Genomic DNA, 72,089 nt, shown 5'->3' with positions numbered 1-72,089 from the left:
CCTTCCTTACGCGTATATCTCTCCCTAACCACTGCATCACACTATCACTTGTGTCTATATTGCATTTTAGTTCCTCGTATATTATACCAAACCACGTGTGAAATGATTGTTTAAGGACCTAAACGATTTCAAATCAAAAAGTTGTCAACAACAAAGTTTCATAACTTTTTGAGATCTATAATTTTCATTTAGAGAGTTTCTCCATCCGAGGTAGTTTACAAATTTTGAATTTTAACTTTGAGAAATTCAAATGTAGTTTTTGCATGACAAGATGATTTCAAATCAAAACATTGTCATGTACAAAGTTTCATAATTTTTCAAGAGCTACATAGTTTATTCAGGAAGTTTTTCTATCCAAGATCGTTTGAAAAATTTCAAATAAAGACGCAGTTTTGCATGACAAAATAAACACAAATGAAAAAGTTGCCAACTGTAAATTTTATAACTTCTTAAGATCTATAAAGTTTATTGTGGTTGTTTAGTCATTTGTTCATCCGACATGTTGATTCTAATATTTTTCACAAAACTTATAATCTATAACTCTATTAGATTAACAGAATGGGAGTTATACCTGTTTTTCTATGCTGGTGTTTTTCATATCGCGGGAAAACTTCAGGATACATGTTTATTCTCTTGCACATAAGCTCTTTGGGATGTCAGAAGTTCTTAATGTTAGTTAAATTGCCTGGAAAACATGCGAGCTACCTTTCTTGTGTCCCCTAGTTGACCCTTTTAAGGAGGGTAGCCTAATTAAAGGAGTTACAATGAGAAGGATTGGCTAATGTTGGATCATATGTGAGGATCACAAGCGCTTGGTAAATTGGTTTGATTCAAGATATCATCCCATTGAGAGAATACTAACAGAGATATATGTCATTGCTGATACTCATGGATTGAGAGTTGTGTTTATGAGGATCAGATGACACCAAAGTCTACAAAGCTATATGTACAACGTGAGAGTGAAGCAACTTAACCATGACTAAGGTACCGATAAATGGAACTTAGTGATGAAACCAACCTTGGATCAAGATACTCGGTACAAGCAAATTTAAAAGACTATGATGTGTAGCGTCCAAAAAGGATAGGAGAACTAGTCTCTAGTGTCCCCCAATCAATCTAATTTTAAGAGGGTAGTACCTTGATATCACGGATGATGCATTTTAAAACTAGCTTGAAGTGATAATTGTCTTCTGAGATATTCTATGGTTATGATCATCTATCCTTATCGTGTTACTGACGTTGGTCACTTGATGACAGGGAGTGTAGTGTCCCATGAATCCGGAGCACAATATGACACCTCTCATGGATAGGTGGGAAGAATATGATCATCTTGCCTTTGAAGAAAGATGCTATGAGTATGACAAAGCTGAGTGTTATCAAAGTAATAATACGGAAGAGCAAGTTGACATTGAATCAAATCAGAATCCACAACGACGGAAGCAAAAAAGGAAAGCCCGTAAGAAGACTGCTCACGGAAATAAAGTACAACAAAATTATATCAATGGAAGACTGAACAATATGGATATGAATAACATTCAAGGAGTCACCAAAGTGGTGGGTGGTTATGTTCAAGTGGACTCAGTGTTGGTTTTTGCTCTGTTTGACAGAAGTGCTTCCCATTCTTTCATTTCTGCCAACTTGGTAAAAACAATTGAGCGGGTGAAGTGTCCAACAAGGAAGCTTTTGTTAGTTCAAACTCCAAAGGGAGAAATACAGGCAGACCAGGTTTGCTCGAATATTAATCTAGTCATAAGCAAGGAGAACTTCACAGTAAACCCTATTGTGCTAGAGTCACTCAATATTCCTTTGGTTCTTGGCAATGGATGGTTATGTGCACACAAGGCAGTGATCTATGCTACCCAGTGGAAACTTTTCTTAACCGCACCATCAGGGAAAAGAATTGAGTATCAAGATGGTCCACTCCTACATGAGGAGGCATATCTATGCTAAGTTATCATGTCTTTGAGTTGTATAATCCAAAAAGTTGGTAGTCAAGATGGTTTTTTAATCAGCTATGAATAATAGACATTTTATGGATGTTTTGTTCACCAGTTGTGATCCCGAGACATAAGTGTTTACATTGGAATACAAGTTGTGAAGTTAAAATAGTTATCAAGATCTTTTTCCTGTTTCTCTTTTGGATTCCGTGTCTCTTCCGAATCTCGAGGACGAGATCATTTTAAGGGGGGTAGATTTGTAACACCCAAAAATTTACAACTTTTAAAATAGGAGAAAAATGATTTAATTGTGTATTTTGTGCTCATGAAAATATAGGAACAATAATATTTTTCGTCAATTAAAATTAATCATAGGGTGTAGCAACATTTTTGTGCACTCATGCTTATGCATTTTTATTTATTGTGCTGAGTGTTTTTGAACTAAAAATTCAAAATGATTTAGAAAGATTTTGAAATGAGTTTCAATTGCCTTTTGGAATAAAAGAGAAAGAAAAAACAAAAGAAAAGGAAAAACCTCCCCCTCTCCTTTTTCCTGGGCCGCGAAGCCCAGCCTGCCCCCCGCGCCTCTTTCCTCCTTTTCCCCCTTCTCACCGACAGGCCGACCCCACCCCTTGTGTCGCTGACCAGTGGGACATAGCCGTCAGCATCTCCTTCCCCTTTCCTTCTTCTTGTTCGCGTGTCAAGCAGGACACGGCCCGAGCGAACGAGAACCAAATCCCGAGTTCCACGGGATTTTCCTGTGAGAAGATCGCCCCTGCCTATATACGTTCCCCAGCCTTCCCTCCGTGTTTCTTTTCCTTGCTTGGTCATCGCGAGAACGCCTAATCCTATTTTGGATCTTGCCGAAAAGCACAGGAAGCCGCCGCCGCGGAGCGCCTTATACACGGTCGTGCCGTCGAATTTGAGCAGTGGCCGGGCTTCACAACTTGGTAAAGAAGCTCCCGATCCTCTTTCCGAGCACTCTACCAGCCCCTGTCCTTCTCAGATGATCGCCGAACCTCGCAGGGACCCAGGATTCGCCAAATCACAACGTCGGTCATCTCCGAGTTGTCCTTGCCTTCGATTTTGCCTCGGGGTGAGTTCGTCGTTTCCCCCTCTGTCTCCCCATGCTATCGGTTTAGCGAATAGTGGACCGTAGCGCATTTTTTCTATGAACTCCGGCGAGCTCATGACGTCGGCCATGGCGCCCCACCGCGGGAGATCACCGCCGGCCACTACCCAGCTCCCTGGATCCATCTCCACCTTCGGATATCAGATCAACGGATGAGAACAGATCTTACCCCTTCACTTGAAATTTTTCTAAAGACCCCCTTCCCTTTTTAAGTATAAACCCGCAGTCCCTCAGCGTACTCAGCAAAATGTGTTTTCCATTATATGAAAGCGTAAACCGACTCAGTGTATTTTGAAATACGTTTTCTGTATTTACAAAACTGCCATTGATTTTGTTTTAGACATAGAATGCTCATTTTAAATCCGATTTGACCCATTCAAATTGCGTTAGGTTCATAATCATGAGCTATACATGTTAATAATATTGTTTACTCAGTTTGAAACCTTTTAATTTCGTGATCCTATTTAATTAATTACTTTTATATATAAAATCTTAGAAAATTCATAACTTTTCCGTTTTAGCTCCGATTTTCGCGATCTTTATGTCTGTGAGATCGTAGCGATGCGTAGAATCATTTTACAAAATTTTTAATATTGTTTTTATATGATTGGTGTACTGTTCTAATTGTAGCTTTGTTTGCTTCGTGTATGTTTGTTTCCGCTTGTATGTGTGATCGATGATCGAGTTTAGACGGAAAGCAGTTTTTGGTGATCAAGATCAGAGCTTTGGCATCAAGTAAGACCAGTAGGACTAAAAGGATCAACAAGAGCATTTGGATTAAAGTAAGTATAGCATTGGGATTTTATTTCTGTGACCATGATCCTGTGACTAGATTAATGTTAAGTAATAAATGATAAAAATGACTTTTTAGCAACTAGATGATTTGCCTGTACGTGATCACCCGGGATAACAGTGCAACCATGAGGGCTATAATGGCTCTGGCTTTAGCTCAGTATGAGGACCTTTTTCTAGCTTGTTAGCGGTTACCTTAAATGGCGTAAGAATGGCTAGACACGTTGGGTATAGTGTGGCCTCTGTCCGTGTGTATAGGCTGCGGGTTATGTGCCATGGAAGGGGGCTCTATATCTGCCTGCCGAGTGAATCTAATGACCCTAACTTGTTAGACGAAATCTTTGAAAGGCTTCATAGTGATCCCTGCCGACCTCCCTAGGAAGGGGTTAAGAGATTAGCTACCTCGGGCGAAAGGGTAAATCATGACTCATGGGTAAAGATGTACAACCTCTGCAGAGTGTTAGAAACTAGTATACTAGCCGAGCTCATGGCCAGGAGCGGCCTTGGGGACATCTACATTAAGGGTGATGATTCTTGTTGTGTTAATATGCTCATATTTATTGTTTAATGCTCTACATTATTTATGTCACATTGATCATGAGATTGTGGGATATATACAATCTAGTTGCTATACTTGTGGAGTTTGACATGGACTCACTCTTGCTATTTCCCCCAAACCTCAGGAGAAGTTTAGGCTTGTGATCAACCAGTCAGTTGGATCCTGTAGAGAGAAGTTAATACCCGAAGTTTGGAGTTGTTTATCCGCTGTTGCTATCAAAGGTTATCTCTTTTATACTAAGTACGTTATATATTTATGCATTGTCTTTTGATATTACCCCTTATTTGTAGCTATATGTGGGATTTGACTTCTAAAACTCACATATGGTGGATATCTGATTTTGTCCTTAAAATCAGGTATTACACATGGTTAAGATCACTGGCCATGTGCTATGGTTGCTCGTCCTCTCGTTGAAGGGATTCATTCCATCGGTGCTCAAGGCAAACCGTACATTCCTTGGGTCCGAACTGAACAGTGGGTTGTTATTATCAAAGTCCTGCCACTGACTGCCATCGGCCGGGTGTGCAATCACATCGTCATCGACCTTGCGCTCATCGTCCCACCATGTCATGAACGCGGCTTCCTTAGGGTTCAGGAAAATATGCCTCAAGCGGTTGGTCACTGGCAGATACCACATTACCAAGGCAGGAATTTTTCTCTTCTTTGCGTCGTTGCCTAATGGGGTGTCCTCTGGAGGTCGAGATTCTTGTACCGCCTTTTTGGAACCCTTCTTACTCCTCTTGTTCCCGGTGGAGGCTTCTCCGCCACTACAAAGGTCATTATCCTTGTACCGACTTGCCCCACAACGAGGACATTTATCCAGACCTTCGAAAGTTTTACCACGAAAAAGGATACAATGGTTGGGGCATGCATGGATCTTTTCAACACCTATTGTCAATGGACTTATGAGCTTCTTAGCATGGTATGTGTTGGAGGGAACTAAGTTCGACAGTGGCAGCATAGATGACAGAAGATGCAACAGATTGTCAAAACTGCAGTCTGACCAACCGTACTTAGCCTTCAGGATGAGTAGCTCAAGCACAAAATAGAGGAGTGTCTAGTGTGTTGGACAGCCCTTGTCAACACATTACACAGTCTCCTTTGACGCTGTTTTCATCCGCTCTAGATTTTCTAGACCCTTCTTCTGTTGTAGTATTTCTGGTCCAATGGCACGAAGCATTTCCTCTAAGTTGTCAAAGTTTTCTGCATCCCACTCACATATTCCAGCATCATTATTGTCAACACCACCAACATCCCCATCATTATTGTCGACACCACCGGCATCATCACCACGTGCTTGTTCATTGGCTAAATCATGTTGCATTTGTGCTTCAAACATGTCTGCGTATTGGGACAACAATTGGCCTTCTTCAGCATCATCTTCTTGGTCATCATCGTTGCCGTCAAGAAACATTACTTCACCATAATGAAGCCATACTGTGTAGTTCAGAACAAATCCTCGCCTAATCAGATGTGATCTGATGATTTCCACATCATAAGTTGCTAAATGGTTCTTGCAATCTTTACAGGGACAAATAACTGAACAATTATTTCCTGCTGACAACGTCTTTGCATGATTCACCACGACAGTAATAAATTTGTCCACCTCATCAGCATAGGCTTGCGAGTACCTTGGCAAACCATACATCCAAGTAGCCCTATTCTCCATCTTTACATAAATAAAAAAAATTAATTACTTGAGAATAATTACTAGCAGCAATTAATAAGTAACAATTATTATCTACCATTATTAGCAACAATTATTAGCTATCATTATTAGCAATAATTGTGTTAGAAACGATTATTAGAAATAATTAATAGCACCAATTATTATCTACCATTATTAGCAACAATTAATAGGTAACAATTATTATCTACCATTATTAGCAACAATTATTAGCTATCATTATTAGCAATAATTGTGTTAGAAACGATTATTAGACATAATTAATAGTACCTATTATTATCTACCATTATTAGAAACAATTAATATTAGCAACAACTATTAGTTTACCAATAACTATTTATGCCAACCACATTCCAATTTTATGAAACAAAAACAAAAAAAGAAACCCTAGATCTAGAATGCCTTTTCTCTCCATACATGAAACTACAATTAATCTCCATTAAAATCAAGCTATATCACCTAATTGATGGTGCAAGGTGGTGTCTCTACCTATTCTACACTAATAGCATCATAGATAAGCTCTAATTTGGTCAACACAAAGCTCAAGCTCCATGGAAGAGAGAGAAAACCAAAATGTAAATTGCTCACTAACTAACCAATAAGGATTAGAGGGTGGGAATAGCAGTTTCTTACCTTAAACAAGCTCCCCACCAAAGGAGTTCAAAACCTCTCCCCCTTACTAGAGTGATTTTAGGGAGGTGCCCAAAGCCTCCCAAGCGTTTTTTTGCGAGTGAAAATGAGTGGCTCGGAGAGGAAGAAGAGTGGGCTGACCACTTATGCTACAGCCGCCCCTACAGTGCCTCCCCCACTGTAAGGGCGGCTGGTAAGATCAACTGCCCCTACAGAGAACACTGCAAAGGCGGCTCACTTCCTGGTTGCCTGCCTAGCCACTGTAAGAGCGGTTCAAATGTTAGCCGCCCCTACAGTGTGGGGGGCGCTCTCTTACTAAGTTTTTCACGTAGTGATATCTTATGTGGAGAAATTTTTCTTATTTAATAATATACTAGTAAATATGTCTGTGTTACAATAAAATCTAATACATATTGAAATGAGACTACATACCATCGCTAGCTAGGTGGAAGTCATTCTCACTGGTATGAGCACCGCTCATGAGTCTAGGTCACATGAGATAGAGAGTGTGACTTAGTATGTCTTAAAATCAGAGTACGCATCAACGCTAGATCCGAGTTGCATAACTTGTATGAGCATGAGTGATATAAGTTCGGGTCACATAGCAGACACGAAGAGTGTAATTGAGATGGAAGAAATTTTGCACTATAGTTCTTGGGGGGCTGGGGAGGTCAAACACAAAAAAATGGGATGAAATTTTCACTTTTTAGTACTCCCTCCGTGTACGAAAGGATCAATTCCTAAAATCCATGCCAGTTAAACTTTTTTAAGTTTGACTAATTTTATAGAAAAGAGTAACAACATTTATGACATAAAATGCGCATCATATGAAAATATATTCTATGATGAATGTAATGATACTAATTTGATACCATAATCTTAGCATTTTTTTATAAATTTGGTCAAAGTTTAAAAAGTTTCACTTAGGATAATTTTAGAAACTGACTCTTTCGTAGACGAAGGGAGTATTAGGTATAGAAGTATTATAGTATATAAATTGGAACAAACTTAATATTACAACGTCTCACTCACGGAACTCTGGATCCTGATAATTTACTTCATTGAACTTGGACCCGAATGTACTAAAAGTAAATTCATAGGATCATGACAAGTAACGTCGCCATGAAGCATGACTTGTATAATAAGAAAACAAAGGACACACTTGTTCTGAAAACATACATACACTTAAAAACTAATATGGATGATTACTGGAAGTTTGACGTCCAGTTATCATCGGCCCCTTGGAGGAGGGCACTTTTGTCGAGGGCAGCGCTGCTGCTGTGAACCAGCGCCGCGGCCGCCGCTGCAGCAGCCTAAAGGTTCCCCTGACTGTCCCGCTTCCGCCAAAGCCCTCCTCGATGATGCAGTGGACATCTCATGTGGCGCACCTGAGACGATCAGCGCGAGGACGAGGAAGAGAGCCAGCAACCAGGCGATCGCCCTCGGCGACATGGCCACGCCCGGTACTAGCAAGATGTGAGTTGTGACGTCCTAGTTGGGTAGACGGCTATAGCACACAGTAGTAGTAGACAGAGAGGTTGGCCGGCTGCTACTATGGGCTTTATAGAGGCCGGCGTATTATAGCAAGACGAGCTGCGCCTATTCCGTGTCCAATTTATTTATTTATTGACCCATTCAACTCAGAACAAATAATTGAGAAAAAAAAGTACGCAAGGATATGGGACGATCGGTGTCTCGATTTTTCCCACAGATAGTATGTACGGGCCTTTTTTTTACTATATTTGTTAAACGACTTGGACTTCTGGGTGCTTAGTTTTGACGACGACATCAGGGGACAGGTAGTTTCCTAATGTAATACCGGGAAACTTTCTGATTTTGTTTGCAATTGCTTGACCGAGGGTCTTCGGCTCTGTCCGTCCTTGCGTTTGCGTGCTTTTTTCAGATGGAGACAGGGACAGGATCGCAGGATGTTCATATTTGACGAAGTACTTAGGCTTTGTTTAGTTCTTAAAATTTTTTAAAGTTTCTCGTCATATCGAATTCTTGCACGCATACATAAAACATTAAATATAGATAAAAAAACTAATTACATAGTTTACCTATAATTTGCAAGACGAATTATTTGAGCCCAGTTAATCTACGGTTCGATAATAATTACTAAATACAAACGAAAGTGCTACACTAACCAAATCCAAAAATCTTCGCGAATTAAAGAAGGCCTTATTTGCTAGCCACATCAAATGCACCAAAATAAACATAGGAATATAGTAGATAAATAATGAAAAACCAAATTGGAACAGGTGGAGAAGTCAGTCGAAGGATTTTTTTCCCTGTTACCGCTGATCCTCATCATCTTTGGAGATTTTTCTACTCATAAGTCAAGGGTCGTGTGCTTTGTTTAAAGTACACAAGTCCTAAAAGCCTTCCCCTTCGTAGCCTTCCAAACGTGTGTGATTTGGAGAGTTCATGTAACTTTACTCTCGACACTTTATGTTCTAATTAAAGTTTTCATGATTATTTCAGCACCTAAATGAGCTTAAAAAAAATCATCCAGCACGGTTTATGACCTCTGCCATGCACTTATTTTAAGGTACAACAAGACAACTTTATTGAGAGATAGTGTCTAGGTCTCATCCATATATATAACTAAGGGCACTCACAATACAAAAACTATCATTCACTACCAGACTCTGGTGTTTTGGCACTCGGCAAAGCATTTATCGAGTTCCACACTTGACAAAGACCACACGGAAAATTTTTCGTCGGCAAAATGATCTTTGTCGAGTGCTATTTTTTAGGCACTCGGTAAAGACTGAAATAAAAAAACTAAAAAATAGAAAATATTTTTTTTGAGGGAGGTCCCCACCAGTCTCGTTGAAGTCGCGGCATTTTTCGCGCAAAATATGCGGCTACAAGACCGATGAGTTTCAAAGCCATGACCTTCCTTTCGCGTATATCTCTCCCTAACCACTGCATCACACTCTCACTTGTGTCTATATTGCATTTTAGTTCCTCATATATTATACCAAACCACATGTAAAATGATTGTTTAAGGATCTAAACGATTTCAAATCAAAAAGTTGTCAACAACAAAGTTTCATAACTTTTTGAGATCTATAATTTTCATTTAGAGAGTTTCTCCATCCGAGGTAGTTTACAAAATTTGAATTTTAACTTTGAGAAATTCAAATGTAGTTTTTGCATGACAAGATGATTTCAAATCAAAACATTGTCAAGTACAAAGTTTCATAATTTTTCAAGAGCTACATAGTTTATTCAGGAAGTTTTTCTATCCAAGATTGTTTGAAAATTTTCAAAGAAAGACGCAGTTTTGCATGACAAAATAAACACAAATGAAAAAGTTGCCAACTGTAAAATTTATAACTTCTTAAGATCTATAAAGTTTATTGTGGTTGTTTAGTCATTTGTTCATCCGACATGGTGATTCTAATATTTTTCACAATACTTATATATCTCTCTTGTAGTTTGATAAACTATAAAAGAGATGTAAAATTTGTGAACAATTTGTTTTATTTTATCAAATAAAGAAATGACCAATATAAAAGTTGTAGATCTTGAGAAGTTATACAACTTTGTAGTTGAAAACTTTTTTATTTGAATTTGTTTAGGGCTTTAAAATTTGATTTGAGTTTTTCTTTGTCGAGTGTTTTTTTTGCCGAGTGTTTTTTTTTGGCACTCGGCAAAGTGCTTATTTGCCGAGTGCCCAAAAAACACTTGGCAAACCATTTGACACTCAGAAAAGAGCCAGATTTCGGTAGTGATTTTTTCTGTGTGCATTATATATCCTGCCACTTAATCATTATTTTGTTGATGCGGCAAGCGATTTATTGAGGGGGGAGGATAGGAAACCAAATCTATATGAAAATCAAGACATGAAGAGATATGATAGGTAGATGAGGGAGAGAGAAGATGTGCGATTGGGTAAAAGATTATTCTCTAGAAAACTACTTGTTGGGAACGTAGTTTCCAACTGTAGTGTCTACATGCATAGAAACTATACATGATTTTTAGCATTGAGAGTGCCCTAATGATTGATACAAAACTTAGGAGGTTTGAGATGTTTTTTCAATGGAGTTCATATTTGATATATGTTTGATTATGTCAATGGCTAACCAAAGGTATCATGCCGAGTTTATGTTGTGCGACATCTGAATGTGTAAGTGTTAGAACGATTGTCGACTAATGCTAATCAGCATGTATGATGGTCGACTTGCGATATAGAAGATCCGACCATGGGCAGAAGCCCCCATCAGCGTTAGAATTCATGCGGTTGTCGGCTAATGCTAATCAATACTGATGGGGGATTTTTTATCTTTTTGCCATCCTTATAGAAGGCTAGTCCTGCAATTGTCAGCTTTATATACGCCCCTATGTTTTTACTCCGCGTAACAGTAAATATCCTATGTTTTTGCCATTTTTGCTGATTTGGCATACTAGACGAGTGTGCCAGCTTCGCACCGAGCCTAGAAGCCCTAACTAGCCATGGCAAATGACCATCCTACCCGCTCATTCATGTTATTGCCTCTAGCTGGCCCTGCTCCGGTAAGACCCAGGTCCCCAGTCCACTATCCCATCCCTAGCCGCATCCCTCTTCTCCCCCACTATCGTCCACGACGACGACGACTATGACGGCGGCTACCCCTCTCCTCTGCGCTCTCCCCCTTGGCTCGGAGGATGAGAGCCATCTTCATCGAGGAGCATGGTGTCATGGGCCATCGAGGAATAAACTGGGAAGGCGACTGGGCTCTCACTAATTGTCTGCCCGACTTGCAAGAGGGAGAGGGTAATTGAGGTGAGAGTAAGGTCCACAGAAAATGGCAACTAGGGTTGCGTGTTCTTCAAATGCCCGAGAAATGTGCTAGGTGTAAGTGCTTTGTACAATTTTTCTTGCTTTTGGTTTGGGTTGAAGAACCCTAAGTGTGAACCATAATTGATAGTTGGGGATTATGCAGATGCCTGGTAGATGTAGGTTCTATGAATTTCAGAAGACATATTTGAAGAAGATGGTGGAGTTGAAGTATGTTGTCATCGATCTTGAAGCTGGCCTGACTGGAGAAGAAGGAGCTGGGGGTTTTGCTGATGGAGAAGAAGCACAGTCACAGTTTGCTGCAAAGGTTGGGAAGAACAACATGGAGAAGAAGCTAGATGCACTGATCTCTCTACTGAAGATGTTGATTGCAATCTTGTTCTTTAACTCTGTTTGTGGCATAATGTATCTGTTCAATTAGGAAATGGTTGTTGTCTGTAGGAAGTATATGCTGAACATGTATATACAGTGGATGAGATGTTATGTTAATGCTATGGAAATGCATGTTGAACACTTTGCTAACAAATGTATGTTCTGAATGCTAGAAAAGCAGCACCTTGGCTGAAATGCGACAAAAATGTACATCACATAACTTGAATTTGGCACAAATTACCATAACACAACCATGAGTTCTTAGAAATAAAAGGGATGTTCCATACACAATCATTCACAACCATCACTTCCATCAGTTCCATAAACAGCCCACTCCTACAAATGGTCCATACATAATAGCCAATCAGTCCACATACAAGTTCATGTCTCCAAAAGAATTACAACCCAGAAAGCACAACCATTCACAAGTGCAGAATGGTTTAGTTCCCATCCTTTGTTGGTGTGTCCTTCTTCACTTTGGTTGCAAGTTGCTTCTTCCTTGGGGTATTTTTTTAGGTTGTGGTCTTGCTTTTGTTCTTCTGTTGGTATAACCTCTAGTGGTTGTGGTTCCTCCAAATCCAACCTCCTGCTTCTCAAAAACTAGGAGGATTCCCCACGTGTTGCCACGGGTATGAAGGAGAAACAGAAATAGAGCCTCATCATAGTTTATCGAGTCATCTATATATAATGTTTTTCTAAACGCTAAATGGTAAACAGTCGGTCACTTGTCGTTTAGCCATTATTTAGGCTAAACAATCCTTTAAACAGGCTAAATGGTAAATTAAACGGGCTAAACTGATGATTAAATATAAACATTGTACCACTGTGTAGCGTTTACACGGTGTTTAAATGGTCTAAATGACCGTTTAGACGAACAATGTCTATATATAGCTTGATTATTAGTAGTTAGTTTTCATAGCAAATAGAAATAAAAAATATTATTATGAATTGTTCCCAATTATTTATTGGATACTATCCAGTGAAGACTATTTTTTAATACAAAAGTTAAAGTAGTTAAGGCAATCCGTATGATGAAAATCAAAGATAATATTGCTTGATTACTAAATATACAGTATGGGCACCTTGACTGCAGAAAAATCTTGTCAAATATTGTGATACCTTAGGTACTCGTAAACTTACAAACCCTAGAAACCCGATTAGACTGCTGGATGTTTTTTCAGTTTCAATGACCCATGTGAGCTTTCACGGTGATGAAGTAATGACTCACCAGTGTGGCGGTGTCGATGACTGGGATGTGCAGAAACTCTTGGTGATGGCGTCAATGGGGCGAGGCATCACATGTTCAGTTAGCACTTGATCTGGTTGTGAAGGAGCACTTGATCGGTGAGGGCAAGACTAGAAGAGTACAACTGAAAGGTCAATCCGTGACTGAAGAGCATAGTTAGAGATTAATCAAGGATGGAATGAGAACCATAAAAAAGCATCATGGAAGTCGAACAATACACTGGTGGGATCATAAGTTGCCAAAGGCAAATGCGTCGAGAAAAAAAATTTATAGCACAGGAAGAGAGCGGCGGATGGTGGTATGGCAATAGAACTAGAGCCCAGAAGATCATAGATCTCACAAAGACTCTTGGTCTGCAGAGGATGCCATGGCATTATAGCTTATCGGTTATTACTGAACCAAAGGATAGAGGATGCAAAGAGATGGACATATTTATGCATGGATGGTTCTTAGACTCAATGGATCTTAGTGGCTTAGTGGGACCGATAGCAGGAGAAGTGGATGATGATGTGGCTTAAGGAGGTGCTAGAGAATTAGGCTAGTGGGGTTTATCTTTATAGGAGATATAGATGCATTGTGTTACTTTCTATAGTGGCAAATGGGTTTAAGTAAAAGTGACCAACAAACCTCTTGCTACTTGGTGCTCCTGCCTCTGCTTCCTGTGCTTGCAGTGCTGTTGCCTCCTTTCTTACTGCAGACCTAGTTCTTAGGGTCCTTGGAGTTGTTGCCTCCATTGGTGCTACAGCCCTAGGTCTTGGGGTCCTTGGAGTTGTTGCCTCCATCAGTGCTGCTCCCTCTACTGGTTGTTCTTCGGCTATTTTCTTCTTCTTTACTAGTTTTTTGGTTGCTACATCAGTGGTGGCAGCTGCTGGTTCTTCCTTAGTCCTAGCCTGCTTCTTTCTTCCAACCTTATTGGTCCTTTTCCTATACATGAGTTGCTTAGTAACTAAAATACACAAGTCTAACAACAAAAGAAATTACATAATAATTATACCTTTTTTTGGTCCCTATTACAGGACCCTCCAACTAGTTGCTCTATGGCCAAGCCCACCACAAGTCTTACATGTCACTTGCCTTGTTTCCTTCCCTGTTCTCTCCAAACAACTGAGAATTCTGTTCTTCTTCTGTCTCCCAGGTCCTTTCGGTGGATACACTTTGAAGCCCTGGTCAACAGCAGGCCATTGTTGTTTGTCTGTTATATTCGGTATCTCACCTGCATAATTTATTTGCAACTTCTTTATAGAGTAATACTCATGCACATATTTGTCCATATTAGGCTGCCTTTCAGTGGTAATGATAGCATGGGCATGGCTGCATGGCTTCCCACTAACCTGCCACTCCCTACATGTACACTCTTTTGTTTCTAGGTACATAACATGCCTTCTCACCTCCTCACCATTGTACATGATAGTAACTTCAGCAGACCTGTTACCTTTAGTCACTTGTAAATGGTCCAGACCTTTGCTAGAAGTATTTAGCTGTTGAATGACAGCAAGAAGAATGCCACCAGATAGAGCCAGCGAAATCTTCCTTCTGTTCTCCCACAAGACCAATGTCTTGATCCTAATTGCATCTACAAGGGAGTCCAGTGGTAGGTCTTTTAGCTCTTTGATCCAAGGATTCTAGCTCTCTGCAAGATTGTTGTTGATATAATCACACTTTCTATCTAGACTGAACTTGCTTCCAGCCCAGAGCAGTTTGTGGTGCTCATTTAGCCAAGGTAATATGTCTACAGATCCTACAACAACATTGGCCATGAGCCTCTATGCTCTGTTACTTCTCCTCTGTGTAAGCTCTAGCTACAGGCCACATGTACTGACCAAGTAAGCTACCACTACTTTTCCCTTGATTAAATCTTTTCATCAAGTTGTCCATCAAATGCCTAAAGCATTCCTCTGCTCTGTCATTGGGAAAAAATGTTTAACTGCAGCCTCTAGGCCTTTGCAGGCATCTATGCACACTGCCATTTTATCTAATGGACCAAGAGCCTTGTCTAACTCCTCCATGAACCAAATCCAATTCTCTTTAGTCTCTGAATCAAAGAAACCAAATGCTATTGGGAACATCCAATTATGCCCATCTATAGCATTGCCTGTAGGCATGTGTTCATTTCACTACCCATTGAGAGTAGTGGAATCTATACTAATGTATGGCCTGCAACCCTCTAAGAAGCCATCTATACTACCCTTGAATGCACAGAAGAATCTACTGAAATGAACCTTGTTTCCTACATTGACAATGTCTACCTCAACAACACTACCAGGTGACCTACGCTCTACCTCTACTTTGAATCTGAATAACCAATCAAATGAATCATCCCACTTACCAAAAAACTTATTTGCAGCCCTCTGCCTACCATACCAACAAGTCTGGTAATTTATCTTGATCTTGTATTGCTTCTCAAGCTCTTTTCTGATCTGCTATCCAACCTTTGGATGCCATCCTATTAAGCACTCTTCTCCTTGAGGCACAAGTATGGACATAAGAGTTTATTTGTATCTATAATGATAGAAAACAAACATCAAGCATTAGAGTCCATTTATCTAGACACTAACTAAATAGTTAGCTAAATCAAACAGTGGCATGTTCTACACAAAAACAATAGTTAGTAATATACCCAGACACTGTTATCCCTTAGAGTTATAACTCTAATAATCCATTTGCATCCTTCTAATTTATAGAAACCCCTAAACCTTTTCTTGTGAGATTTCTCTATGCCCAGCTCCAACTCTTTTACTATAGCATGCTGCTTACCTGCCAATCTAAATTCAGGCATTGATTGATGCAATGTGCCAACTGACATGTCAGGATTGTCTCTATCATAGAAAAACATTGGCTCAGTTGCTTCATTATCATTGACAGGGATAGCTGCTGCATCCATTTCTGCTTGCAATTCAGGTGAAATCTCTAGCACTGGAATCTCCTTTGTACCATCACCACCAGTTATGCCCTCATGTGCAGCTTTGAAGCCCATGGTTTCATATATTTGTTCCTCATCTAGTAGCACAGTAGCATCACCATCTAAATCTTCATCAGGTAATATTGTGTAAGCTAACCAATCAATGATAACATCATCTGACTTAGATTGTTCATGACTATTGACTGCTACAAGCATCATCTGTGCATTCAATATTTGTCTGCTCTACTGTTACTCATGATGTGCCATGCACATTTTGCTCATTTGTAACATTTGCCTTTCCTGCATCCCATCTAGTCTGTCTAGATGAGTCATTGTCCTTGTCAACCACTTCACAGCTGACATTCATTTCCATCTCATCCCATCTAGCTTCTATCATCTACGTGAATTGCTCATCACTAGTCACCTTCCATTATGTCCTACTATCTTTGTCAAGACCCCAAACAATTACCTGCTTGTCCCTACCCCAAATGATCTTTCTATACATTTTATCAAGAAACTTAGAGAGAGCAACTACTAGTAAGATCAAGCCAAACATCATGCTCCTGGCCAACCATTTTGACACAACCATCGTAATCACATTTGGTTGTGTACTTATTAATGCTAACATGGATTCTAAAAGCATTGCCAGGATCAATCCTGACATAATCATAAACATGTGAACAAAAATGGAGGAGTTAGGTAGACATCCAACTCCAAAACACTACTGGTTACCAAAGTATAGCACAACAAACTTACCAACAAGGACAGTCACTCGACTTCATCTTAATGCATAAGCATCAACAACAACGACTACCGCAGTATGGAACTACAATCAAATTGAGGAAATCTCCAGTGAAATCCAAACCATAGCATATGAGATTGGGGAAGGAAACTAGGGGAATAGGGTTTAGGGGGAAGAGTGCGGGCAGTACCTTGGCTCCATCCTCCGAGCCATGGGGGAGTGCACAGGGGAGAGGGGCAGCCACCATCGTAGTCGTAGTCGTCGTTACTATGGAAGACAGTGGGGGAGAAGAGGGGCGTTGGGGATGGGAGTGGACTGCGGTTGGGTCTTACCCGAATAGGGCCGGCTCGAGGCAATAAAATGAAGGAGGGGTAGGATGGTCATTTGCCATGGCCAGTTAGGGCTTTCAGGCTCGGTGCCAAGTTGGCACGCTCGTCTAACATGTCAAATCAGCAAAAATAGCAAAAATATAGGACATTTACTATTACGCGGAGCAAAAACATAGTGGCGCGTATAAACCTAGCAATTGAAGAAATGGCTTCCGTAAGGATGGCAAAAAGATAAAAATCCTGGACTATTTAACTTGTAGTGTTCAACATCAGTAGCGAGTGGAAGCAGCACCCGATAGTGGTATTATGTAAATTACCGGTTTGACACTTGACCCAGCAATGAAAATTAATATATCACTGCTAGGTCAGCACCACACCTACCATTTTCTTTAGATAAAGGAAATTGATATTTTCGACTTCAGTCATCCTCTCACAAGGATTACATCAGGCCAAATTATTACATCGGACGTCCAGTGAAACAGGTAAGACCTACGTCACCTGAGTACACTAGATCAACTGAAACAAAACTGATAAAAAATATAATAAAATTACATCTCCAATAAGGAACTATGACTTGCACTGGTAAGACCACCAAGTCACTAATCGACATCAAGACACGTCTAGCAGACCTAGAGGATACTGAAAGAATGTAGGACGCCGACCGCCATTGGAGATTCTGGATACTGTAACCTGGCAACGGAACAAAGCTCCTGGTGCACCTGCAAGGGACATACCAATACCAATTCGGCACCAAAGCCGACACTCCATGGGATCATCAAAAAGCGACATCTCCAACGAGCATATGACATCCAAAGACGCCATCATCACCCACCAGAAACACCGGTGTTGGGTTTTCACCCAGGAGATCCTCATGTAAGACCCGACGACGCCTCCAGCAAGGAAAGTGGCGCCCACGGGTGTCACTGCCGTCTAAACATGGTAGCACTGCCACTGCCTCCACGAGCCATTCTGTTACGCCAAACACTAGCAACATAAGCATCACTGGATCAATCCATCAAACCTGAAGAGCCGAGTACCACCAACTAGATGCCCATTGCGGACGACAAAGCCATCTCCAATGTGGACGCCTTCTCCTGCCCTTGACCGCCGCCGTAGCCGCCTAGGCCGCTTGCCACCGACGCGACTGTAAAGTCATGTGGGAGGGGCAGGTAACACCCCCCTCTTGCCTGCACGAACCACCGCCGCCATTGTTGCAACCGCCGTCAGCAGCCACGGCATTGGCTGCCACCAACTCCGCCAGCCTAAGCACAATGACGGTGGATTAGCGGCCATGTTGCTCACCGCCGCCGCCGCACCCAGATCCACTCATCGCCGCCGTTGCACCCATACCCATCCACGACGACGGTGGATTAGACCAAGTCACTCACCGCCGCGCATCCAGATCCACCCATTGCCGTCGTCGCACCAACATCCGTCCACGACAATGGTGGATCGGCGACCAAGTTGCGTACCGCCACTGCCGCACACGGATCCTCCCAGCCTCCTGCGCTCCACCCATCGCCGCATTGTCCGCCCCACCTCCAAGCCATGACCAGGCGGGCTCCTGGCCGGCACCGCCGCAAACGCGAGCGGCACCCACGCTGTGCCCCGTGCAACACCGGCGAGGCACCCCCCCAAATTGCGACTAACCAGCGCCGCCAGTCCACCAGACAGGGCCCCGCCACCACCATCATAGCAGCAGCGGTGGCCTTGCCGGCTGCCGGCTCCGGCGGCGGTGAAGCAGAGGGGACAGGGAGAGGAATTGGCGGCGTGTTCCATTGAGGCCCTGTTTGGTTCCCTTTGCTAAAGTTTAGCCAACTATAATTATTTTAGCTACTCTTGGGTGACTAATGTGACTAAACTATTTAAGTTTCTTTTTAGTTAGTGTGTTTGGAACTTTAGCTACTAAAATGACTAAAGTTTAGTTAGCTAAATTTTAGCAAGGGGAACAAAAAGCCCAGAATTTATGAAGAAATCCTTGCTGGGCTCCAATAGCAACCAGATTTAGTGCTGGGTGCTTCTTAATATCTTATTTTCTGATGCTAATAAGTTTGCAGCGCTGTTGGCACTTTCAATGGATATGAGGAGGAAATCAATATTAATGAAAGTTGGAAACAAGTGATGTTGTTACCGATCAGCTCTATCCAAATTCCTTCTATTTGCCTCGTGGACTTATGGTTCGAACTGAATTTGTTGAGCTTGGTCTTATAGGTTGCACATTTGTTTGGAATCACATCGTTTCTACAGCGATATCAATAATGATATAATGATATCATACAATGAAAAGCAATGATGTCAATATTGATATGATGATATCATATTTATAGGATGTACGCCCGAAGAAACTACAGCTAGACAAGAGAAACTGCAGCCGTACCGGAACGACACACCATGCAGTTGTGCTGCATGAACACCTTGTGCCCACCCGCGCCCTGCTCGAAGTACACGCAGCTAGCAAAGTGGAGTGGAGTGGAAGTGGAGGCACGAGCTGTCGGTGCGCACGCACTTATCCGTCCTCTAGTGACCATGCACTAGTACATAATTTCTTTTGTGTGGTGTTGGTCTATTTTAAATAGAGGCGGGCATATTTTTTGTCCACCTCCATTGTTTCCCAGCCAGGCTAGCTCGGCCAGCCGTCTATGAGACCGTCTCAGTCAAAAATTAATGGAGGAAGGTGGCCATCAGCAGCGGTCACTATAAACTGATTGCCTCTGTTGACAGAGGCGGTCAGCTTAAACCAACCGCCTCGGTTAATGTAACCGAGGTGTTTGGGTTAGGTTAACCACCTCCGCTAATACATTAACAGTGGCGATTTGATTACAGTAACCATCTTCGTTAATTTGTGATTAATGGAGGCAGTTTTTGTTGCAATGCCTGCCTCTATTGTTCCTGGAGCTATAAATGCTATAGCCGCCGCCCCCTTTTCTAAGAAGAAATGATAGCGGGACGTCGGCATATAAAACTCAATCATTATATGTTGTCGGACCTCTTTTCCCTGAAGAAATGATAGCGGGGCTTTGTTATTGTAGATCTTAGTTTCACATGTAAACATTTGACATATGCTTGTTAGATCATAACTTTAAATGATGTTGCATGGTTGACAATGGACGAGACCATTGAATTTGAATGTGTTATATGTTTTATGTCTTTCTGCTTTTATATTTATTTGTTCTATGAAAAATATAATTCAAAATTAAATTTAAATCAACTGCAAAAGCTTTTTTAAAAAAATGGGAATGGAGGGCGGGCAAAGAAGGCGGCCATTATATTGAGACCGTCTCAGTTAATAGCTTAGTGAAGGCGGACACGTTAGGGCAACCATCTTAGTTAATGATGATTAAAGTCTTATGATGTCCGCCTTTCATTAAGCTTTTAACCGCCAGTCAGGGCAACCGTCACAAGTCACGATTAACCGTGACCTTCGGTTACAGACGGTTGCAATGTCTGCCTTCATTAAACAATTTGACCCGCATCTAGTAAGTTTTCTATACTAGTAATGGGTAAGCCAGGCACCTGGCAGGAGGTGCTGGTGCCGCCGTTGAATGCCAACGTGACGGCCACGATTGGTGCTGGCATTGAGGAGGCCCACCGCCATGCTCACGACCGTGGCGTAGACCCGGCAGGTGGCCGTGGTTCCTTTGTGGCTGTCCCAGCGCCTGCGGCCGTGTAGTCGCAGGAGCTCACGCACGAGGCATATCTCCGTTGCGGCCATTGCGGCGGATTGGCACTCACGTCACGAACTCTAGAGAGTGGTTGCCCACCACTTCACCGCTGACCATCAGCGCTGAAGGGGTGGCAGTGGGAAATTTAAACGATCCTGAGCGAAGTCTAAGATAAATTCCATCTTTCCTTCCATCTCTAGCTAATTAACGTTGCCAGTTTAGCAGTACTGTTGATTGATTCGAGTGAGCGAGTTCTACTCTATTCTCAGCTCGCGTTCTTTTAGGCCATCAGGGCGAGCTTGCCCCGTGGGCTGTGTAGGACCCTATTGAGCGCCGGACCTAGAGCCAGGGCAAGAGCCCAGCGTCGCCGGGCCTTGGGTCCGCCCCTAAGTTGTGGGGAGTGCCGCCTGTGGTTGGTGGAGCTGAATGATTTGTGATCCCCTAAGTTGAGCTATGGCTTTTGCAAAAGCTGCTGTGAAAAAAGGTGGTGTAGAAAAGTTAAAAGCTCGTTTGGTTCAATAGATTTGGCTTTTGGAAAAAAATTCTCTTACTTACGAGCGGACCAATCATAGATATTTCAGAGAATTCTTGGAGAAAGCCTGATGACTTCAAATGATCGATTAGAGTCAAGGCGAAGATTGTTGTAAGGTGACTCAAATCCTAGAGACTAGGACTCAAGAGAAGTGTGGTATTAGGACTTGAGTGTAGAATAGTACTAAAAATAGTCTTACTTGTATAAACATGGGTCGAGGCCATATGCATCAATTAAGCTAATATAAGGGTCTTATCCAAGGCTTATAAGAAGCAATTAGGAACACTCAAGACGATTATGATTAACAGTTTTTATTGCACTAGGTTCTTGTATATGGCAATAATTAAAGCGTCCAAAAGGATCAATTAGAGTTGTGAGTGTCTAAGAGAGTGATAAACACATACTCTCTTGAAATTGTGCTTATAGAATTTGTCGAATTTGCAAAAAATCTTAAAATCTTGTCGTGGTTGCTTCAACATCATCATCTACAGTTTCTTTTGCGATTCATTTAGGTCATTCTTATATGGCGCAAGCTTGAGTCATACGCGCAATAAATTTTAAAAAAGTTTAAGGTCTACTATGCATAACTAGGGGTATCTGATTCTAACATGTGCTAAACTAAATCAACTTTTAAAGGTATTCTAAGTCAAATTATTTTGAATTTAACTAAATTAATAAAAACACTAATATCTATATATAACACCAAATTAGTATGACTAAATAGATACATTATAAAATATATTTTCAAAATGTACTTCTTTAGAGTCATAGATACTGTTATTACCCTTTTTTACAAAACTAATTAAATTTAAAATGTTTGACTTGAGTGTAGTTCTAGAAATTGATTTTTTTTAGTACGGAGGCAGCAAAAGAAAAACATACATGCTGTGGCATGTGCGCGGCAGCATGAATAATATGCGATTTGTGTGAACCATTCAACTTGAGCGTTCAGTTCACATGTTAATTAATTATGTGCGAGAACCAGCAAGAGCATGATGTTGAAACACATCTCTCTTTCTCGCCTATAAGTACACCAGTCTTTAACCATATATGTCCAAGCCATGCATCCTCAAACCATCTAATAATAGATAGACCGACACGGACCACACTTGCACTTTTGAAGATGATAGGTGAACTGGATTCGGATGTTGTTGTACGGTATTTCAGAGGCAAGAGCATCCTGATCACTGGCTCAACTGGCTTCCTGGGGAAAGGTACGGTACCTCTCATCATGTACTCGTCCAGTACTCTTCAAGGGTATGCAGTGTGTGTGTGTCTGCACAATGCATGGCGCTGATCATCTCAGTGGGGGTGCTTGCTGCTTTTTCGTCTCTTCTAGTGCTTGTGGAGAAGATACTGAGGGTTCAGCCGGATGTCAAGAAACTCTTCCTCCTTGTTCGAGCTGCCGATGTCGAATCTGCAACGCAGAGGGTCAAGACTAAGGTGAAAACAAAATCTTTCTATTCTTCCTTTCATCCCTGTTTCTGAAGTTGTATCCAATGATCAGTTTCAACTTTTCTCCGAATATGTTTCTGAAACCATTTCTACATATATACAAGGACGGATGAATGATCGAAAATAGTGACGTGTATGAATCTTTGAAATATGCAAAATTGATTTGTACTCTATCTTTGATTTACCATTGTGCTCGTGCATTATCCCACAAATCTTGCTCACGCGAAATTAATACGAAATTGTTAAAGAGATGGTACCTACATACCGCACATTAATTAGTTCTGAAGAAGAAAATGTAACATGGCATGTTGTTCAGTAGAACTACGTAACTGTGTGGCTATATTGTGCAGTAACGATTTATCAATAACATAATGACAAGAACAACATTCAAATGGATTTTACTTGTGCAAATCTGTGACGAAAGCAGAAAAGATCCCTTTAACAGAAGAACAGACTGCTGACTCGTCAGAAGAGGTGGCAGTTGCGGTAAAAGCTTTTGAAGAAATGAATAGTAGCATGTGGTATATTAGTTATGTAAGTAAGAGACAAAGTGATCAAATAGATATGCAGGTTAACAACCCTTCACTACCCAGGAAATTTTTTTCCTGCCTGAAACCGTCAAGGAAAGTTATCCGTGACGGTAACAGTCAGGGATACACCGTCAAGGTTAAACTGACAGGAAAGTCCAATAGCTGAGGGGGGCTGAGTTTTGAATAAGCTGAGCGAAAATCTGAAAGTAATCTTGCACGGCGCAAACTCGGCAGTTTGCTGAGTCAGAATATCTCCTGATAGATTTGCTAGCTAGAATATATATTTTCTGGATAAATTTGCTCTAGTATATCCTTCAATATTGATATTTGCTGACGTTGTCTTTGTTAGAAGATGCTCTTCAGTTGTGGGAATTGGCTCCTGGGCATTATGACATTTTTTTTCTAAGAGTGGATAGGTGAGACAAGTTAAAACTGATAAAATGCCCATGACTATTATAGTACAACCCTTAATAGTTATCAAAATAATTAACAACTTTTATACATGAAGTCGAATGAAGACAAACCTTATACTAAGATCATAGAGCTCGGTAAGATCTTGTTGACACCGTTTTTGGACACGTGTCTAGGATGGCAGGATAAGGTGGCAGTACGATGCGGGTTGCCGATGAGGATGGTTGCCGATGAGGGAGAAGTTGAATGTGACAGGCAGTGATATGGTGCCGATGACTAGATAAGAAAGTCTGCCGATGGCTATGACAGAGGAGTCTGCCGATGACACAGGGGGAGAATCTGGAAGTTGCCGATCGGCTTATGGGGATGTCCTAGTTTGTCACGTGAGGATAGTTTTACGTTTTCCTTAGTTATTTAGATCGTTTTGTATACGAACTCTGTTTAAATTTGGAATTCGAATTCTAGTCGTGTCTGGTTGCAGCTCTTTGAGCAGGGTATAAATGTAGACCCTCGGGCCTTGTAACAGGAATCAATCAAGAATCAATCAATCAAACATACGTTTTTACTCATATTTCAGTATTTACTTTTCGACGACTTCGTCATACTTTTTCCTTTTATTACGAGTTCTTAGGAATTCGTCGACTTAAGCTCGGCGTATTCTCGAGTTCCGCGTGAGTACCTCTTAGCCGTGACATCCGGGCGCATCGCTGTTGTCAGGACTAAAGTATTCGAGTTATCACCTTTGCAGATAGTAGGGTCAAATCGGCTGGCACGCCTTAACGTTTGAATCGGGTATTAGCCCTTTGTATTTGCAGACCAGTTTTGCATCAACACATCTTTTGGCACGCCCAGTGGGACAGATTCGAGATCAAGATCAACATGTCGATCTCTGACCTCGATCAAGAGAACGTCATCCCCGTGACGGAGGCCAACCTCAAGGATGAGCAGAAGCAAGCTATTCCCCAAGCCATGGAAGAGTTCAAGCAGCAATGCCTGAGGTCTTTCAGCATAAACAGGAGCGGCGAAGTGGTCCAGAAAGATGCACTGCCGGCACCACGGCAGGTTACCTTTGACGCCAATCCTGGCAAGCTTCAAGACATGGTTGACAATGCCATCAATCGAGCATTGATTAACCAAGCTGGTGTATTGTCTAATACGGTTTTCAATGCCGTGGCAAGAACTTTCAAGGAAGGACAGATCCCACCAGAATATGTGGGCCCCTCCCATCATCAGCCAACGGCACCAGAGGTTACGGCTCCATCGGCTGCCTTGACGACTGCAAGTGCACAATCTGCCGTCCCTCCAAATACATCAGGGACTACTAGTGCACTATCTATGCCGATGACAACCAACCCACAAATTTCAGTTGGGCAGCATAAACTGACAACGGATATGTTGGCATCGGCAATGTCAGGGTTGACTCTTCCTCCCAACTGGTGGGGTTACGGTATGCCTCCAGAGTTGACACCGAGAACATCACAAATAACCGACATGAGGGGCAAAACTCCTATGACATCGGCACCTTCCAATGCGCCGGTGAACCAGAGTCCTCGGTATACCACAACTACTACTGCAAGGCCTCACACTGGAAATCCTCAAGATTCAATGTTCCAGATTCCCAACGCATCGGCAGAGTCAATGCTGATGCAACAGAGGTCTATGGCCCAGTCGGGGTATGTCAATTCAGCGACGGTACCCAATTACCAATCATCGGCAGCACCTATGCCGATGAACGCTAATAATGGATGGCTTGGACAGCAAGCCTTTCCACAGTCGCCCCAGCAGAGTTACCAGGCTACAGGGTTCCAGCAAGGGCAGGTCTATCCCGGGTTCCAAGGTCAGGGGGTTCCCAACCAGCCAATGAATTTTGGACAGCAACTCGGAGGACAGCCAATCGGTGGACAGCAGTTTGGTGGGCCGCAGATTGGGGGACAGGTTATCAATACAATGTTCCGTGCAGATCACGTCCCGAACAGACACGTGGAGGTTCGCCACCAAGTGCCAGATCCGCAGCCGCCTCATCGGCAAGATGCCGATGTATATTGGGCCGATAAGATTGCTGAAGTAATGAGGGAACAATTTGGGATAAAACCCAAAGTCAACACTTATTCTTATCGGACACCGTATCCTCCCGCGTATGATTTGATCCCGCTTCCACATCGGTACAAGGTACCGGATTTTACAAAGTTTTCCGGACAGGACGATACGTCAACCATGGAGCATGTCAACAGGTTCATTATTCAATGTGGAGAGGCTGGTAATAGGGACGAATTGAGGGTTCGTCTATTTTCATCATCATTGTCTGGATCGGCCTTTACTTGGTTCATATCATTACCTCCCAACTCAGTAATTACTTGGGCCGATCTAGAGAAGCAATTCCACAAATACTTCTTCTCGGGGGTTCATGAGAAGAAGATCACCGACTTGGTCAAGTTGAGGCAACGTAATGATGAGTCGGTTGAGGGATTTGTGCAGAGGATACGAGAGGTCAAGAATAAATGCTATAGCCTGGTTCTGGATGATCGGCAGTTAGCCGATTTGGCTTTCCAGGGTTTGTTGCCACATATCAGGGATAAGTATGCCTCTCAGGAGTTCGAAAGTTTAAGTCATTTGGTGCAGAGGATTTCTGATCAAGACATCAAGCCTTTCGAGCCTAAGAGGGCATGGAATAAGAAAGTGTCATTTGTTGATGAAGCAACGAACTCAGATTCTGATGAAGAACCAGTAATTGGTTTGGCAGAGTGGGTAAAAAACAAGAAGCCGATGTCTTGTCCTTTTGGGCAGAAGGAACCAGAGAAGTTTGCCTTTGACACCACCAAGGCTGATAGGATATTTGACTTTCTACTTCAGGAAGGTCAGATCAAACTGTCACCTAACCATGTGATCCCATCGGCAGAAGAATTGAAGAGGATGAGATATTGCAAGTGGCATAATGCAACTTCCCATGACACCAACGAGTGCAAAGTGTTCAGACAGCAGCTGCAATCGGCTATAGAGTCAGGGAGAATTAAGTTTGACAGTTCCAAAGCCCAGAAGCCGATGAAGATAGACCAACATCCTTTCCCGACAAACATGTTGGATGCTAAGGGGAAGGCTAAGGTCTTAACATCGGAGACAGCTGAGAAGAGTGCATCGGTAGATCCTCAGCATCAAGTTACTACTGCCGATGCAAGAAGTAAAGGCTTGGTCCAGGAAGGAGCTAGCTCAGGAAGGCCTCCTCGATCTGGTATCGTCACAACTCATAGAAGGCCTCGAGAAAATTGGCGACAACGGGAAGATCGGTATCGGCGCCAGCAGGAAGATTATCGCCGGGAAGAAGAAAGACGCCGACAGGAGTGGAATCGGCACAGGGATCATTGGAATTGTCCATTCTTCATCCATTGTTGGGAGGAAAATATCAAGCTTCCTACTATCAGAGACTGCCCTGAGTGCAACGGTTATGATCGGTACGATAGGATCGATCGGCATTATCATGATGATGAACGGCGATTTAATGGGCCGATTAGAGGAAGGGTGTCAGTTCATGACCGGCTAGGGGGCAGATTTAGTGGGCACGACAGATTTAGTGACCGTGTCCAGTATTTTCCCAGGAACCAAGAAGAGCTCGAGGAAATGGCTGATGCGCGGGTTCCCGATGAATTCATATTTTGCAGGGATGCTAACACGCATCGTATGGAGTCAAAGGAGAACCGACGCCCGGCAGCAAGGCAAAGGCCACTTCCTCCATGGTGCCCTGGAGGATTGACCAAGACACAGAAAAGGAGATTGCAACGTGAAAGGCAAGAAGAGCTAAACAAGGGAGAGAACTCTGGAAGTCGGCAGCCGTCAGATACTAAGAGGGAAGGTCCATCGGCAGGCGTCAACATGGTCTTCATGTTGCCGATGGAGTTTCTTGCACCAGCCAGCGATGATGAGTTGGAATTTTCTGATCAGATAGCTCAGTTGGCTCTGGATCCGATGACGGCTATCTTTGAGAAACCTGCCGATGACGAGAGGCAGCATCTTAAAGCTCTGTTTCTCAAAGGAAGGGTTGATGGACAGCCAATGACCAAGATCCTAGTTGATGGTGGAGCTGCTATTAATATTATGCCGTATGCAGTATATCGGAAGCTTGAGAAAGGAGATCAAGATTTGACCAAGACCGATATGATGCTCAAAGACTTTGAAGGAAACGTGTCTCCAGTCAAGGGGGCGATATGTGTAGAGTTGACCATCGGCAGCAAAACCTTGCCGACAACCTTTTTCGTGATCAGCGGAAAAGGTGCTTACAACTTATTATTGGGAAGAGATTGGATTCATGCTAATTGTTGTATCCCATCTACAATGCATCAATGCTTGGTTCAGTGGGTAGGTGACAAGATTGAAATTGTCCCAGGAGATTCTTCTTATGTTATCGCGTCGGCAGAAGCGGATACTTACGAAAGGACCAGGTGCATTTCAGGAGAAGTTTGGGAGAAAGATTTTCTCAAAGTTGCCGATTATGAGATTCCACCGATCCAAGCAGTCGGTTCTGACGACGGTTTTTAATGGATAGATTCGCCGATGATGGAAAATTAGGCCAGGGATTCACATCGGCCGATGATTTGGTAGAAGTAGACATAGGTAGTGGTGATAAGCCTAGGCCTACTTTTATTAGTGCTAAATTAGATCCTGAGTGTAAGCGACAATTGACTAGTTTGTTAAAGGAATATAAAGATTGCTTTGCTTGGGATTATACAGAGATGCCTGGTTTAGACCGATCAATTGTTGAACATCGGTTACCCATCAAGTCTGGATTTCGGCCACATCAGCAACCAGCCCGCCGATGTAATCCTAACATTCTACCTGATATTAAGGCCGAAATCACTAAACTTATTGAAGCTAAGTTTATTCGGCAGTGTCGGTATGCCGAATGGATTTCCAATGTTGTTCCGGTTTACAAGAAGAACGGGAAGCTTCGGATGTGCATTGATTTCAGGAATCTCAATAAAGCTACGCCGATGGATGGATATCCAATGCCTGTCGCCGATCTACTGGTTGATGCTGCGGCTGGTCATCGGGTCATCAGCTTCATGGATGGTAATGCAGGTTACAACCAAATATTCATAGCGGAGGAGGATATTCCAAAAACCGCATTCAGGTGTCCTGGTCATATTGGGCTATTTGAATGGATAGTCATGACTTTCGGGTTGAAGAATGCTGGTGCTACTTATCAAAGGGCTATGAATTTTATATTTCATGAGTTCATCGGCAAGCTCGTAGAGATTTATATTGATGATGTGGTGGTTAAGTCTGGAGATTTCTCAAAGCATCTTGCCGATTTACAAAAAGTGTTAGAGTGCACAAGGAAGCATGGATTGAAGATGAATCCCAACAAGTGTGCGTTTGGTGTATCGGCAGGGCAGTTTCTTGGTTTCATGGTACATCAGAGTGGTATTGAAATTAGTCGAAGATCCATTGATGCCATCAATAAAATAGTGGCCCCTACCAACAAAACCGAGCTCCAATCCTTGATCGGCAAGGTGAATTTTATTAGGAGATTTATATCGAATTTGTCTGGTAAGATTCGTGCTTTCAGTCCTCTTCTTAAATTGAAAGCCGATCAAGAGTTTATTTGGGGAGAAGAACAGCAGTTGGCTTTGGATGAAATCAAGAAGTATCTAGTAAATCCTCCAGTTCTAGTTCCACCTCAACAAGGGAAGCCCTTCAGATTGTATTTATCTATCGATGGATCGGTTATCGGTTCAGCTTTAGTTCAAGAATTTGAAGGGAAAGAAAGGGTAATTTATTATTTGAGTAGGAGGTTGATTGATGCTGAAACCAGGTATTCGGCCATTGAGAAACTATGCTTATGCTTATATTTTTCATGCATCAAGCTGAGACATTACCTGTTATCGGCCGAATGCACTGTGGTTTGCAAAGATGACGTGGTCCGATACATGCTATCTATGCCGATTATGAGTGGTAGGATCGGTAAATGGGTTTTAGTGCTGTCGGAGTTCGATTTGCGTTACGAATCAGCTAAGGCGGTCAAAGGGCAGATCATGGCCGATTTTGTGACTCAGCATTGCGGTCTAGTGGAAACCTTGGAAATTGTACCCTGGACGCTCTTCTTTGATGGATCTACCTGTGACCGGGGGGCAGGAATCGGCATTGTATTAGTTTCCCCTAAGGGGAGGAAGTATGAGTTTTCCTTGCCGATTGTTGCCACATCAACAAACAATCAGGCTGAGTATCAGGCTCTGATCAAGGGATTGGAGTTGTTAAGAGAAGTTCGTGCTGATGTTGTTGAGATATTCGGGGATTCTATGTTGGTTATAAGTCAGTTGACCGGAAGCTATGAATGCCGAAGTGAAGTTCTCATAACTTATTTCGAGAGAAGTATGCAACTGTTAAAGGAATTCAAGGATTTCCGATTGGAGCATGTTCCCCGATTGCATAATGAAGACGCTAATCGGTTAGCTCAGCACGCTTCGGGATATCAGCCAATGATTAATGCAGCATCGGCAGTCGGTGCCGATGATTGGAGGAAAGAAATTATTGATTATCTAAAAGATCCATCCAAAAAAGTTGAAAGACGAGTTCGATTTCAAGCGACCAAGTATGTGCTCCTTGAAAATGAATTGTATTATCGAACTATCGACGGAATTCTTCTCCGATGCTTGGGTGATGATGAAGCCAGAAGTTTGATGGGGGAAATCCATGAAGGAGTGTGTGGAGCGCATCAGTCAGCTTTTAAGATGAAGTGGATGATTCGAAGGAATGGATATTTTTGGCCAACCATACTTGAAGATTGTTGTAAATATTTCAAGGGATGTCAAGGTTGTCAAAAGTTTGGTAATATCCAGAGAGCACCCGCATCGGCTATGAATCCTATAATAAAACCTTGGCCGTTCCGAGGATGGGCCATCGATATGATCGGCCAGATTTGTCCACCATCTAGCAAAGGGCACAAGTTCATTCTAGTTGCCACTGACTATTTCACTAAATGGGTTGAAGCTATTCCTTTGAAGAAAGTCACATCGGCCAATATGATTGATTTTGTGAAGGAGCATATTATTTACCGATTTGGGATTCCCCAAACGATTACTACCGATCAGGGCACCATGTTTACGTCGGGGGAGTTCGATGAATTCGCGATCGGTATGGGAATTAAAGTGTTGAATTCTTCTCCTTATTATGCTCAAGCCAATGGGCAGGCCAAAGCATCTAACAAAGGAATTATCAAGCTTATTAAACGAAAGATTGAAGAAAATCCTAGGCGGTGGCATACATTATTAAATGAAGCATTGTGGTCTTATCGGATGGCTTGTCATGGATCGACCAAGGTATCACCCTATCAATTGGTGTATGGACATGATGCAGTGTTGCCTTGGGAAATTAAGGCTGGATCTAGGCGGTTATCTTTTCAAGATCAATTAACTTCCGACAATTATGCCACTTTGATGACCGATGAATTGGATGATCTAGCAGGGCATCGGTTAAAAGCTTTAATGAGTATAGAAGAAAATAAGAAAAGAGTTGCTAGATGGTATGATAAGAAAGTGAAGGCTAAGGAGTTTGCCGATGGGGATTTGGTATGGAAATTAATTTTACCAGTTGGGACCAAAAGCTCGAAGTTTGGAAAGTGGTCTCCTAATTGGGAGGGTCCTTATCGGATAAGCCGATCGGCTCCTGGTAATGCCTACATTCTAGAAACCCTTGAAGGAATTGAATTTCCCAGAGCATTAAACGGCAAATATTTAAAGAAGTACTACCCCAGTATATGGGTCGATGCATAGAAGTTTAAGTGCCGATAACACTCCTATCGGCTGGATCCAAATGCTTAGGAACAAGACTTGGTGCTTCAAAAGTTTAGGCGCCGATAACAGTCCTATCGGCTAGACTAAAGCACATATACAATGACTATGGAAACTCTATGTGTTAAGCAGCGTCTGGATTGCCGATATAGCACGTAACCGAATTTGGTTGGCTGCTTCTATCTCCTTGATGTCATCATCGGCAGAACCTTCTATCGGCTTCAGCTTCTTCTTCAGTTGGAGTGCCTTGCGACCATGAACGTTTCGCTCGTGTTCGAGAAGCTTGATGGTCTCTGGCAGTTGGTTCTCTTCCTGTTGAGCTTGGGATAAGGCGTCCTCCACTTCCTTAAGTTCTGCCAACAAAGATTCTCTTCTTGCCGATAGATCGGATATTTTCTGCTTCAGCGCGTCTCCTGACGATTTCAGGATGCCGATGTTCTTGTGCTTTTCATCGGTCAAGAGCTTCTCTTTCCTCATTTCGTCAGAGAGGCGAGTCTGAGCAGCTCTATCGGCAAGACGCCGAGAGGCTCTCTGGTACTGCAGCTGCCGACTCTCCAGATGAGCGGCTTGGAACAGGATTTCTTCAACATCGGCTGGGATTTGGCCTCTGAGAGTTCTGAACTGGGTCTTGGTAGGGTCGGAATCGTCAACCAACTGCGCTGTGTCCTGGTGAAGGAGAGCTGACAATTCCTCCAGTCTGGTCCTGATCTCTGCCGATGTAATGCCCACTGTCTGAGAAGAGCTTGCCTCTTCGCCTTCTTCTTCAGAGAGATCGATGGCGAAGGAAAATAGACTGTCGGGAGAATCTTGTTCCTGGAGGAGAGCAAAGTTAGTTCAAACTTAGAGAATCGGCGAATAATGCTGGCGGTAAACAGTGACTTACTTGCTTCAAGGCGATCTCTTGCCTTGGACTGGGAGGTGCTGACGGAGCTGCGGGCTGACCGGCCAAAGATGCCGATGGAACTACAGGTTGATCGGCTAAGGTTGCCGATGGGACGATATCGACTGAAAGAAGACAAGAAAGGTTATGAGACTAAATAAGAATAAGTTCATCGGTAACGATATTGTTAAAGTATGTTACCTGGAGGAAGGACAACAATTGTCTGAATCGGGAGAACTGCCGATGGTATAATTGGACCCACCGGGCCAGTTGTTTGTTCACCCGTGTCAGCTGATGTACCTTCTGTTTGAGATCCTTCCTCTTGGGGTCCTTCTATCTGTGGTGCTTCCTGCATAGGTGGGGGAGATGGTGCTTGCTGTGGCTGGGCTTCTGGAGAAGAAGGAGAAGACTCCACCGGAATTGGAGATACCGGAGGAGGAGGGGGAGTTGCTACCTTCTGGCGCTTTGTTCCAGTCTTAGCACCCGTAGTGCCCTTCCTCTTTGGCTGGCTGGACTGGGTGGCATCAGCACCTTGACGTGTGACCGTTGCCGATGCACTGGTCTGCTGCAATAACGAACGAGGGTTTATAAGTATAAATGAAGCAGATATAAAGATAGTCAGCGTAAAAGATGAAGATTTGACTAATTGCCTTGAAAGCCCGCGCCAGAGTGGGAGCAGCTACCGTTGGTGATGTCTGGGTTCTCCTGGTCGTAACTTTCCTGAGGCGTACACCCCGATGCACGATGGAAGCCAGAGTGGGAGCATTTGAAAGGTCCTAATATGGCTAGAGGGGGGGTGAATAGCCTATTTAAAAATTCTACAAACCCACTAGAGCAAGAGGTTAGTAAATAACAAAGCGAAGCTTTTTGCTCTAGCTCTAATGGGGTGTTTGCAAGCCACCTATCCAATAATTCTAGTTGATATAATCACTAGGCACACAAGAGCTATGTCACTACTTACACTAGAAAGCTACCTAAAGTTTCTATACAAGTAAGTAAGCTACTCTAGTTTGCGGGAATGTAAAAGAGATGGTTTGAACTTTATACCGCCGCGTAGGGGGGATGAAGCAATCAATAATATGAAGTCCAATCATCGGGAGAAATCCAATGAACAATCACAATGGAGACACACAATTTTTCTCCCGAGGTTCACGTGCTTGCCGGCACGCTACGTCCCCGTTGTGTCGACCAACACTTGGTGGTTCGGTGGCTAAGAGGTGTAGCACGAACCTCGTCCTCACTAGGACACCACAAGAACCTACCCACAAGTGAGGTAACTCAATGACACGAGCAATCCACTAGAGTTACCTTTCGGTTCTCCGCCGGGGAAGGTACAAGACCCCTCACAATCACCGGGAGATGGCCACGAACAATCACCAACTCGTGCCAATGCTCCTCCGCTGCTCCAAGCCGTCTAGGTGGCGGCAACCACCAAGAGTAACAAGAAAACCGCAGCTAGAACGATCCCCAAGTGCCACTAGATGCAATCACTCAAGCAAATGCACTTGGAATCACTCCCAATCTCACAAAGATGTTTAATCTATGAAGGAGATGAGTGGGAGGTGTTTGCTTAGGCTCACAAGGATGTCAAGTATGCTAGAATGCCAAGAGTATGAGCCCCAAGCCAGCCAAACACGTATTTATAGCCCCTCAAACAAATAGAGCCGTTGGCTCTTTCACTGGGCGAAATACGGGGTCACCGGACGCTCAACACCAGCGTCCGGTGCTCCAACGTCAGCCACGTGTCACGCTCGTGTCAGAATCTAACGGTCACCTGCAGTGCACCGGACGCTGAGCAAGTGAGCACCGGACGGTCCGGTGCACACCGGACTCATGCGCAGAGAGCTCCGCAAACTTGCATGTTCACCGGACGCGAGCCACCGGACGCACCCTCAGCGTCCGGTGCTCACCGGACCCATGCGCAGAGAGGGTCGCAAAACGCCCGCACACCGGACGCTAACCACCGGACGCTCAAGCCAGCGTCCGGTGCCTATCGTCCGGTGCCTAACCCTAACCGAGTCAGGCAGCCTGCACACCGGACGCTCAGACACAGCGTCCGGTGCCTCTGAGCCAGCGTCCGGTGAGTGTTTTCTCAGCGAGAAACACTCCCGCGACTTCTCCAAATTTCCCACCGGCGCAATAGAAAATATGCACTTCATTTTCTCGAAAAGCGCCGAATCCCGCCTTGCAAGCTCGGCGGGAGGGAGAGAGGAACCCATCCCCTCTCTACTCTTGAAACTCCACCTCCTTATCAAAATGTGCCAACACCACAACGTGTGTACCAAACGAGCGTGCACGTGTGTTAGCATTTTCACAATCATTTTCTTTGAAGGAGTTAAGTTAGCTCACTAGGTTCTAAATGCATGCACATGAACAATGACACCTAGTGGCACTTGATAACCGCTTAGCCAAAGAATTCCCCTCTTTATAGTACGGCTATCTATCCTAAATGTGATCACACCCTCTATGGTGTCTTGATCACCAAAACCAAAACCCTAAGCAATACCTTTGCCTTGATCTCCAAAGGGTTTTGTTTTTCTCTTTCTTCTTTTCCAAGTTGAGCACTTGATCATCTTGTGGTCATCACCATCATCACCATGATCATTACTTGCTCCATCACATGGTATGTACCAACCTCATTAAGTCTACACACACTTAGTATAGAGGTTAGTACTAGGGTTTCATCAATTATCCAAAACCAAACTAGGGCTTTCAATCTCCCCCTTTTTGGTAATTGATGACAACCCTTTTTACAAAGATTTTCAATAAAATTTTCTAGGATTCATGTTGCTTGCCCAAGCATTTTACCATGTGCAAAGGTTATGGACAAGTTTCATAAACCCATATTGGTAGCAATTTCTCCCCCTACATATGTGCTAAGAGTTTGGATTTGAAAGCTTGCACATATGCTTGAATAGGAAATATAGGAGTCAATTTCTACCAAATGATGCTAAGGTGTAAAGAATAGACCTTTGAAGCGTGATACCAATCGGAGTTGCCAATGTATACCATCCTTAGCACCATTAGTAACTAGACATTCACAAAACTAGAACACCCCGTGAGATCAACATTATAAACAAGGTTCTAGTATCACTTGTGAAACAACTAAAAGTCTAGTTACACTACCTATGCATGCTAGTTTTTCATTTCATCAATCAAACTTACAACTAGCATACACCACACAAGCAAGGTATTGAAGAGAAAACTTCTAAAGCTAATGCAAATGCAAGCAACCATATGTTATGCACATTCAAATGCAACATACAAGTTTATGAGATTGCTCCCCCTACTTGTGTGCTTCAAAATTTTAATTGATCCCCTTCTTTTATCATGTTACTCCCCTATCTTAAATCTTTGGGAAATTTTCTCCCCCTTTGTCATCAAAGACCACAAAAGGTGAGCTCAAATTTTAGAAAGGTTAGTGTGAGACCATGTGAAGTGAGACCATTTTACCAATTTTGTTCAATCTAGATTACTTTCCTAAGATATTTAACTCGGTTTGATCCAAGGACAAGCTTCTTCACACCTCCAAATAAGGGTTATCTTGTACCATGTTGAGTTAAACACTTATAGCTCATATTCTAGATCAAACACTAGGATTGCAAGCCCACAAACATGTCATATGCTACCACTAGATCAAGTCAAGCAAAAAAGCAATAGTGGTACCATACAAGCATAAAATTCATTTGATTTTCATGAATGATCCTAAGACATGTAAGGAATGACTAGATGCACTAACCAAGTCCTTAGCAAAGATGGATGACATGTCAATCAATTTTACCTTGCTTTGCTCGAAGGAGAGGCATGTCATGTAATGGGGGTGCATCAACACATATTTGAGAAGTCAAGTATGTTCAATTCATCCCTTAGCTTGCAAAACCTCTTCTCATCAAGTGGCTTGGTGAAGATGTCTGCAAGTTGATCATCGGTGCCTATACTCTCAATGCAAATGTCCCCTTTTTGTTGGTGATCTCTTATGAAGTGATGGCAGACATCTATGTGCTTTGTTCTTGAGTGTTGAACCGGATTGTTGGTGAGCTTCACGGCACTTTCATTGTCACATAGCAAGGGCACTTGTTTGAAGTTGATTCCAAAGTCCTTCAATGTTGCCTTCATCCATAAGATTTGTGCACAACAACTACCGGCCGCAATGTATTCCTCTTCGGCGGTTGATAGTGCAACACTATTTTGCTTTTTGGATGACCATGAGACAAGTGATCTTCCCAATAGTTGACATGTGCCTGATGTGCTTCTTCTTTCAACTTTGGATCCCGCATAGTCCGAATCCGAATATCCAACAAGTTCAAACTTTGCACCTTTGGGATACCACAAACCAACATTTTGTGTATGCTTCAAGTACCTCAATATTCTCTTTGTTGCTTTCAAATGACTTTCTCTTGGTGAGGCTTGGAATCTTGCACACATGCATACACTAAACATGACATCCGGTCTTGATGCGGTCACATAGAGTAGGCTTCCAATCATAGACCGATACAACTTTTGATCCACCATATTTCCACTTGTATCATTATCTAGGCTTCCATTTGTTCCCATTGGAGTGCTAATTGATTTTGCATCATCCATACCAAACTTCTTGAGCATGTCTTTTATATACTTGCCTTGACTAACAAATGTGCCATTCTTCAATTGCTTGATTTGAAGACCAAGGAAGTAACTAAGCTCTCCAATCATTGACATCTCAAATTCATTAGCCATCATGTTGCCAAACTCCTCACAAAATTCTTGATTGGTTGATCCAAATATGATATCATCAACATAGATTTGCAACACAAACAAGTCCTTGCCAATCTTCTTGGTGAAGAGAGTGGTGTCAACCTTGCCCATCTTGAAACCTTTAGAGAGTAAGAAATCTCTCAATCTCTCATACCATGCTCTAGGTGCTTGCTTCAAACCATACAATGCCTTTCTTAGCTTGTAAACATGGTTGGGTTTCTTGTCATCTTCAAAACCGGGAGGTTGCTCAACATATACTTCTTCATTGATATAGCCATTGAGAAATGCACTTTTGACATCCATTTGGTATAGCTTGATGTTATGAGCACAAGCATAGGCCAACAAGATCCTAATTGCTTCCAATCTTGCAACCGGGGCATATGTTTCACCAAAGTCAAGACCTTCAACTTGAGTATAGCCTTGTGCTACCAATCTTGCTTTGTTCCTTACAACTATCCCATCTTGATCTTGTTTGTTGCGAAAGACCCATCTAGTACCAATGACATTGTGATCACTAGGCCTTTCAACTAATTCCCATACTTGATTTCTTTTGAAATTGTTAAGCTCTTCATGCATAGCATTGACCCAATCAACATCTCTCAATGCTTCATCAATCTTCTTTGGCTCAATGTGAGACACAAAGGAGAAATGCTCACAAAATGATGCTAGTCTTGATCTAGTTTGCACTCCTCTTTGAATATCACCTATGATATGGTCCAATGGATGATCTCTTGCAATATTTGTTGGTTGGAGTATTTGCACTTGATTGCTTGCACTTGGTTGATCATGAGATGATGTACTGGCTTGTTGATCTTGCACTTGAGTACCACTTGTACTAGCTTGATTTTGATCATGAGAACCACTAGCTTGCACATTATAGGTAGGAAGCACTTGATCTTTATCATCTTCAACATCAATCACCTCTCTAGGCCTTAAATCACCAATGTCCATATTCTTCATTGCATCGGCCAATTGAGTGCCTCTCACATCATCTAGATTTTCTTCTTCCTCTTGAGAGCCATTGGTTTCATCAAACTCAACATCATGCACCTCCTCAAGAGTACCACTAGCCAAATTCCACACTCTATAAGCTTTGCTAGTAGTGGAGTAACCAAGCAGGAAGCCTTCATCACATTTCTTTTCAAATTTGCTTAATCTAGTGCCTTTCTTCAATATGTAGCATTTGCAACCAAAAACCCGAAAGTATGCAATGTTGGGCTTTCTTCCATTCAAGAGCTCATATGGTGTCTTCTCCATCATTGGGTGACAATAGAGTCGGTTGCTATAGTAGCAAGCCGTGTTGATTGCTTCGGCCCAAAAAGAATGACTCACATTGTATTCACTCAACATTGATCTTGCCATGTCAATCAAGGTTCTATTCTTCCTCTCAACAAGACCATTTGATTGTGGAGTGTACTTGGCCGAGAATTGATGCCTAATGCCAAATTCATCACAAAGCTCATCAACTCTAGTATTCTTGAATTCACTCCCATTGTCACTTCTTACTTTCTTGATGGTTGTTTCAAACTCATTGTGTATTCTCTTGACAAATGATTTGAAGGTTGCAAAAGCATCACTCTTGTCACTAAGAAAGAATACCCATGTATATCTTGTGAAATCATCCACTATCACAAATCCATATTTATTTCCACCAATGCTTGTGTAAGTGGTTGGTCCAAATAGATCCATGTGCAACAACTCAAATGCCTTGCATGTACTCATGATGCTCTTCTTTGGATGAGTGTTGCCAACTTGTTTTCCGGCTTGACATGCACTACAGAGCTTGTCTTTCTCAAATGTGACATCTTTCAATCCTCTAACAAGATCATGCTTGACTAACTTGTTTAATTGTTTCATTCCAACATGACCAAGCCTTCTATGCCATAACCAACCCATGCTAGATTTAGTGAGCAAGCATGTTGATAATTGAGCTTCACTAGCATTGAAATCAACTAAGTATAGATTCTCATATCTAAAGCCTTTGAATATCAAGTTGGAGCCATCTACACTTATGATCTCTACATCATCAACTCCAAATATGCATTTGAAACCAAGATCACAAAGTTGAGCTACGGATAGCAAGTTGAAGTTCAAGCTCTCTACTAGTAGCACATTGGAAATGCTCAAGTCATTGGATATAGCAATTTTACCAAGCCCTTTGACCTTGCCTTTGCCATTGTCACCAAATGTGATACTATCAACACCATTGTCATCATTTGGATTGATTGAATTGAACATTCTTGAATCACCGGTCATATGTTGTGTGCACCCACTATCAAGCACCCAATGCCTTCCTCCGGCTTTATAGTTTACCTACAAAACAAATCAATGTTTCTTAGGTACCCATACTTGTTTGGGTCCTTGGAGGTTAGTGACTAAGCTCTTTGGTACCCAAATGGCCTTCTTCTTTGGACCCACAATTGGTGTACCAATAAACTTAGCATGCACACCCTTCTCACCCTTGGTAAGCACATAACAAGAATCAAAAGGAATGTAAGACACATTAGCATTTTTCTTGTTCTTGTTAATTTTGTTGCAATTATGCTCTAGGTGCCCAACTAGCTTGCATTTGTTGCAATACCGACCATTGCTCTTCACAAAGCTAGGCTTGTGAGTTGCAAAGGCTTTCTTGCCCTTCTTGGGGGTATAGCCTAATCCCTCTTTGTTGAGAGAAAACCTTTGGCTACCCAAGCACTTTAGCAAGCGGGCCTCACCACCATAGGCTTTGCCTAGGGCGTGAGTGAGCTCATCCACCTCTCTCTTGAGAGTCTCATTCTCAACCTTTAGTGAGGTATCACAAATGACACTAACACTAGAAGTAGAGATAGAGTTGGTGGTGGTGGATGAAGACCTACAAGAAGAGTTAGTGGCAACAACAATAGGTAGGTTGGGTGATTCTTTAATTAAGTCACATGTTGTGCCCACATCACATGATACAACAACCTTTTCCTTGTTCTCTTCTAACAACAAGGAGTGAGCTTTTTCAAGCTTGGTGTGAGCCATGCCAAGCTTCTCATGGGCTTCCACTAGCCTCTCATGATTAGCATTGAGCTCATCAAAGGATTGCTCAAGAGCTTTTAACTTCTTGGCCAATTCTTTGCACTTCTTGTTTTTAGATTGAATAAGAGAATCGGCTTGTTCTAACATGTCCATGAGTTGTTCATTAGTGAATTCATTTTCATCATCACTATCACTATCATGTTCATGTTCACTTTCACTTTCACTCTCATCATATTGTACCTTGTGGCCCTTGGCCATGAAGCATGAAGGTGTGCCGAAGAGTGATGGCTTGTTGTTGATAGCAATGCTAGCAAGTGCCTTCTTCTTGGATGCTTTGTCATCATCACTTGAATCATCATCCGAAGAGGCATCACTATCCCATGTCACAACATAGGATCCACCCTTCTTCTTTTTCTTGAAGACCATCTTCTTCTCTTTCTTTTCTTTCTTCTCCTTCTTGTTCTTCTTTTCATGCTCATCATTGTCACTATTATAAGGACAATCCGCCACAATATGATCGGGGCTCTTGCACTTGTAGCATAGCCTCACATGCTCCTTGTTCTTGAAGTGATCTCTTCTCTTTCTTGTGTGATAGCCCTTCTTCTTCATCATCTTGCCAAACTTGCGGACGAAGAGTGCTAGTGCTTCATCATCACTATCATCATTGGAGCACTCCTCATCACTTGATTCTTCCTTCTTGGCCTTGCCCTTGTTCTTGCTCTTGGATGAAGAGCTAGCTTTGAATGCTACACTCTTCTTCTTCTTGTCATCATCATCCTTTTTCATGACCTCATCATCATCATTGTCATTGTATTGATCTTCGGTCATGACATCTCCAAGTACCTCATTGGGAGATACACCGGTCAATCCACCTCTAAAGATGATTGTTCTCAATGTCTTGAATCTCTTGGGCAAGCACATTAAGAACTTGTGAATGAAATCCTCATCCTTCACTTTCTCACCAAGGCCCTTGAGATCATTGATGATGACTTGGAGTCTATAGAACATCTCCGGTATTGATTCATCATCCTTCATCTTGAAGTTTGATAGCTTGTCCTTGAGCATGTACAATTTGGCACTTTTTACCGTTGTAGTGCCCTCATATGTTTCTTCAAGTCTTGTCCACACTTCACTTGCCTTCTCAAGATCTTTGACTTGTTCAAATACTTTTGAATCAATGCCATTGTATATTGTGTTGAGAGCCATAGTATTGCATTGCTTGTTTGCTCTCTCATTGTCGGTGGGGTTAGCCGGATCAAGAATCACAAAGTCATTTTCGGTGACTTCCCACACTCTATCATTTATTGATCCAAGATACATTTTCATCTTTCTCTTCCAATAGTCAAAAGAACTTGTGCCATCAAAGAACGGTGGTTTGCCCCCAACATGGTTGAACACTATTTGAGCCATAATTTGAGCACCGAGGTTGTTAAGCCTTTACAAACGGTGACCACGGCTCCGATACCACTTGAAAGGTCCTAATATGGCTAGAGGGGGGGTGAATAGCCTATTTAAAAATTCTACAAACCCACTAGAGCAAAAGGTTAGTAAATAACAAAGCGAAGCTTTTTGCTCTAGCTCTAATGGGGTGTTTGCAAGCCACCTATCCAATAATTCTAGTTGATATAATCACTAGGCACACAAGAGCTATGTCACTACTTACACTAGAAAGCTACCTAAAGTTTCTATACAAGTAAGTAAGCTACTCTAGTTTGCGGGAATGTAAAAGAGATGGTTTGAACTTTATACCGCCGCGTAGGGGGGATGAAGCAATCAATAATATGAAGTCCAATCACCGGGAGAAATCCAATGAACAATCACAATGGAGACACACAATTTTTCTCCCGAGGTTCACGTGCTTGCCGGCACGCTACGTCCCCGTTGTGTCGACCAACACTTGGTGGTTCGGTGGCTAAGAGGTGTAGCACGAACCTCGTCCTCACTAGGACACCACAAGAACCTACCCACAAGTGAGGTAACTCAATGACACGAGCAATCCACTAGAGTTACCTTTCGGCTCTCCGCCGGGGAAGGTACAAGACCCCTCACAATCACCGGGAGATGGCCACGAACAATCACCAACTCGTGCCAATGCTCCTCCGCTGCTCCAAGCCGTCTAGGTGGCGGCAACCACCAAGAGTAACAAGAAAACCGCAGCTAGAACGATCCCCAAGTGCCACTAGATGCAATCACTCAAGCAAATGCACTTGGAATCACTCCCAATCTCACAAAGATGTTTAATCTATGAAGGAGATGAGTGGGAGGTGTTTGCTTAGGCTCACAAGGATGTCAAGTATGCTAGAATGCCAAGAGTATGAGCCCCAAGCCAGCCAAACACGTATTTATAGCCCCTCAAACAAATAGAGCCGTTGGCTCTTTCACTGGGCGAAATACGGGGTCACCGGACGCTCAACACCAGCGTCCGGTGCTCCAACGTCAGCCACGTGTCACGCTCGTGTCAGAATCTAACGGTCACCTGCAGTGCACCGGACGCTGAGCAAGTGAGCACCGGACGGTCCGGTGCACACCGGACTCATGCGCAGAGAGCTCCGCAAACTTGCATGTTCACCGGACGCGAGCCACCGGACGCACCCTCAGCGTCCGGTGCTCACCGGACCCATGCGCAGAGAGGGTCGCAAAACGCCCGCACACCGGACGCTAACCACCGGACGCTCAAGCCAGCGTCCGGTGCCTATCGTCCGGTGCCTAACCCTAACCGAGTCAGGCAGCCTGCACACCGGACGCTCAGACACAGCGTCCGGTGCCTCTGAGCCAGCGTCCGGTGAGTGTTTTCTCAGCGAGAAACACTCCCGCGACTTCTCCAAATTTCCCACCGGCGCAATAGAAAATATGCACTTCATTTTCTCGAAAAGCGCCGAATCCCGCCTCGCAAGCTCGGCGGGAGGGAGAGAGGAACCCATCCCCTCTCTACCCTTGAAACTCCACCTCCTTATCAAAATGTGCCAACACCACAACGTGTGTACCAAACGAGCGTGCACGTGTGTTAGCATTTTCACAATCATTTTCTTTGAAGGAGTTAAGTTAGCTCACTAGGTTCTAAATGCATGCACATGAACAATGACACCTAGTGGCACTTGATAACCGCTTAGCCAAAGAATTCCCCTCTTTATAGTACGACTATCTATCCTAAATGTGATCACACCCTCTATGGTGTCTTGATCACCAAAACCAAAACCCTAAGCAATACCTTTGCCTTGATCTCCAAAGGGTTTTGTTTTTCTCTTTCTTCTTTTCCAAGTTGAGCACTTGATCATCTTGTGGTCATCACCATCATCACCATGATCATTACTTGCTCCATCACATGGTATGTACCAACCTCATTAAGTCTACACACACTTAGTATAGAGGTTAGTACTAGGGTTTCATCAATTATCCAAAACCAAACTAGGGCTTTCAGCATTGTGGCCGATTGAGGAAATCGGGCCTGATGGAAATAAGTCGATCGGCTTGCCACTCCTGCTAACCGATGAGGGGATGTTATCAACCTGCAAAAAGAATATAAGGATAAGCTACCGATAGAAGTAATCTTGAGAAAATGAAACATCGGTTTGAGTTACTTACAGTATCATCGGGAATTTCGTATTCGGGGTCAATCATGCCGTGGTATTAAAGTGCCGATTTGCAGAATAGATGCTCTTTCCATTCTGCCCACCATAACTTGTATGCCTGAGTGATAAAAGCAGCCGGAACCCATTCTGACAGATCTACATCTGTATCGGCGTTTGGTGGTAGTTGGGCTACTCGAGTCCACTCAAGAAGGTTGTTGATGGTTTCTCTGGGTTTTATCACATCGGCATAAGGAAGTGCAATCGGCAACTGGCCGAAAGCTAACTGACGAGCTAATGCCGATGGATTGTAAAATTCGTAAGTCTGGGGAGAGGTTTTTGTGCTGCCAAAGAAATTCACTGGAATGACTCTGGGAGTCACAATTGCCATCATCGCCTCATTGTCCCTGTCGAGAGCTTCATCAAATGGATTGAAGGTCAGAGGGAGCATGCTATCCGGGTCATCATAAGCCAGCCATGGTCGTTCATCTCTGGCCAAACCCTCATACAGAGTCTCGAAGAATCGGCCGATCTGATCCGGATTATTTCCTGAACCAGGTAGAACTATGACGGCTTCGCCAAAGTTCAAGGGGGCACGCATCGCCGATTCCTCTTCACCCAACACATGGTTTTCGGCTATATCTCTTGGGAAGTGCTGTGAGAACAAGTTGAAATCAAGGCGCTTATGCAGGTGCAGATTGAGCCACGTGTTAATAAACCACCAGGGGCCTCCCAAGTTGCCGATGGGTTGGCCAAGCAGGAGTTTCTGGGCTACCTGATGGAGAAGGTGGTAAACAGCGCCAAGCAAGTATCGGCCGAGAGGAAATTGGCCGCCATTAGCCAGTCTCTCTGCTGCCGATAGATAGACGGAAGTCGGTCCTGCCGATCGACCACAGAATACAAACTTGTCCAGCCACATGTTCAGAAAGGTGGTTCGCTCCTTTATGGTAACAGGCCCTCTCCCGCGGTACTTCTGAATGTATCCTGACCAACCGCCGATAGCGCGAGTCTCCACTTTGGCACTGGGGGCAGTATCAAAAAAGTGGGTGCTATCGGCAGAAGATATATCTAGACCAGTGAGCATGGCTACATCGGCAAGGGTAGGAGAAGCAGGGCCATGGCCAAAAACAAAAGCATTGAGGGTGTCTGACCAAAAGTAGGATGCAGCTATCAGCAGTGATTCGTTTCTGTGCATATCGGCAATAGATAGCCTAATGCATTGGGCTAGCTTCCTTTCGCCCCACTGGACTTCATAAGAATTGCTGACCCTCAAGAACCAGTCTTTCCACCCTACGGTAGGGCTGGGCCAAGAGCGAAAAGAGTCTTTCCACAGATCTAAAGAAAAGTTTTCAGCTCTGAAGGGGATCCTATTGGTTTCTGCGTTGATAAGGTTGGTTGGATCTGAATCCCCTAGAGGGCCGAGACATTGAAGGTGTGGTTGATCGGTGGGGATGACAATTTTATTGGACAACTCCTAGTGATTTTGGGGGAATAAAAATACAAAGAAAAAGGAAAAGGAGAATATTCAGTAAGATGAATCGCGGATGAATAGGAATAAAAAATACAAAAGATGAGATGGAGATCTGACCTCAGGGACGACGAAGCCAATGGCCATCCTGTCGTGAAGAGGACGTTGGAGGGCACCGGAGTTGATGAAGAGGAGTGCTTGTCGGAGGTCTTGAAGGTTGTAAATGACGCCGCCGCTGGAAAAGTAAAGTTGGGAAGTAGAATGGTGTGATGAGGAAGGAGTACCCAAGAAGGAACTATTTATAGGACAAGATGGGCAAGGGCAAATCCGACTTATCTCTTTGCCGCATCCGAGAAACCCGAGGGTACTCAGGTGGATATGGTAACTGTTCGCACGGTAATCCAGGGATTGTGCAGGTGATTTGACGGGAAGCGGTCATTATCTGAAGATATTTTACTGTACGAGATCTCCTGGTCGGTCCATCGGCGATATTCTATAACGGTTATCTTGCCGATGGGCGGATAGAAGGAAGGTAACCGTTTTTGCGAATATCCTGGTCAGAGCATCGGCAGATCTTCGTGACGGTATTGTTGCCGACGTACAACCAAGAAAAATGCCCGTTTAGGAAGTTGGGGATTTCGAGGAATCTGCAGAGGATTAGGATCAGAGTTGTCCAGGTTGAGGTTGTCGGTTACCAGGTTGGGAGCATTAATTGCGGGAGAAGGCATCATTACTGCAGAGAATTTCGGAGCATTAATAGTTTTATACTCCGAAACTGGGGGGCATGTGTTGACACCGTTTTTGGACACGTGTCTAGGATGGCAGGATAAGGTGGCAGTACGATGCGGGTTGCCGATGAGGATGGTTGCCGATGAGGGAGAAGTTGAATGTGACAGGCAGTGATATGGTGCCGATGACTAGATAAGAAAGTCTGCCGATGGCTATGACAGAGGAGTCTGCCGATGACACAGGGGGAGAATCTGGAAGTTGCCGATCGGCTTATGGGGATGTCCTAGTTTGTCACGTGAGGATAGTTTTACGTTTTCCTTAGTTATTTAGATCGTTTTGTATACGAACTCTGTTTAAATTTGGAATTCGAATTCTAGTCGTGTCTGGTTGCAGCTCTTTGAGCAGGGTATAAATGTAGACCCTCGGGCCTTGTAACAGGAATCAATCAAGAATCAATCAATCAAACATACGTTTTTACTCATATTCCAGTATTTACTTTTCGACGACTTCGTCATACTTTTTCCTTTTATTACGAGTTCTTAGGAATTCGTCGACTTAAGCTCGGCGTATTCTCGAGTTCCGCGTGAGTACCTCTTAGCCGTGACATCCGGGCGCATCGCTGTTGTCAGGACTAAAGTATTCGAGTTATCACCTTTGCCGATAGTAGGGTCAAATCGGCTGGCACGCCTTAACGTTTGAATCGGGTATTAGCCCTTTGTATTTGCAGACCAGTTTTGCATCAACAGATCTGCAACTTTGTAGTTGACATTTTTTTAATTAAAATTATTAAGAGTGTCAAAAGTCCTTTTGAACTTCTCAGATTTTGAAACTCAAAATCTAAAATCATTAGAAGGACCATGGATGTTGACATGTTATATACAAAATTTGTAGTTATAATATGATCTATAATTTTGTAGTTGATATTTTTTTTATTTGAACATATTTAGAGTCCAAAATATCCATTTTTATCTGTTTAGACTTTGAAATTTAGAATTTTCTAATGACTTCATATGTTGACATGACTTATACCATAGTTGTTCGAAAATTGTAAATCTGAAAAATTAAAAATAAATATTTAGGATTCTAAACGACTTTAGGTATTCTAAAATTTGAGTTAAAAAAATCTAAGAATTTCAAAAGAAGTCACACTCTAATAAATTGCAACAAATAAAGTTGTAGATCTCAATGAGCACTACAATTTTGATATAAAGTTTGTATGCAATCGACTTCATATGCAAAAATTATGAATTTTATTAGATAAGTATTAAGGGTTGTAATATAATTGTCACGGCATAATTGTCTCTTTTTAAAAATTCCCATAAAGCCTTAGAAAATATTATTTTAAAATTTATAGTGTCTAGGAGCAAATTGCCACAATTGAAAAGTGCTCTAGCCAAGAAAAGAGGGAGTAGTGTCCATTAACAAATACCAATATTAAAGAGGTTCTACAACAAATTTATCCTTTTTTCTTACAAAACTAGTGGTAAAGGTCACTGAAAATTTGAAGCAACATTGAAAGTACTAATATATACCTAATAACTGTTGTGTTTCACTAATCATATCGCTCCTATGTTAATCTTTCTATGCAAATTCTGTTCGTTATCGCTAGGTGACAGCAATGGAGATCTTTCAAACTTTGAAAGAAAACCATGGTAATGGGTTTGAAGGTTTCATCCAAGAAAAAGTATGCCCTTTGCCAGGAGACGTCATGTATGAGAACTTGGGCCTAGGCCCTGCCAAAGTGAGAGAACTATGGAAAGAAATAGACATCATTGTCAATGGAGCTGCAACTACAAATTTCTATGAAAGGTCTGAGCTTATTTCTGTTAACAAATTATTTGAGATGGCATATTGATAACATATTTGGTCAGTTATAAATATATATATGTCCGTGCAGATATGATGTGGCTTTCGACACAAATGTCATGGGAGCCAAGCACATATGTGAGTTTGCAAAGAGGTGCAGTAAACTCAAGATGCTACTACATGTTTCAACAGGTAGGAAGCAACAATCCTGTGTTCCATGTAGTGGACTCCTTCGAGGCACTCCTCTTACTTACCTCATAGGAGGCAAAGAGTGGCCAAATCTGGATTTTATTCCCTGTATATAGGGATTGAAAGAAAATAGTAGGATTTTATTCCTTATATATAGGGATGTATACTTATAACATTTGTTGAGCAGCTTATGTAGCCGGTGAGCAAGAAGGGATACTACTAGAGAAGTCATTCCTGATGGGTGAAACCCTGAGGAAAGATGCACATCACCTGGATATCGAATCCGAACGAAATCTGATAAAAGAGACCATGAGAGAACTGAAAGCCAACCGTTCTTCAGAAAAAACTGAGAAAAGAACCATGAAGGAGCTGGGCCTCAAGAGGTGAGAGCTAACCCATTGGAAAAGTACCAATTCAGATAGAAAATCACAAGCACATGACATATGTCTGCTAACGAAGGGCAAGGGAGTTGGGGTGGCCAAACACCTATGTATTCACCAAAGCAATGGGAGAGATGCTGCTGGGGCACCTTCGAGGAGATCTCCCAGTTGTCATCGTCCGGCCCAGTATCATAACAAGCATCCTGAACGATCCATTGCCTGGCTGGATGGAAGGGATCAGGTACCATACCGCCGTACGTGACAAAGAAGATTTCTTGATGCATGGTAGTCTCTGCAGCATGCACACTGAGCGGAAAACATGCAAAATTGTTGCCTTTAATTTGCAGGACAATTGACTCGTTCATCGTCGGCTACGCAAAGCAGGCTTTGTCAATCTTCTTAGTTGATCTCGACGTGATACTGGACATGGTGAGTTTCCAAATGAACGCAGCATCCAATCAAATCAAATCAGATCAAATCTACAGAAATAATGTAACCAACCACGACGCCATATGCATCACACGCACATGGTGACAGATTCCTGGGGACATGGTGGTGAATGCCATGATGGTGGCAATGATGGTGCACTCGGAGGAGCAGGCGCAGAGCATCTACCACCTGACGTCGTCGCTGCGCAACCCGGCGCCCTGCGCCGTCCTGGTGGAGACCATTTACAGCTACTTCTTCTGCAACCCACCGCTGTCCAGGAAGAAGAACAGCGAGCCAGTGCGGCTTAGCAGGATGCGCGTCTTCCGCACCCTAACATGGTTCCGCGCGTACATGGCCATCAAGTACAGGCTTCCCCTCGAGGTCGTTGTCAGTACTCCGCTCAACATTATTCATTGTTTGAATAATGCTACCAATAACATTATATATATATATATATATATATATATATATATATATATATATAACTATTACTCTGTAGCTGGCTACAAAATAACTTATTTTGTAGCCACTTTGAGTTACGATAATTACTATATTAATTTACAATATTATAGTAACTCCTTACTAAGTGGTTTACTACAACATTACGGTATACTACAACATTACGGTAAATATATCCATGTGTTATAGTAACCCAACTATCGTAAATATGTATACATATTATCGTAAATTAGTATATAAAATTATCGTAAATGGAGGTGGCTACAGAATAACATATTTTGTAGCTAACTACAGACTATACTATATATATATATATATATATATATATATATATATATATATATATATATATATATATATAAATATACATATGCATATATATATACACAGATATGCATACACACAGATCCACAAATAGCTCTACCTGAAGAACTAATACTGCATGCATATTGCAGAGCTGTATGCGCCATTCACCTTATTCAAAGGATGGTAAGAAATCAACTGATCAAAGCCTAGAGGTTTTCCTCCTCCTCCACCTCCTCCTACTTCTTTCATTCTTTTTGCATTTTGGGACGGCCGCTCACCATTCTTTTGGGTTTGCTCGGACCACTGTGTAGCTTCGACGACTCCAACACGGAGAGGCTGAGGGCGGCGATGGCAATGTGCAAGACAAGAGCAGGGGATATGACTTTGGTTTCGACCCCAAGTCCATAGATTGGGACGACTATTTCTACAGTGTTCACATTCCCGGTGTTGTCAAGTACCTATGTGACTAGATCATACCCATGCATGTGTTGCAACCAGAACAAAATAATGCCCTGACTACCTCAGCACAGCCCATGGCAACAAAACTCGAGGGTGATGGACGCAGAGGCCGACCCTTTGTCCACCGCAGCTCTGATATGATTACAATAAAATTTGAGTGTTCCACTTCAATCGAAACAGCTTTAATTTTAGTTTTCATGATGACTTTATAAAGGTGTAAACACCTGTAACATCAATGGTTGTCTCACTTGCAGAGTGCTGCAATGTAAGCGTTAAGAATAAGGGCTATATAATTGTCTGAAATACACTATATCAAAAAATCACTTCACGGACGCGCGTTCAGGCCCATTGCGTGGGTCGAGAATAATGTGTCTGTAATAAAACTACACACAAACAATTGTTTGTATTAAGAATACCTCTAGAGGCGTGTGTCCCAATATGTGACTATGATTAAAGTAAATATGCATGTGTATGAACGACAACATTTAGACCTATGTACTATACATGGGTATATAGTAAGGACACCTCTACAAACATGTTTGTTATGCACGTCTAGTTTAGTGAACGTTGTACAAACATGTATACTTTATACACGTCTGCTGGTAGATACACAAATACGTTAATTTGAAAGGTTGTAGCAACGAAGCACCTATAGTACATGCATATAGTGAGGAGTACACTATAGACTCCTATTTTGTTCGCAAGTCTGTAGTATTTTTCTTATCATAGACACGTCTAGGCTATAGACCCGTTTGTAGCACTACTACAGAAAAATTATTACAAGATGTTTTAAAATTGTTTTCGAAGGCGGACAGCATTAAAAACTGCCACAGTTAATGCCTCGATTAATTGAAGCAGCCATATTTTATTAACCGAGGCAGTTACAAAAAAACTGCCTACAAAATCCATTGACGGAGGCGGTTATTATAAAAAACCTACCTCTAGAAATATCGCTATTAACCGAGGCGGTTCTTCAAAATAGCCCGCCTCAGAAAAAAGATGTCGTGGCCCAAGTGGCCCAGACGTGCGACCCGTATATAAATAGACGTTAGGGTTTCAGACTCATTTCACACACTCCCTCTCAGCCACACTTGTCTCTCGTGCACTTCTCTCTTTTGTAGGCCTGATGTCCGACGCCCTCCCCAACACCTATGGCCCCTTCCTCTTTCTCTACTCCACCTCCGGCCCGTTCGTCTACCTCCCCCATGTGAAGGGCCGAGTGTCGCAGCTACACGAGGTCATGCGCTCGGGCGGACAGGTGGATGTTGCCCCAGCGGCAGGAGACCGTGTGCCTTGGCTGCTCCAGGCGTTAGTGGCGTGGATCGACCTACTTCAGGCGGTGGTGGCGTTAACCGGTTAGGTACAGGCACAAGCGCTGTTGATCCGCTGCTCCAGGCGGTGGCGGCGTCGATCAAGCACGTCCAGGCCATGGCAGCTTATGTTTTCTAGTATACAGATTTATATGTTTCAAAATTCACTTACAAAGCATAAAATAAATCAAACAACAAGATCTCACTCAGTGGCGGAGCCAGGAATCTCCACTACTATATAATCCACCGGTTCTAAACTTAGCTAAATGCACCCCATAATCTACTATTACAGTCATAAGCTACACTAATTACACCCAAAAAATTGCACCCAGGAAGCTGTGTCTTTTAAAATCAAGGGATAAGATTAACTCTACTCTCCTATTCCACTAACTCAATCACATCCAATGATCCAACGGTCATAAACACTGGGATCAAACTCATCACTCACCTCACCCCTCACCTCAGGCCTCAGCCCGCCCCGCGCGGCTCCTGTCCCCACGCACTCAGCGACTCCTCTCCCCAACGCACGCGTGCCTCCTCGCGACTCCTCCTCTCCCCAGCACACTCAGCAACTCCTCTCCCCAAGGGCGCCAGGCCACCAGGGCATGGCAGGTTCTAGCCGGCTGCCAGGGCTCCAAGGCACCAGGGCATGGTGAGCGCCGACCGCCGGGGCAGGGCAAGGTTGCTGGCTGCCAAGCAAGGCCCAGTTCTGCTTTGGTAGCACGGGATTAGGTCCTTGCGCGCGGTGCCATGGAGCCGATGCTGGGCTGGGTACGCGGTGGGCGCAGTACCGATGACAGACGAGGCCTCTGCAGTGAGCGTAGCCTACTCCATGGCTGCTAACCAAGGTACCTCTACTCCCATTCTAAATCCCCTAGAGCTCCGATTCGGTATGACAGGGAGGGTGCGAGTAGTGGACCGCCGCCGGCCGACCCTGTATATCCTCTCCCCCGCGGTGCTCCCTTCAGCGGCCTCCACGAGGCTTTTCTCGCTGATGCCGTTCAACCCGAGCTGCTTGTCGTGGCTGAGTGAGCTGAGCCCATTCCTCCCCAATGCCGGCACCTGTGCCGCCATAGCCAGGCTGGGCCAGGCGCCGTTCGCGCCGAGCCCGCGTAGCAGCTTGCTGCTGTCCATGCCCACCTTCCCATTGCTGGCCACCAGCACTGGCCTCGAGTTCTTTTGCAGCACCAACTTCTCGGACCTGTAAATCTCTAGATGATTATCGATTCCATTTCATTACTAATACTTTCTCGTTGCTGTCAGGTCTCATCTGTGTCTTGCCAAGCAGCCTGATTAAATTTTCTAATCGCTTTCCTGTTGGTAATTGAAGGAGTTAGCATTCTGTCAATGGTAACTACTGATTCGTTAATTAACTGATTGGTTGCAGGAATGTTTTTTTCAAAAAACTTTTCTCTGTTCCCATAGATTGACTTGCATGGAATGATGAAAAACAAAATGAACTGACAATAAACATTTTCAAGTAGCACGGGCACTCTTCTCTACAGTGCTTGCTTGTTAAGGGGTGGAAAGGTGAGGTCAGCTGGAGCTTTCTTTGCTGAAAGAGGAATAAAGATGAGGAAGATCACACATCTGCCATTAGAGAAGTAAACTTCTGCTTGCATCATGCTTAGTTTATTTTCCTTTCTGAGTGCATGCTGTAATTTTTTTGAAGCATATTATACTTGCAGCAATGCAATATATATTCTAGATTGGAAAAATAGATCTTTAGAGGAGTTCTGGAACTCTTGATATGAATTTTTTTTAGCGGTGAAAATATGTGGTCAGGTGATTTCCTCTAAGTTGAGAGGGTGTTTTCCTCTACTGGTTTTACGTGATAAGAATGACTTCGGATAAACAATCAGTAGTTTACAAACCTGTAGGTTTGGAGGCCATAGTATAATCACAAGTTTTTAGAATTTTTGCAATGAAGGTTTGGCACACAATCACATAAAAAGAATAAGTTCTGTCTTAACTTTGGGCAGCGTTTCTGACAAATGATTTTCTACTATCTGTGTTCTTTCAGTAAATCTGTTAAACATTCAAGATTTTGTTTCCCCAAATCTATGTCAAAAGAGAGCTCTTGAGCTGATTTTGTTAGTGCTCATGGATTTGCAACCCCAATATTTGGTTTTTTAATATCAATAGCAGTTTGCTATTGGTTTATTGTAATTTGGTTTCCACATTGCTATATGTGATATTGAGAGATCCAAGGCGCCTCTATATACCCCAGGTAGGCTTTACCACATTGTTAAAAGGAAACCTTTCAGGAATGAATATACAACATGTACTAAAGCTTGCCAAAGTGGTATGTTAGAAGGACACCTTTGAGGAATAAATATACAACATGTACTTTGGATGTCAGGTCTTTGTTCTCTTATCAAAGTGGTATGTTAGTGTTGTGCATCTTTACTTTTTCAGTCAAAATTACTTCTGAAGGGTGAACAGTTCACCCTTTAAACTATTTCTGAACTATTTTTTTACAGGAACTAATAAGTGTGATGTCAGTCTTGGTGGCCACATTATTTTTGTTGGCACCACAATTGCATTGTTCCAAACTCACAAAAGTACTGGCCCAGATGAGGGTAATTTAGCTGTTGTGATGCTATTCTGCAGTTGTTTCCACGCCGACCTTTAGCTGCAATGCTACACTGCAGGCAACGGCAGTGTTACTGTATAGGTGTCAAGTGTAAGTGTTGACTAACCAGGAAGAAGAAGGAAACAACCTTAAGTATTTTCTCACTAATTTTTTAGACAATTTCCAAGTTTTATTTTGGTTCATATTTGTTAGGTGCATCGAGCAAGGCTTAAATTATCAAAGACAGACGTTGCTGTCCAGGTTAGTTTTATTGTTATGTGTTTTGTAAACAGCCATTTAAAACCTCAATTTTTTAGATGTCATAATGAATTAGGAATTGACCAGGTTCAACATCCAGGAGCTGATCATATGGACTTCAAACTTGAGGACAATGGCGCTGCAACAAATTTTCAAATGTATACTTTAGTATATGCGCCTGGAACCAAACCTAAAATATACAACTATGGCTACTGTAAGCAACAAATTTTCTCCTTTGTTAGTTTTAATATATGTTCTTTCAAATGTATTTAGAAGCATGCCTTTATTGCTTACATTGTATGCAGTGAAGATCAAATTTATGATGCAAAACTATGCTGGTTTTTCTTGCACCCACACTGCTCGTTGGTTTACAAATGTGCTTAAATTTTAAATAAGACGAGTGGTTAAACTTGAGGTCAAAAAAGTTAAACGACTTATAATTTGGGATGAATTGATAGTTATTTTTATGTGCATCACTGAAATGAAGCCGTAGCGTTAGCACAGGCATTATACTAGTTATATATATAGGGGGGCAACTAAAAAATCAAACTTGTTAAAACCAAGTATAAGCAATGACTGCCTAGCTTAATTCATGACTTGACATAGGTGCTCGTATTTTCTATATATATATTTTAGGATCAAATGTGTTATTCTTCCGGTGGTAAATGACAAACTCTTAATAGAAAGATGTTTGAGATGATTTCGTAAACTAGCTTGAGAGACGCGCCTCAAATTTTTTAAGGTGCTTCATAGTATTACCTAGTTATGTTTTGTATTCTCTCCATCCCAAATTATAAATCATTCTAAAAATTTTAGAGAATCAAAGTAGAAGAATCGTAAAGATTTATGTCATCAAATAGGTATACTGTGAAAATATAATTAATAAAGAATCTAGTGGTACTTAGTTGATATCATAAATATTATTATCTTATCATATAAATTTGGTCACATTTAAGATGTTTGGACTCTCTAAATTTTTTAGAATGACTTATAATTTAGAATGGAGGGAGTATAATTTTATTATCTAGAGGATACTAATAAGTTGTTATATTTCTCTTTTAATATAAATAAAAATCATAAATTTACACTAGTAAAAATATTTGTTGACACATGTTAGGGGGGCCATGGCCCCTGCCAGCCCCCCTGGCTCCGCCACTTATCTCACTCTGACATGTTTAATAATGATTGATGAATTGAAGCTTCTTGCTCATCATCAAATGATTTTAGGGTTGAGAAAGGAAGGCTGTAAAGTTTCAAGATTTGCATCATCATGGCAACATCAGCTTCATTTAAATTTTTACCAACTTGTTGCTCCTGCTCTTGGACAACGTTATCATTGGACACAACACTACTTGGAGCTGGAAAAAACATATCTTGTTATTGAATAAATTGATTTACATCCCTCCGCTTTCTTTTTGCTGAGAGCTAATTCTTAGGTAACATTGCACAATTGGAAATCCAAAAAATATATTACTAATATTTATCTAATATATTCAATCACCTAAATCAAACAAGAGAAATAGAAGATGTACATACGGATATACCTAAGTGCTGAGCAAGTGAGAATTGATGATCGACAAATTCTGGCTTCTCACATGGACAGGAGAGGACAGCCGTACAGGACTCGGGAGGCCCATGAGTGGGCTACGGTGATCAGTGATGGTGAGATTGGCGAGGACAAGCAGCATCGTGCGCCCGCAGTAGAGACGTGGAAGATGAAAGCCTCTCGACTATTTCTCTTTCTATGTGCATATGTATGTTTGGGCCTCCTCTATGAGCTAGGCTCTAGGGCGTCGCACCTCTTGCCCCTCCTCTAGGGCCGGCCCTGCCATATATAGGCCATAACGATGGACGTATACATAGTTGAGATGCATGTGCTTCGTTGCTTCGTTGTCCTATATCTGTCGATAACATCATCCATGGAGCATCCTGCTACTTCATTCGATATCATAGCACGTCAGAGCTAGCACACACATACCTCACTCTCACTTCTTCGTTCTTCCTCTACTTCAAGCTCCTTACATTACATGCGCCCGCTTATAAGAACAATTAGAGAATTACCAAGAATCCTCTTGACAGATCTGGAAACTAATCGAAGATTGACTCTTTCTAGTTCTAATCCTATGTAGCTATGCTAATCTAGATGTCTAATTGATGTGGTGGCTCTAGGCTTGATCAGAGGCTTCTTCTCCCTTGATGAATAATAAATTAGGGTTGAGAGCTCTCCTCCTCCAGGGGTCTGGTTTTATAGTCCTTCCAAGTGAGTATGGGTCGTCGGATCAAACCGACATTGATTGAACGGTTATCCTTGATTCTTTAGGTCGATGGAGCGTAATCCCAAAAGAGAGTTCTAATTGGACTCCTGGCCAGGGCGGGCGCCCAAGGGGGGAGGGCAGGCGCCCTGCCCCCGAGCCCATCCAGTCTCCCGTTCGTTCCTGTGGCTTCTGGACTCTTCTAGATGTAAGATAATTGCGCGGCTCGTTAATATCTCTATGTAATCATGACATGTGGGCTTTTCTTCTGTATTTCCTCATAACCCCTGCAGAAATAGACAAACACCAAAACTCATGGAATTCTGTCAGATAAAACCCTAAGTCTGGATGTTGATTTCATTTGGATCCTTTTCTTTGTTTATTTAATAATTAAATTTGATACTTAAGGACCGTCAACACAAGACCCATCAGCAACCGACTACTCCCTTGGAGTAGCCGTTGGATGGCGCTGCCAAAAGGGGAGGCAGAGTGAGCCCCACCAGGTTGCGGGCGCACTTGGTTGCGGCCGCACCCTGCCCAACGGCTACTGGCCGCTGCCTTCTGGCAACGGCTAGTGACCGTTGTGGAGGGGGCTCCCGCGCCTGCGATCAGCTCTATAAATAGAGAGGATCCCGGGTGGAGCGCCTCACCCCTCTCACATTCATATTTTCTTCACTCCCTCCATCTTCCACTTGCTCCACCATTCTTCACTCTTGTCCACATAAGCTTTTGTGCAAGAAAAATCTGCACAACCTCTTGCTTAAGCTCAAAGTGCTAGCTACCCACCATGAGTGGAATCGGTGATCGAGTTGCTTGTGCAAGTGCTTCGTATATATAGGCCATAACGATGGACGTATACATAGTTGAGATGCATGTGCTTTGTTGCTTCGTTGTCCTATATCTGTCGATAACATCATCCATGGAGCATCCTGCTACTTCATTCGATATCATAGCACGTCAGAGCTAGCACACACACATACCTCACTCTCACTTCTTCGTTCTTCCTCTACTTCAAGCTCCTTACATTACATGCGCCCGCACAGGGCCGGCTCTAAAGGAGGGGCAGCCAGTGCGACCGCCGGGGGCCCATGAAGCTTAGGGGCCCAAGATAATATAGATAATTAATACATATAATTTTTTATTTAGTATAATAAGCATTTGAATATCTTATTAGTCAAAACCATAGATTACTCTTCCTTTCGGTCCTATTCTACATAACTGTAGGGAAACATCAGATAATACACATGCCATCACAGTAAGTAACACACCAACAACCATGATGGATTAGTATTTTTAATTTTTTCTTATTTGTTTTGTGTATTCGCTATGCTCGTATAGTGCTAGGGCCTAGCATTATAAATTTATAATTTAATATAGTTATCTGAATATATTAGATGTTGCCTAAGAAGCATTTGTCGGATACTCAAAAAAGAAAAGAAAAACAAGAACAACAAAGTATTATTATATTTTATGAATTATACATATATTGTAAAGTAATTTTTAATTATCTGTACTATATATCGTAATTTTGATATAAAAGTTAGTTGAACGAGCTCTTGTCTTCTTACTTGCCCAAGGACCCTTAAAATTATAGAGCCGGCCGCACAGTGGGAAGGGGCTTTAACCTTGGACTCCGAGCCGGGACTAACGACACTTCTGAGACTAAAGCCTTCCCTTTTAGTCCCAGCGCAACGCACCGGGGCTTTAATCTCGGTTGGTATTATCAGCCGCGACTAAAGAGCGCTGCCAGCGGTGCCACGCAGCAGCACCTTTAGTACCTGCCGTGACTAGTAATTAACATCACCCACTTTATTTAATGCTATTAGTATATAGCTTGTCTTTTACTGCTGCCTGGTTCGTGATGATCGCAGATGGAATTTTCAATTCTGTTCGGCCCGTGAATCACGCCTTGATAGCACTACCTCTCTTAAAATCACTAGGTCGTCACCTCTTAAAATGTTGGCTCTCCAAACGCCAGCGCTAGCGTGGTCCGCCTGACTAGAAGCAGCTCCTCTGGGGCGGCGCTGTTCCCCTGGCAACGCCCCTCCCAATCGGCGGCAATGGAGCAATCAGCGACAGCACCCTCCCCTCTTGGACACTGGTGGCTCGTTCAATCACTCCTCGTGCTGGCGCGTGCTCGTACTCGTCTTGAAGAGATTCCGAAATCGGTGAGAATCGTAGCAAGGTTTTTGATCCGATTTGATACTTATGTTGTAATTTTTCCGATACGTCATGGTTTCGGTTTGTGATTTGATAAAGCGACTGCCTATGAGCACACTACTACACAATAAGGCATTGGTCGATGCCAAAAGTTGCCAAAAGCCTCGGCCTTTTTGCGGCTCGGAGTTAAAGACCCCTTTAGCACCGGTTTATAACACAGACCGGTGCTAAAGGAGCCTGCCCAACGGCTACTGACCAATGCTGTTAGGGCAGGGACTCTTTAGCACTGGTTCTTGTTACCAACCGATGCTAAAGGGTCCCCTTTAGCACCGGTCAGTGTCAAAGGCCGAGCCAAATCCTTTAGCACCGGTTTGTGCCTTGAACCGGTGCTAAAGGGTCCGGTTTATAGGCCACGGCTACCTCTTCTCCCCTCTGCCTAGGTCATTCAAAATCAGAGAGCACCGTTGTTGTTCTTAGAGCTTGTATTTTGTTCTTCTTGCTTTTTCTTTATCTCTGACGCCCATAGTTGATCTTCTTCAACTTCGTCATCGACTCTTCGTGCTTGGAAGTGACTATCTTTATCCTTCCTTGTATTTTTCACGTTGCTTTTAGCTTGTGATTTTCTTATCATTTTTAGCTCAAATCTACTTTGTTATTTTGAATCATTCGCTTGAATTAGTATATATATATATATATATATATATATATATATATATATATATATAATATTTCATGGTTGATCTAGTATTAATGTAGTTTATAAGAATGAATTATAGTATCTTTTAAATCTTTTTTAATTTATATTATAACATGAGAGGATTGGATTTTAGTTAATGTATATAGTTTACAATAAGTTGGATAGTTCAAATTAATTGGTTTGTTAATATCACTTGATAAGTTTTTATTACTACATAATATCCATTGTATAATTTAGAAAATTTATTGAGGTAACTAGACAAATAAAGAATATTATTAGGTTCTTCTTTAATAATATATGTTTACTAGAAAATGTGGAATTTTTAATTGTTTAAAAATTGAGTATGGATAATAGATGGTAACCGTGACCAGGTCCTCCCTCTCATTACTTGCGACAAGTGTGGGCAGAAGATTGTGATGGAGTACAAAGTGTCGAAAGAGAGAGTAAATAAGGGTCTTATATTCTACAAGTGTCCGGATCGTAATGTGAGTTATTTCCAGACATTTGCTTATATATGTTCCTATTTTTTTATTGATGTTACTTAAACTTTTGATTCTCTCTTCTAATTTCAATGGGACGGTACCAGCGGATGTACAGGATGGTACTGGGAGGAAGAATACATTCAACACATCAAGAAGTCTTTTGCACACGCGGTTGAGGCTAAATGTGATGAGGTAGTGAGCCGGCGAAATGAGTCCATCGATGTTGATCAAGCAAATGATCTATCTATTATAGTTGAGATCGGATGTAAACTAATTATGTTGCTTAAGTGCATTTTAGTTTTAGTTTTTTAGTGCAAGTTGTGATTGTATTTGTTGTAGCCAGGCTTGCTTGAATTAATCAACTATGTGTGTTAGACATGTTGTGCAATAAGATGAGAAACTATATGTGCATAGTTTTCATAATATATATGTTATATTTAATACAGATGGTAACACATAATTGGATATATAATACCGATCGGCGCTCCGAAGAGTTCATTAATAGCGTGCACTATTTTGTGTGGCCAAGACAAACAAGAGGGACGGTTTCATGTGCTGTCCATGTGTCGTGTGAAAGAATTTAATGAAATATTTTATTCACACTTATTAAAGTCTGGTTTCGTACCAAACTATATTTGTTGTACCAAGCATGGAGAAAGCAGGATTATAATGGATGAAGGTGAAGAAGAAGAAGAAGAATTGGACCATGCCGACATTATTGCTTAGTACGGTGGCTTCTATGATGTTGTAATGGGGGGAGATAATGAAGAAAAGGTAGCGGCAGAAGATGATCGGGGCGATGATGCTTTTGGTGATGCCATTCGTGATGCACAAAGAAAATGTGAAAGTGAGAAAGAGAAGGCCAAGTTCAAGCGCGTGCTAGAGGACCACAGGAAATCGCTATATCCCACTGCTGAAGAGAGGCAAAAAAAGCTGGTTACCACATTGGAATTGCTGCAATGGAAGCCAAAGAATGGTACATCTGACAAGTCATTTGGGCAGTTATTGAAGATCATAAAAAAGATGCTTTCAAAAGGCAACGAATTGCCCACCACTACGTATAAAGCAAAACAGGTTGTCTTCCCTTTGAGATTAGAAATCCAGAAGATACACGCATGTCCTAATGACTGTATCCTCTACCGTGGGGAGGAATATGAGAATTTGGAGGCATGTCCGGTATGTAAGGCATCACGATATAAGATCATGCGAGATGATTCTCGTGATGTTGAGGGTGAAGAACGTCATAGGAAGAAAATTCCTGCCAAGGTTATGTGGTATGCTCCTATAATACCACAATTAAACGTCTGTTCAGAAACAAGGACAATGCAATGTTGTTGTCGTGGTATAAAGAAGACTGTAAGATAGATAATATGCCGAGACACCCTGCCGATGGATCCTAGTGGAGAGCGATATACAGAGAATTCCTAGATTTTGCTGATGATGCTAGAAACTTGCGATTCACCTTAAGTACAGATGGTATGAATCCTTTCGGGGAGCAGAGCAGTAGTCACAACACTTGGCTAATTACTCTATGTATCTACAACCTTTCTCCATGGCTATGCATGAAGCAGAAGTTTATTATGATGTCGGTGCTTATCCAAGGACTGAAGCAACCTGGCAACGACATCGATGTCTACCTGAGGCCATTAGTTGAGGAACTTCAACTTTTATGGAGCAAACTAGGGGTTCGCGTGTGGGATGAGTACAAACAGGAGCACTTTGCCCTGCGAGCATTGTTGTTTGTAACAATCAATGATTGGTCAGCTCTGAGTATCTTTTAGGCCAGTCAAACAAGAGATATAATGCATGCACATATTGTTATGAAGACCTTGACAGTGTATATTTGAAAAAATGTCGAAAGTTCATGTACCTTGGTCACCGTCGGTTTCTTCCTGTGAACCACCTAGTACGAAAAAAAGGCAAGCATTTCAAAGGCAAGGCAGACCACCAGACCAAGCCTCTCAATCTAACCGGTGATGATGTACTCAAAATGGTCAAGGATATAAAAGTGGTATTTGGAAAGGGACGAGGCAGCAAACCTAATTCCAAGGATGCTAAGGGACATGCACCCATGTGGAAGAAGAAATCCATATTTTGGGAGCTACCTTAATGGAATGTCCTAGAGGTCCGCAACACGATTGACGTGATGCATCTAACAAAGAATCTTTGTGTGAACTTGCTCGGATTCATGGGTGTATATGGGAAGTCTAAGGATTTACTTGAAGCACGACAAGACTTGCAACGCATGAAAGAACGAGACAACCTGCATCCAGAAAATATAGATGACAGACGTCATTACTTAAGCCCTGCTAGCTACACTTTGAGCAAAGAAGAGAAGGAAAGCATGTTTGAATGTCTTAGCAGCATCAAGGTCCCATCTAGATTCTCCTCCAATATCAAGGAAATAATTAATGTGCTAGAGAAGAAATTCCTGAACATAAAGTCCCATGACTGTCATGTGCTAATGACGCAATTTCTTCCGGTGGTTTCAAGAGGAATTTTACCTCCACACGTATGTCTAGCCACCATAAAGCTATGTGCATTTCTCAATGCAATTTCTCAGAAGACAATCAATCCAGAGCAACTAGCTACTCTGTAGAATGATGTCGTTCAATGTCTCATCAGCTTTGAGTTGGTGTTCCCTCCATCCTTCTTTGATATCATGACACACCTCCTAGTTCACCTGATCAAAGAGATTCGTATTCTCGGTCTTATGTTCCTACACATCATGTTCCCGTTCGAGAGATTCATGGGTGTCCTAAAGAAATATGTCCATAGTCATTCCCGGCCAGAAGAAAGCATCGCCAAGAGCTATGGAACAGAGGAGGTCATAGAGTTCTGTGTTGACTTTATTCCAGACCTTGACCCAATTGGCATTCCTAAATCTCGACATGAGGGTAGACTTAGCGAAAAGGGAACACTTGGAAGAAAACATATATTGGTACGAGAGACAATTACTTCAATAAAGCACACTACATAGTTCTCATGAACTCCTTATTGGTGGTACCATATGTCGAGGTGCACAATGATTTCCTACAGTCCCAGTGGCCCGGGAATAATGAAGCTTGGATAATACATTAGCACATGTAAACTTTTGGTGATTGGTTGCACAAAAAAGTCAGGGTGATGAAAACATTGATGAGCAGCTTCATTTGTTGGTCAGGCAACCTTCATGGTATGTCCTCACGTACAAAGGAGATAAATGGTAACACATTTTACACAGTAGGCCAAGATAAAAGGAGCACCAATCAAAACAGTTGTGTACGTGTGGATGCCACGGATCCAAATGGGAACAGACAAACATATTATGGACGCATAGAAGACATATGGGAACTAGACTATGCAGCTAATTTTAAAGTTCCTTTGTTCCGGTGCCAATGGGTGAAGACGACCGGAGGTGGGGTTACAATCGACAAGGAGTATGGGATGACAACCCTAATTTTAAAGTTCCTTTGTTCCGGTGCCAATGGGTGAAGACGACCGGAGGTGGGGTTACAATCGACAAGGAGTATGGGATGACAACCGTGGACCTTTACAATAGTGGGTTCAAAGATGAACCATTCGTCCTAGCTATGGACGTGAGTCAGGTGTTCTATATGAAAGATATGTCTATAAAACCAAAGAGAGGAGAAAATGATGACCACTCGATCATCAATGAGCGAAAGCACCACATTGTCCTTTCTGGGAAAAGAAACATTATCGGAATTGAGGACAAGTTAGACATGTCAGCCGATTACAAAAGGGATGACTGAATTCCGCCCTTCATAGTCAACAAAGATCCAAGCATTCTGTTAAACAATGAGGACACTCCATGGTTACGGCAGGATCATAACCAAGGGTCATACGTCAAGAAGAAGTTCACTGCTGTGCCAGCTTAATATAAAGTCATCTTTAATAGTATGTGTTGTAAAATATAAGAATTGTGAGAATTGTATGAAACTATATGTGAGAATTGTGGATTTTGATGAGTGTAACAAACTTTGTATTCATGACTTTTCCATTTGGGATCATCTAGGGTTCGGTCAAAGTGTGTTTCTAAAAACCAATGCTTTGACTTTGGTCAAACTTGGTCAAATGACCCATTTGATGACTTGAAATGAAAAAATTTGAATACAAAATTGTTAGATATCATCAAGATCTACATTTGATATTTTATCCAGGACGGGTTTTGGTCAAACTTGGTCAAATGACAAACTAAATTACTTAAAATGAAAAACATTTGAATACCAAGTTGTTAGAGACCATCAAGATCCAAACTTTTTATATAGACAATTTTTCCATTTGAGAAAGTTTAAGTAAACAATACCCACCAAATCTTGAATCTCACACAAACTATATGAAACTATATGTGAGAATTGTGGATTTTCAACTACACCTTCCCAACACTTTGTCAAATGCAAAAATTGTCTATATATTAAATGTTGATCTTGATGAGTGGAACAATATTGATACTCATGACTTTTGCAGTCGAGACCATCTAGGGTTCCGAAAACCGGTGCGTGGCTATGAATTCTTTCAAAATTCAAAATTGAGTGGTTCAAACTTTTCCAAGTGAAAAGTTGACAATTAGACCAAATGTAGAACTTGATGAGTGTAACAAACTTTGTATTCATGACTTTTCCATCTGGGACCATCTAGGGTTCAGTTAAAGTGTGTGTTTCTAAAAACCAATGCTTTGACTTTGGTCAAACTTGGTCAAATGATCCATTTGATGACTTAAAAATGAAAAAAAATTGAATACAAAGTTGTTAGAGATCATCAAGATCTACATTTGATATATTGTCCATTTTTTCTTTTGAATAAATTTGAGCCAATCCTAGGCACATATGTTTAAAATCTAAGACGATTTTTGGTCAAACTTGGTCAAATGACAAGCTAAATTACTTAAAATGAAAATATTTGAGTACCAAGTTGTTAGAAATCATTAAGATCCAAACTTTTTATATAGACAATTTTTCCATTTGAGAAAGTTTAAGTAAACAATACCCACCAAATCTTGAATCTCACACAAACTATATGAAACTATATGTGAGATTTGTGGATTTTAAACTACATCTTCCCAACACTTTGTCAAATACAAAAATGGTCTATATATTAAATGTAGATCTTGATGAGTGGAACAATATTGGTATTCACCAGTCAAGACCATCTAGGGTTCCGAAAACCGGTGCGTGGCTATGAATTCTTTCAAAATTCAAAATTGAGTGGTTCAATTAGATGAAATGTAGAATTTGATGGTGTAACAAACTTTGTATTGATGAATTTTCCATTTGGGGCTATCTAGGGTTCGGTCAAAGTGTGTATTCATCAAGATCTATATTTTTATATGATAAATAGATTTTTTATTTGATGAAAATTGTACCCTACTCACATTTTGAGTAATAAATGAGAAAAATAAAAAGTTTAACGTCAATATGATGTGAAAATAGATTTCTTGTTGATTGGATATAGTTTTTTTAAAATTTATTGGAATAATATATTTTTCCATTAACAAAATGCAAAACATTAGTTACAAACTTATTGAAAATTTAAAAAATACACTAAGATATTTAAGGTTAAAATTTTTCATGTGTACATTAAAGACACATGCAAAATATTTAATTTACTATAACATTAATAATGTTTAGTGTATATATAAACAGTTTAAAAAGCTAAACCTAAAAAATAGGCGTGCACAGGCCCTTTAGCACCGGCCCATGGTTGGAACCGGTGCTAAAAGGTCCTGAATTTTCAGGACCCCGCCTGAGCCCGCCTAAGGACCCTTTAACACTGGGCCATGGCTGGAACCGGTGCTAAAGAGTCCCTTTAGCACCGGCTGGTGGCACGTGCCGGTGCTAAAGGGTCAACCTTTAACACTAGCGTGTACTACCAGCCGGTGTTAAAGACCCTTTAGCACCGGTTCCAGCTACGGACCAAAAGGTCTACCCCTATATAATCACACAGGTGCCCTGGATCCAAGCAGTTGCCTTAGTCTTCGTCAAGCAGAGCCATATCCAGCGCCGCCGGCCTTTCGTCTTCAGCGCGCGCATCCTCGTCGTCTCCAGTGCCGCCGCGGCCGTCTCCAGTGCCGCCGCAGCCATCTCCACTAGCGTCGTCGCAGCGACCATATCCCTATACGTACTAGATCGATCTATCTCCACCGAGGCTAATATGCAAACACTAAGTTTTCATATGCAATTTGATCATAGAAAAATCAAACAGACCACAAAATAATTTTTCACCGTTTGTGTCGTTTGCTAAAGAGTCAATGTAATCTCACATACACTATGAATACAAATTTATTAAAACAAGTTTTATATTTTAAACTTGTATATAATTTGAATAATAATTATGGTCAAAATTTATATAAGTTGATTTTTTCTGTTTGCAATATAATTATCATTTTGGAACGGAGGCATGTATAATGGAAATTATATAGACCGATCTAGCCTGCCCCGTGCTAATTCTTTGTTAGTTAGGAAGTAGTATGTATCACTACTCTACGTGGGAACTGGATGCAGTACATTCCTAGTATATATAACTACTTAATTGTTGGGAACTAGTATTAGGCTTAAAAGATTCTACTATTATTTTTTTTAGTTTAGAGCACTCCAGCACTTTCGTTTGTAGTAGCACTAGTAGTATATAAGTCTCTAATATATATTTTATTTTCTAGTGTTTTGTATATATTATTGTTTGTACTATTATTCTAGTATTATTTTTTAGTATTACTTTTTAGTATATTATCCTAGTATTATTCTAGTATATTACTGGGCTTAAAAGATTCTAGTATTATTTTTTAGTTTGGAGCACTTGAGCACTTTCGTTTGTAGTATTAGTAGTATATAAGAGCATCTCCAAGGGTTATGTATTTTTAGTTTTGCATTTGTGTGAATTTGTAAAGTTTCAAATGAATTTGAAAAGTCCTAAAAGGTGTGATTTCCAACCGTTTTGCATTTTGTCAAGTCCTATTTTTTTTTTACCGTCTTTTTTGTTTTCGCGCGCCTCGTCATTCCGTTGCCGCCAATTTTCGCGAACGCCGCCACCAGGACTGTGAACATCCAGCGATTACAGTAGTACGCTCACCAATCGCGTGAACATCCAGCGACTTCAGCCTGAACGGTGTCGCGTCACCTGCAGGCGGCACCGCTCGCCGGCTGACTTTTCCAGGGACGTGCTTCTCGTGCGTGTACAAGACTTTTCCAGGGCCGGCTGGCGCACCTTGCCCTGCACCTTCATCCAGCGACGGCACAGATGGAATCCAGGAGGGAGATCGCGCCTTCCAAATCCGACATGGACCGACCGAATGCCTGGATGCAAAGCTCGGAGGACGTAGGCATATATGCAAAGCCTCAACCTCTATTTGCCAAGTTTACCAAATTGCAAACCTCAATTGCAAAACCATTAGAGGGATATTTTCTAGTCTTTTTTACAAATTTATCAATGCAAAGTCTATTTGCAAAGCCCTTGGAGATGCTCTAAGTCTCTAATATATATTTTTTCGGTTATGTATATATTATTGTTTGTATTATTATTCTAGTATTATTTTTTAGTATATTATCCTAGTATTATTCTAGTATTATTGTTTTCTTATCTTATATAGTCTTATATATATATATATATATATATATATATATATATATATATATATATATATATATATATATAGGGAGAGTATACTCTGTAGCTAGCTACAAAATATGTTATTCTTTAGATACCTCCATTTACGATAATTTTATATACTAATTTATGATAATATGTATACATATTTACGATAGCTAGGTTACTATAACACATGGGGATATTTACCGTAATGTTATAGCAAACCACTTAGCAAGGAGTTACTATAATCTTGTAAATCAATATAGTAATTATCGTAACTCAAAGTGGCTACAAAATAAATTTGTAGCCAACTACAAAGTAATATATATATATATATATATATATATATATATATATATATGGTTGCAGACATAGAAATGACCGACTGTCCTCACGATGATCCTGATTATATGTAAGATGCCATGAGAAGTATGATCGACGACGGTAGTTAGTACTTTGTTGATTACAACGAGCTCATGCAATACAAGAAGCCAATGCCCCTGAGCAACAAGAGAGCAATGCCCCTGAGCAACAAGAGGGCAATGCGCCTGAGCAACAACTCATCGTGCAACAAGATGGAAATACCGACGAGGTATGTAAATATAAACATATATAATTCATCTCCTATATTAGGTTTTAGACTTATTTGGTTATTAATTTAGTATTTTTATTTCTATATCTACGTGTAGCCCTCTGGATCGACCTCTACGTGGAGAAGCATACCTCCACAAGGGCCAAAGAAGCCGTTGGAGGGCCGCTACGTAATCTCCGAGTTCGAGACAGCTACAGGCAGACCACTTGGTGAACATGCAACTAAATATGTCAGTCATTGTGGTTACCTTATGAGAGATCAAATACCGATCAGTTCTCGTGAATGGAGAGAGAAGCGAGGTGCTCTTGATATCAGTTTTGTCTCTTATCGTGACAAGAAGTTAGTTTGGAAAGTCGTCACGGCGGTTTTCTCCTTCGACACCAACGATGAAGAGTTGAAGGCTCGAATTTATGACACTGGACTATGAAGAAGATGACAGTACTGTTCCAGAATTGAAAGCAGACTTTGTACAATAAATTTGTAAAGAAAAACGAGACCCTAAATTTCAACCTCAAGCAATATATAAAGCTGAGGGCCTTTTGGGATGACTTCGTACAATACAAAATATCATAAGAGGGCGAGGAACGAGCCATTAGGAACTAAGAGAGTGCAAGTAAAAAGATATATACCACCATCATATGGGATCAGGTGGTTATAAGAGTGTTGTTCCCAAGTGATACCGAATTGCTAGGGGGTCACACCCGAGACAATAGCAAAGAATTGGAGCGAGCGCTCCAAGCATTGGTTCTACGGTCATGGGGGAAGCGTGGACCCAGACACCGGGTCGCTAGTTTGGGGCCAAGAAATCTATAGAGCGGCAGAGTAACTAGTCCGTGCACGAGAGGGGGTTCAGTCTGGTGAGTTCAGGCCCAACAAGGAGAAGGATGAACTCACGTACGCGCTTGAAAATCTTGAGCACGGTGGGCGTACGAGAGGCTATGGGGCAGTTCTATGGCTGTATTCATTCAAAGCTGATCGAGAAATCTACAGAAGTCACCAGAGAAAGAAGGATGAGGAGGCAGAGCAGATCCGTGGGCTGAAAGCTTTTGTTATGCAGTCACAAGAGCGCAAGAAATCTCATAAAGAATGGATGCAGGCAGAGATTAAAAGGCAAGTACAAGAAGCACTTAGTCAAATGACGAAAGGGCAAGGTACATCACAGCCTGAGGTCAACATTAGCCCCCTAGGCTAGCTGAAAAGCAGTTGTGCATCCATGGAAGTACCAACCATTCAGGATGACACGAAGCTACACTTCCCCATGGATGATGTCACAGAGGCTTTTACTACTTGTGAGCTGCACATACCAAATGGGAATGTAACAAAAAAGGTGGCTATTCGTGTTGTCAACCCTATTGATCGAACGAGAACTCCAAGAATCCATAGTCGACCAGTACCAGCTGGATATGCTAGTGTCTCGGTTGATAAGGTTGAGAGAGGTTGTGACAGCGTGCCTCTAGAAATAGAAGGGGGAGACGGAGAGAAGACCTTTGGTGAAGGTGAGAAGACATTTATTTGTTGGCGCAAGCACTTCATAATTATTCTAGGAGTGTCATTGTTGCCTCTTCCTCACCATAGATTTGTGCGTGAGTTTACTTCTTATATTATTTATGTGATGCATTTAAAAAAAGTTTGTTCACAGAACTCATTGTTTTCTCGGCAGGGTCTTCTCCAACCTAATTCTAGTTCATTCCCCAGCGCATCATAGTGCTACGGACGATGACGATGTTGGATTATATGGAATGGCTGCAAGCCCATCTCCTCCAACACCTGCGGCGGCCGCACCGATCCCGCCACTGCCTCCATCGCGGTCTCCACCTCCTCCATCGAGGTCTCCAACGCCTCCACCGCGTTCTCCAACGCCAAAAAGACCACCCAACTGCCTCCACCGCCTGCACCGCCCTCTACAAAGAGTACATGGCCGGTCCCATCACCTCCAAAGTGAGGCAGTCAGAAGTGGTCCGCCCTAGAATGACCGAAGTCGTCGGTCCCACCTCCAAAAAAAAGCTAAGACACCAGAGAAATTATATTATGAAAAGAATGAAGACGAGGTGTTTGCTTCGTCCAAAGCAGAGGTGAAACAATGGTTTGCTAAATTGAACCAGGAAGCGAAAGAGCGGTGGAACCTACAAAAGCCATACTTATATGTAAAGCCATAGGAAATGAGGAAAAAGGTGACGGACCACCAAAAGAAGCAGCGGGAAGCTCAGAAAAAGCCAGCACTGTAGGACTACGAGCGCTCTCTAGTCAAGTCTACACAACAGCCTAGAAAGATAGTAGGAAATGGGGTCCCATAGCTCGGGGAAGTATCAAAACCGATGCCCCCGTTGATTGTGCCAAATCAATATGGCTCAAATGAGGACTTGATGCCAAAGCAATCTTTAATCTTGTCTGAGCTAGATTCGCTTGAGCATTACTTTGGACAAAGCGGTCTAAATATCAAAGACATTGCTGCTATTGCTGCACGTCACACTTTTGAAAAGGCTCAAGTAGTTGATCAATGGAGGGCAATATATGAATCGGGCAGGAGTCTAATGAACCCTCAACATTTACATGAGCTCGGCACACAAATATTTACAATAAACAAGTGGTGCATGGAGGCGTCTAACAGGGGAGATAATTAGATTTTTGTTCATATTCGACAACATCACTACTTCCATGGAGATGACCTCATATACGTCCAGTTAGAAGAATTGCACCAATTATGTCACCTTGACGCTCTCAACAAATACTTGTTAGCTACTTTTGTTTGTAAGTATTTCTTTTTTTATTAAACTTCTACCTTCTGTAATTATTTATATATAATCCTTACACACTTAAGATTTGTATGTATATATGCAGACACCAAATGAGAGAGCTCAGAAGGAAAAATGATCATAGTATTGGGTTCATTGACCTTGATATTGTTTTCAAGGCTCCGCAGGCAGTGTGGAAAACATCTTATGAGACAGAAGTCTACACCAATCTTATGAGATTCTTCATGAACCAAAAAGAAAAAACAAAAAATACTCTTCCCCTACAACTTCGAGTGAGTTATATAGTTATTAAGTTCATGCATATTTTATTTTACCTATTATTACTTGTTTCAGGTTTTATATAGTTATAGGCCTGACTATATATATATATATATATATATATATGTACTAAATAGCTTTCACTGGATACTCATAGTCATTGAAATTCACAAGAACTGGTTGATAATCTATAACTCACTGAGAAAACTGCAAGAAAATTACCAACAAATGGTAAACATTATTCAAAGGTACGTAATGTCGATCTCAGCTAGAAGAAATATCATGATATGACTCTGCAATTATTAGTTGACGATCTACAATGGCTGTGTGTAGGGTTTGAGAAATATTTATTGACCGTGAATATCTCATTGGATGTAAAGCGCCACGTAATATAATTTATCCACAAGTAAGTTGTACAAGCTAGCAAACTTTTGCTAACTTTTAGCTTTCTTATTATCGTGGTCGTTAATCTTTTTATATATTATACAGTGGTGTTTAAGACAAGAAAGGGGAACAACCTATGTGGATATTACGTCTGCAAATTCTTGATGGCACACGTCAATCAAACACCCACAGAGACCCTTAGAGTATGTTACATGTGTATTTTCATTATCTCCTGAATTATATTGAATAACTTAGATAACTAATACTTTTTTTCCTTTATTTCAAATTGACGATGGAATGGTTGAGGGAAAAGGTGATACAAAAAGACCGCATCAAAGCTATTCAAGAGATGATAGCAGGATTCCTCCGCGAGCAAGTGATCAATCAAAACGGCGAGTTTCACTTCAACGGCAACGAAACTATTATTCCAAACAACGATGATCATTTGTATCGACTTTAGTGATTCAGAGAAAAAACTCTATGTATATATATATGTTACGAATCTTGTACTTATAAAACTATATATAACACTTGTTACATATGCATCTATTTAATTATTAATGTGGCCTATTGATTTTATTATAGACAAAGCTTAATTATAAAGCTAAGTCTATAATAATATTTATGCTTAATATGCGTGTAATATATATATATATATATATATATATTATATCAACATAAAATACGTATTCACAAACCTATTATTATTATATATAAACAATGAACAGAACCGAATAAATGAACCGAAAAAACAAAAAAAAAGCTCTTTAACACCGGTTGGTAATACCAACTAGTGTTAAAGGGTCCTGCAACGTGGCAGCCCTGGCATGACCGTTTAAAAACGGTTGGGGGGCTATGGCCCCGGTGCCCTGAACCGGAACTAAAGGGTGATACTTTAGT

General features: G+C 41.9%; 1 pseudogene; it reads left to right on the top strand.

The window, feature by feature from the left end:
* LOC8058144 lies at positions 22,432–50,125 on the top strand (annotated as a pseudogene).

The sequence above is a fragment of the Sorghum bicolor genome, chromosome 8 (assembly GCF_000003195.3).
Source record: "Sorghum bicolor cultivar BTx623 chromosome 8, Sorghum_bicolor_NCBIv3, whole genome shotgun sequence".
NCBI lineage: Eukaryota > Viridiplantae > Streptophyta > Magnoliopsida > Poales > Poaceae > Sorghum > Sorghum bicolor.
Note: the sequence above shows the minus strand (reverse complement) of the source record. Positions and strands in the feature narration are given on the sequence as shown.